Source organism: Lacerta agilis, chromosome 6 (genome assembly GCF_009819535.1).
Source record: "Lacerta agilis isolate rLacAgi1 chromosome 6, rLacAgi1.pri, whole genome shotgun sequence".
NCBI lineage: Eukaryota > Metazoa > Chordata > Lepidosauria > Squamata > Lacertidae > Lacerta > Lacerta agilis.
In genome coordinates this window covers 10,029,393-10,101,481 of record NC_046317.1, presented here as the reverse complement: position 1 = coordinate 10,101,481, position 72,089 = coordinate 10,029,393, and the positions used below count along the sequence as shown (strand labels likewise).

Genomic DNA, 72,089 nt, shown 5'->3' with positions numbered 1-72,089 from the left:
CTGCAGTACATTGCTTATTGCTTTCATTCTATGGCTCACTGGTCTCGTTTGATAGCAAAATTCATGTTAAATTGCTGTTTTAGGGGTCGTTTTTAAAAGTCTGGAACGGATTAATCCATTTTGCATTACTTTCTATGGGAAAGCATGCCTTGGTTTTGGAACGCTTTGGTTTTGGAACGGACTTCCAGAAAGTATTTAGTTTGAGAAACAAGGTACCACTTTATTGACTTTGAAAAAAAGCATTTCATCCCATTCTTTAACTGAAAACACTCCCATAGCAAGTGAACATCCAGACTGCAGATTCTGAAGTGGACCATTGATCCAATCTGTGTCATGACCCATCCAGATTGGATCAGGTGAGTTCACTTAGTAATCCAAGGAGGGCAGATTTCTGTGCCATTCCTAGTGCTTATAAAAGAGTTCCTTGACATTTTTCTGATTTATTTAGGATTTAATAATTAAAACCATTTGGCCTCGTATCTTTCAAGCAAAACTTTGCTTTCCCTGTGGCCTATGATGGGGGGAGGACGACTAGGAGCTTTCATTCTATATACAGGACAAGAGTTAAATGAATCCCTGTTTAATCGATACGTAATGTTGAAGTGATGTAAGACATGCAGTCTTGAATTCATCTGCATCACCACAAGACTCTACTCTTTTGGCTTCTTCCCCGGAAGTAATTTCATCATGTTGAATCATTCAAATGAATAGGCAAGGTCTTACATAAGTGAAGAAAGTCCAAAGAGAAATATATCGTGACTAGAGAAGCATTCCTCTTTCAACTTCCCTAATATCACTTCTGGTAAACAAGACAATGTTTTTTAATCAAAAACCTAAATCTAAGGTGACCTTATTTCTTGAATTAGTCCCAGTCCTAGCCAGCAATTTTAATGTGTCATTCCGACAATGAAGTTAACTAGTAGGAGAAAGTGGCTGAGGCATCACCTACAATATAAATTTAAAGCACTATCATAACACTTTAACAGCTTCCTCCAAATAATCCTGGCAACTGTAGTTTGTTAAGAGTGATGAGAGTTGTTTATATCTGTATATACCATATATAGATTTTAACCTCTGGGGAAAACTCTGGGAAAGTGACCTGAAGTTTGCAGCATGTTATTCTTTGAGGGAGGACTACAGTGGTACCTCGGGTTACATACGCTTCAGGTTAAGAACTCTGCTAACCCAGAAATAACGCTTCAGGTTAAGAACTTTGCTTCAGGATAAGAACAGAAATCGTGCTCTGGCAGCGCGGCAGCAGCGGGAGGCCCCATTAGCTAAAGTGGTGCTTCAGGTTAAGAACAGTTTCAGGTTAAGAACGGACCTCCGGAACGAATTAAGTACTTAACCAGAGGTACCACTGTACCTGAAAATGATTTACAGATGGCATTTAACTCCAAGTAGGCTTGCTAAGGGATGCGGGTGGTGCTGTGGTCTAAACCACTGAGCCTAGGGCTTGCTGATCAATCAGAAGGTCGGCGGTTCGAATCCCCACGACGGGGTGAGCTCCCGTTGCTCTTTCCCAGCTCCTGCCAACCTAGCAGTTCGAAAGCATACCAGTGCAAGTAGATAAATAGGTACCGCTCCGGCAGGAAGGTAAACAGCATTTCCATGCGCTGCTCTGGTTTCGCCAGAAGTGGCTTAGTCATGCTGGCCACACTACGGCCACAATTCTGGACTTTCTTCCAGTTGCATTGGCATATCTGTCATGATGGCAGCATATATTTCCTGGTGGTGAAGTTGTCCTATAGCTCCTCAACTGGCGGATCTTGGAAGTGGAGCTGTTTAGTAACGGTACAGCAGCGACTCACTTGGAGACACGATCGCTCATGCAACTATGCTACGCAAGGAGCCGGATTTGCGTAGGGAAAAAATTGCTGGAGGCAATGTGTGTTGCATCTGTTGTTTTTAAATTGGCTATTTTCTGTCCACTTGCCTCCATCCCCAGCTGGGGCTTTCCCTGGCAGAATTGTTAGAAAAACAGGAAGTGGGCTGTCAGAATACTTGGAAGGCAAATATGGATGTAATAATGCAAGCGTGACAAGACGCACAAGCTTTCACTGAATGAAATGTTTTTTTTTTCTGGGGCCCAGACTGCATACAAATTGGGGACAGATTTTCATTTCATCTGGTGTGACTCATGCAGCTTACTGATTTTAGCTTAGTCATTCATGACAAGCAATTTGTCGCAGGGTTTCCCCAGCTTTTGATAGTAGCCAGGGATGGTAGTTGACCTTGTTTTCTATAGCGGAGACATATGTCACTCTACACTAATATGTTTCTTTGCACGTCAGATATTATCCCCAGATTCTCAGATTTCTGAGAGAGAGAGAGAGAGAGAGAGAGAGAGAGAGAGAGAGAGAATTTTTGGCAATTCTGGAACCTGAGATATGAGGCCAAATTTATAGGAATAATTATCCACATTTGTTTTGTGAGAAGCTAGACTGTGCTCCCCTTACCTTAGGACAAATTAGCTTAAGGGTGGAAGACTCTTTCCGTCCTCATTTTTCCAATCTTAATTTTGCTTCTCCACATTTCTGCAGCAACTTGAGTTTGTTTTCTTTAAAACTCATTAAAATTCAACTGCATTTTACATCAAATTCTCCTCATTTTTGTATGCAGTTTTGACTAATGTGCACATTTTTTCAAGCAGTTTCCCCCTAACATGACACATTCTATCTGCTTTCTTCACTAGTGTGTGCATTTTCATGCACACAACAGATGCCTTTTCGTGCACATCGGTTGGAGAGAACAGCATTGCAAAATTCAGAGAAGTGCAAATTTCCAAGGGTAGCTGTGTTTTTGGTCTGTCTGCCAGTTTGAGAATTGCAAATTAGATAGCTTCGCATTAAAATTTCATCCCAATCCCTATGCTAGTTTACTTTTTACCACAGGTATCATACAATGTAGATTTCCCCTGCCTCGAACAATATAGGAGCAGTAACATAACCCTGAGGCAGTAAAGGCGAACCAGGTTTCCCACCATGGGTGGTCAAAGGAAGGGAGAATCCATGTTGCACAACACCTCTCCAATCCAACAGGTATGGAATAGAGGAGGCATCCAACATGATAGCTTGATTGTCAAAGTCTCACTTTACCCCTTTGGCAGCCTCCATTACAAATTGGGAATCACTGGTTGACCACCTTCATTCGCCAGCGCATGGAAGAGTTAAGACTTTCATCACTGGCCAAAGAACTGAACAAACACAGAGACAAGATCTCCGACTAAAGTTCAGCAGCTGAGAGGGGGAAATGAGGAAAGGTCTGCCCTATATTAGCCTCATCTCTTCCCTTTGCCTCTCCTTGTGTCCCCTCTTTTACCGTCAGCAACCAAACGGTACTGATGAGATGAAGAGCGAGGCCTCCGCTAGGAAGCAGTGAGGTAGAGGCTGGCTTCCAGTACGTTTGGCTCAGGCTGCACAACTCTTACTGCAAAAAAAAGTATAGCAACCTACCTAAAATCTATGGTAAGGTCAACAACTCACTCTTTCATGATCGCAGTTACAGGTAGGTAGTCGTGTTGGTCTGCCATAGTCAAAACAAAACAAAAAATAAAAATAAAAATCCTTCCAGTAGCACCTTAAGGCAAAAGGACCCCTGACCATTAGGTCCAGTCGCGGACGACTCTGGGGTTGCGGTGCTCATCTCGCGTTAATGGCTGAGGGAGCCGGCGGACAGCTTCCGAGTCATGTGGCCAGCATGACAAAGCCGCTTCTGGCGAACCAGACCAGCACACGGAAATGCCGTTTACCTTCCCGCCGGAGCAGTACCTATTTATCTACTTGCACTTTGACGTGCTTTCGAACTGCTAGGTGGGCAGGAGCTGGAACCGAGCAACAGGAGCTCAATTTTTTTATTCTTCATGATCGCGTTTTAGGTCTTAAGCAGAGTACTCTCTCAAACAGAGACAATTAAAAATTAGTTTAGTTTCATTTGGGGAGCTATAATGTTTGTAGACATACCATCTTTTTTCACTTTGAAAACATTTTATTTTATTTTATTTATAATAAATTTTATTTGGTTTTACAAATATTAGTTTATGACAATCCAAATTACATATCCATATTTAGAGATTTCTCCAAATCTCTGGACTTCGCACCTTCCCCTCCATGGGTCCCATTGTACACCCTCTTAACTGCATATTTTTTCACAATCCATATTATGTTTCTTTCCATCTTGTCCATGATATTCGCCACATTAAAGTGTTATTAAAACCCCGCTAGTGTTTTCATCTGTTTACAGTGGTCTCCTAGGTAAATTATGAATTTCCCCCATTCTTTATTGAAGTTTTGGTCTTCAAGGTTCCTGAACCTTCCAGTCAGTTTTGCTGTTTCGGCATAGTCCATCAGCTTGATTTGCCATTCCTCTCTGGTAGGGACTTTGTCTTCTTTCCATCTCTGGGCTAATAACATTTGTGCAGCTGTTGTAGCATGATGTACCTCCACTTCACACTCTCCCCTTGTTACTAAGTGAATTTCTAATCAGGTGTTCTGGGTCAAATTTCAATCCCCCCCCACCTGTCCCTCTGAGGTCCGTCTGTTATGTCAATCCCCTTTTATTTATAATCTGGGAATCTCTTAGTAACGGGAGTTTTCCTGTACAGCGGCCGTGGCTGGTTATATCCTCTGCTCTGGGCTTCAGGGGTTAAACTCTTCTTTGCCTACAGTTCGGGGTCTCTCTTTCACTAGATCCCTCACAATATCAGTTAGCTAAGCCCTCTTAGCCACTCTGTGGCAATACCAGGGTTTCCACCCGCTAGCCCCTCCTGAGGGAACTCCAAGACACAAACTATCACCCTGCAGGTCAGTTTTGTCCTTTCCCTGAGTTCACCTCCTCATGAGCATACATAACTCGCTGGATCAAATGAACGACAATATTTTCTTAGCTCAACAATAAGAAGTCTTTATTTCTTTCAGAACATAACCGTTTCAGTAATGGTTTATAAGCTTAGTTTCATAACAGTGTAAACTCTTTCTTTCAGCATCATATACACATCTTCAACGTATCCCAACCTATCCTAACCTACCCACCACTATCCTGGCCCCACAGCCTCCTTCTTCCAGTCAACACACCCCCTCTCTAACGGCTGCTCCCTCCTTTTAAAGAGCAGAATGTCCCGCCTCCCATGAGATACCTGCCACTCAAACTGGGGGGCCCATTAACTCATAAAACACCGTGGGTTTCTGAAAATCCCTTAACTTAGATCCGTTTCGTTACACATGATATACCATCTTTTAGATATGTGGGAAGTAAAAGGCCGGTGGCCGCTTCCCCCACCCCATCCCCCACATATGAGGACAGGGGAATGCAATGGAGTATCCTGAAAGAAGGTATGTCATCGTGACTGGAACACTGAACAGGAGAACCCTCTCCTGCAACTTTATATTTGCAAGTCCCACTTGTTTCTTTAGGTCCATAGCCTTCTCCCTCCCTTATTGACTTGGGTGCAGGTAGCAGAAGAAAACTTCGCCAGCCTAACACCTAACTGCAACTTCTCCATCCTTTGCCACCAACCTTGAGCCTAAAACAAGTAGGTCTTAGACCAGGCTTCCTCAACCTTGGCCCTCCAGGTGTTTTTTGGCCTACAACTCCCATGATCCCTAGCTAGCAGGATCCCTAGTGGTCAGGGATGCTGGGAATTGTAGTCTCAAAACATCTGGAGGGCCGAGGTTGAGGAAGCCTGGTCTAAGACCATCCAAATGCTATCTACCATCTCTAGTTTTAAAAAAAAAGTTCCAGGAAATGATTGAAATCCCACGAGACACACAGGATGTGGTCTTCTTAGTGACAACATAAGGTTTCTAGCCTTGCTGAGTAATACAAAGGTGCCTGCTAATAAGCCTTAGACCTTTTCTAGGGCATCTTCATGTGTGAAGCGGGGACGTAGCGAGGGGGGGCGTAGGGAGCCGACCACCCCATGTTCCATAATGGAGGGGGTGACAAATTATCAAGGAACAATTACTGCCCTACTAGGGCGGTTCATTAAAAAAACCGTGTTGTTGTTTTTTAAATGCCTGCTCCAAAGGTCTTATCTTACTATACTAGGGATTATATAGCTATATATGAAATTTCATGCAAATCAGTTAATATCTGGACCCTCCTCCACCAAAATAGCTGTTCACTTGGCTGTTTTCCTATGTCGTGAAGGCTGAAATTTCAGTTCAGTGGAGCACTTACTGTTCCCAACCCTAACCCTGTGGAAAGCCATCTAATTAGACTTTAATTTGATTTTGAGATGTTTTTAGGAGGTAATTTAATTTATCTGATGTTAGCCACCCTGAGCCCGACTTCGGCTGGGGAGGGCGGGATATAAATAAAAGTTTATTATTATTATTACTTGTTATTATTCCATTGTAAGAAAATATGAAATAACGTAAAACCATTTTTGCAGGGCAGGGAATCAATGGGGGGGTTTGACAAGAAATTTTCCGCACCGGGTACCACTTGACCTTCCTACGCCTCTGGTGTGAAGAATCATTTTCCATTCCCAGAGACATAATAGAGGCATGCCGGCTGCTTTCCCAAGCTCTTAGAAACAGACTCTCTCTTTTCTATTTGTCCAGTTTTCAATTCTTGTGTTTAATTTAGTTCCCTGGCAAAAATCTGCCTAAATTGCAGCAGCCAGATAAAATGCACAACATTCCGAGAGGGAGACAGGACAGGACATGCATCTGAATGATAACAATAAAACTAACCAAAACTTACTCCAAGTTCAAATAAAAGTTAATCAATTCCTACCATTTCTATCTTTCTCCTTGCTCTCTATTGTTATATTGCTAACTCTGCTTAGGTGGCAAGCATTTTTTTTTAAAAGGCTCCTAGCCGACTCTAAACGAAAGGTACATAGTGATGGAACAGAATATTGTTGCGGTTGATCAATTAAAAAAATTCATATAGAAAAACAATTTTAAAACATTACATATACAAAAAAATCAGTTAAAACAACACACCCTTACTGCACTGTATACTGTATGTTATATGAATTGGCAATACTTTTTATAAAATATAAACAAATAAAAACAATTTCACATCCAGTACATATGCTGCATCTGAAAGAGAAAAGTCATCAACGGAGTCTGAAAAGACAATAAGAGATGGCACTATTTGAGGGACATAATTCAAATGTTGCATGGAATTCATATTCTTTCTACAGTTCCCACGTTTAACCAGATGAACTGTGATGATCAGTCAGCACCATCTACTGACTGAAGAAATAAATCTGGGTGCCTCACTTATGTCTTCTAATTCTCATTATGGTAAAGGTATCAAATATTTGTCCTGACTGCCATTGCAGATTAAAAGAAACCTTCCTTCCATGCCAAATCCTCACATTGCTGAAATGTTATGTTGAGTTTGAAATAGAAATAGTAACAGAACTAAAAAAAACAACATAAAAATAGATATGAAACACTTTAGTGGCAAGAATTTTATATACAATATGAGCAAAGTTTTTTTCTTTGTTGAGCAATATTCCCATTCAGTCAGGAAAACAGCGAGCTAACATCAAAGCTTGTGCTAACATTAAAAAGGAAATATAAAACAGAAGGTTACAGACCAAATAACACAAAACAGGATATTTGAGATTTAAGAGCACTGAGATCAAGTTCTAATACAAGTTCACCTGTCCAAAAAGGAACTAGTTCCAGTTCCGGTAAGTCCTTTTACAAAACCAACCAGTTCAGTTCTAGTGCTTCCAAATTAACTCTTGAGTTCATAAAAAGTTCATGGGGGGGAATTAGCACTCATAATATTGCAAGCTGCTGTGCTAGAATTTGGGGTCCAAAGGAAGACCAGGGGCCACAGACAGAATGTCAACAGGTGAAGCTTTCCCCATAATTGAATTTCCATATTAGAATAGATTTGCCCTCTTTAATTTCTGCCTGCCAAATAGGTGTTAAAATCACAAGGCATAATTTGATTTGTCCCTGTGCTTATTGCTGCAAGCTGTTCCTGTCAAAAGAGAGCAAAAATCTTCAGCAGGCAAGATACATGAAATGCCTTACATTCCTTCCTTCTGGTTGCTTAGCAACAGTGCTTAAAGAACTCAGCATCCTTAGCAGCAGCACCTTTGCATCTACCTAATAAACCTTCAACTGTTGCCTCCACAGTTTGCTATCTAACTTTCTTTATGGATATCAGATTGACCTTTTTTTAAAAAAGAAAAAAAATGGGCCTCCTGCTCTGGGGGTGAAGGCAGGGCTGAACACGAACATAAACTAGAAATTTTTCAAAGTCCTACTCCACACTGAACTTAATTCAACCTCAGTTGACCTGAAATTATGGGAACTATCTTCAGGTGCAGTTCAGAGATTTTTGGGCTAGTTCTTCTAAGCATTGGTCTTCTCAGAAGTAAGTCCTATTATGTTAAATGAGACTTATTCCCAGGTAACTGTACAAATGAGCGTGCAGCCTTAAACCTGTACTTAACTGTCTCCATTTTAAAACTGGAGCACTAAAAAGTGCTTACCTTTGGCTGGATTGGTTACTTTTTGGCAAATGGTACTATACATGTATACATAATGTTTGCTGATGCTCCGGACTTGAGCACTAGCGCATAGTCCACCAATGTCAGACAGCTAGCAAAAAAGCTGAAAACGTACATGGAAATAGGAACTAGCTTGAAAAATAGGGTTTGAAATCTTTCCACTTCCAGATAATGCCCATTCATTTTTGCAGTTTGGGAATCCAAGTGAGCATTTCCCTTTTGGATTTGCTTCAGTGCTATCAACACTGCGTGAATAGCAGCCGTTCAATATTTGTACATGATTCCATTAAAACGGTTCCAGATGTTGCATGAGATTGTACCATTAATTTCCTACTTGTTTTGTTTTGAGCGCATGCATGCATATTTACGGTGTGACTCATGCTAAAGAACCTGCTTTGCAGAGCACATCAGATAAATAAATGCAAAGCATATATTTAAAAATAGCATAAGAGATTCTCTTAATTTGGGGTATCCTCATTACATGAGAAAACAGATAAACATTTGAGAAAAGAAAGCCTCTGGCTAAATTTTAATTTTTTAAAAAAACATGTCTAGGGTGTGGGTAAATTAGCTGGAAGCATCTATGCTAAAGTCTTAGGAAGGGAAGTTCAAGGTTTCCGCAAAGAACATTGTGTCTAATCAATCATTCCCCCAATTTCCCACCTTCATCTTGTTGCAGGGCCCCACTTGTTATATATTTCATAACCAAGTATTTAAGATGAGTTACAATGGTTTCCAGCTTCCACCACCTCGCTGGAATTCCCCAGAGGTATTAATTAAATGGTGCATGTAAGTATGTAATTAAAGATACAACTCAAAATCAGGCATTAGGTTGGATAAGAAGGTACAACTTTTTGCCAGTATTTGCGGCTTCAAAGCAATTTAAAGAAGTCGCTGGGTTGTTTGTTTGTTTTTTTAATTTTTATTTTTTTTATTTCAAATGTCTATCTTTTCACGGACATTTAAGGACATTTAAGGCTACAGTAATTCCAGAAGTTAGATTAAGACAGGATATAAGAAGTAGTTGGAATTATGTTATGTTGATTTTTACTAGGATTAAGAATAGAGTTAAATGTTGATTAATGTTTATAATGATTAAGATTAGGTGAGAAGGAAGATTTTACAATGTTATAAAGTTACTAAAGAAGATTAGAAATGAACGCAGAAGAGAGGATGCGAGGAGGTCCCAGAATAATGTTTATAAATAGGATAAGGGTAGTTAAATAAGTGTTTGTTTGTAAGATTTTTGTATTTTTTGTAGGGTTTTTTGTAGTGTTTGTTGTATTTTGTATTTTGTGTGCTTTTTATTGTTAAAATTTAATAAATTTTTATTTAAAAAAAATAAAAATAAAGAAGTCGCTGGGAACTGTCATTGGTTCAGCATGAAATGTCACAAATATGCAGATGACACCCAGCTCTAGCTCACTGTTCCACCTGAATCCGGAAAAGTAGCTGACAGGTAGCTAGACAGGGGTTTGTAGACAATGATGGACTGGATGTGAACCAACTAAATCCTGAAAAAATAGGTATTATGGGTTCCAAGTTCTTGCGTCTAGTGGATGAAGATGGCATTTTCTGTACAGAAGCAGGTTCATAACTTTGAGGGGACTCCTGAATCCAACATTGTCACTTGCGGTCCAGGTAGCCACAATGTTTCTCCATTTAATTCTTTGTTGTTGTTCAGTCATTCAGTCATGTCCGACTCTTCGTGACCCCATGGACCAGAGCACGCCAGGCACGCCTATTCTTCACTGCCTCTCGCAGTTTGGCCAAACTCATGTTAGTAGCTTCGAGAACACTGTCCAACCATCTCATCCTCTGTCGTCCCCTTCTCCTTGTGCCCTCCATCTTTCCCAACAGGGTTTTTTCTAGGGAGTCTTCTCTTCTCATGAGGTGGCCAAAGTACTGGAGCCTCAACTTCAGGATCTGTCCTTCTAGTGAGGGCCGATTTCCTTGAGAATGGATAGGTTTGATCTTCTTGCAGTCCATGGGACTCTTAAGAGTCTCCTCCAGCACCATAATTCAAAAGCATCAATTCTTCGGCGATCAGCCTTCTTTAATTCTAGGCAGTGGCAAAATACTTCTAGGGAAGCACAAAAGGGGCAAAGTGTATTTTAGGGACAGGGAGACCTTCATCCCACATGTTTTATTTCCGAAAAGAGATACTCTGTCTCCATATTTGCACTTACATCGCATGTGTATTTTCTCTTATTTCAATGGAGTTAAGGTTCGAGCGACATACTTAAGATTGCAGCCTTATTTCTAACATTTAGTTTATTATAATTTGTGGAAACTGCCTTTCCTACAAGGAGCCAGCGGGGGTCCTGCAATGCAAAGTTGCTTGCCTGAGGGTTGCTGGTCACCTCTGTTCCTGTTCTGGAGCTGCCTATGTTCCCTGAACCAAACCAACCAGGGACGCAGGTGGCACTGTGGTCTAAACCACAGAGCCTCTTGGGCTTGCTGATCAGAAGGTTGGCGGTTCAAATCCCCGTGATAGAGTGAGCTCCTGTTGCTCTGTCCCAGCTCCTGTCAATCTAGCAGTTCGAAAGCATGCCAGTGCCAGTAGATAAATAGGTACCACTGCGGCGGGAAGATAAATGGCGTTTCCATGCACTCTGGTTGCCGTCATGGTGTCCCTTTGTGCCAGAAGCGGTTTAGTCATGCTGGTCAGATGACCCGGAAAGCTGTCTGTGGACAAACGCCGACTACCTCGGCCTGAAAGTGAGATAAGCGCCGCAAACCCATAGTCGCCTTTGACTGGACTTAACCGTCCAGGGGTCCTTTACCTTTTTTTTTAAAACCTATGTTCCCAGAACCAAACCAGCCAAACACCATCTGCTGGAGTTCCTGGATTTGCGTGTTCAGACCCAGAAACCTCCCCCCTTAATAAATTGACTTGACTGAAATTTTAGTTTGGTTTTTGGCAGAATTTAGGCCACAACTTTATTGATTACAGAAAGTGGGTGGTTGCATAGGCTCTGGTTCAACTAGCTCCCTGACATGCAGGTAGCGCTGACCCAGGGTTCCAGCATAGGTCAGCCAAGCGTGAACACCTGGATAAGCCAAAGCTGGGAACAGGCTATCTCTGCCACCCAAATGTCCCCCTGGACTCAGGTACGGGCACAACCCCCCCTCAGGGTTTGACCAAACCATTGAGTTCCTGGATTCCTTTAATTGAATACCCTTCACATAGGGATGGCGAGAGCGTTCTCCCATCCCTATCACCTGAACCAGAGCCTATCCGCAACCTTACAGGTTGTGACGATTTGCTACACGGCAGGTGAAACCCAAATGGCAACAGCCAATTGGGGAAAATTCCTGCCGTGCCCCTGTCCCAACGACAGACGACACACGACAGCATAGCAAGGTCAAGCGCAAAAAGTCCTAAAAGTAGGGAGAGGTGGGCGGGTGTTCCGAATGCACGCACCGAAAGAGGAAGCTCTGGGTCACGTGCATGGGCATAAATATGTCCCTTGATCTGTTTGCGCTGTGCCCCATTGGTCTGATTAAACCCAGCATCGAGGGACCTTCCAATCGGGTGTTGTGGCTGACCAATCGTACCCACCCACAACACAGGGTGTCGGTTTCCAGGTCTCACCGCAACACGTGCCCTCTTTAAGGGACGACCCGATTTGTCCAACTCTCCCTGTCAAAAGGTGAAAACGCCTCCTCAACCTGTTGCAAAACCTCACTTCTCCCCACTGAGAGTAATTATAAAGTGAATGTAGATCTATGAACTCTTGGAACAGCCTTCTAGACCAATGTTATCAAACTGGCAGCAGCTCCTATATGTGTTTTCAAAAGTAACTCCCATTCAGTTCAGTGGGGCCTATTCCCAGGTGAGCGGCCATGGAATTGCAGGTCCTATGCCCTGAAGCCCAACTTTAGAAATGCTAAAGACTGAACCTGAGGACCATTTGCATACATATCCTGGGCTCTGTCACTTAGCTATGCCCCCAAATCGCCATGAAGGGTGGGAATAGTGAATGGGAACTCAACCTTTACCCACAGATTTGCATTTCCAAATTTCCCCCAGTTGGTGCAGACATACCTTGCATCTAACTCTAAGTCCATGGCCTTTTTGCCCATTCAATTGTGTCCTTTCTTGACTCAGAGGAATGTTAGTCTATCCCATGACTGGTACTCTATTGTTTCAACCGAGCAGTGGAAATTATTGTTACATTAAAATGCTGTCCAAGCTAATTGGGAAAATAACTGGGAAAGCTGCCCCCCCCATGTAAATATTTCCTAAAGGGCAAAAATAAAATCAAAAGACAATTCAGTAGCCCAGGTGGTCTGTATAAATCTGACTTTTATATGATGCATGGAAATAATGACATGAAATGTTTGGCTAGCAATAATTGTTTCCAGCCTCCGGATTTCGGAGACGGGAACGATTTTGTCCCAGAAAATTTTAGTCAAATCACCGGGGGGGGGGGAGGAGGAGAGAAAGTTGTTTTTAACACCTCTGATACTTTTTTCCCAGAAACTGAGGGAAACACTTCCCAAATGAATGAATCAGCTGAATGAAAAACAAAGACTACAGTAGATTATGATTCACTGCTTTGACAATTACATATATTTGAAGCCCACTATTGATCAATATATGGAACGCTATATGTATGATGTGTTGGCTGACTATTAGTCAGGCAATTCACACAGAGGTTTTCTTTCCTTAAAATAAGCTGTGACATTTTTAGATGCTTTGGAAATGCTCTGGAGCCAGCCAGACTTTCTGACGCGATAGTTTTAACCATTCTCCTTCCTTAGTACAGCCCAGAGGGAAGCATATGCTTTCTTCGGTTGGTGCTACGTTAGTTTTGCAGATTTTTATCTCCTTTACTTAATGAAAAGTAAATCAGCAGCTGCAACTTCCACCATCAATACAGTGCAGGAAAACTAGGGAACAGTCACAAAGGCCAAATTCCTCTCTGTCGTGAAGCTCAGCAATCTTCAACCTTTCTTTGGACCAGAAACCAAGGACTCAGCTATACAGCTGCGAATAAAACATTTTAAGTGCAATATACAATGTGACACTAGATGGTGATGGTGAGCCTTATGGAAAATTCAATGTATTTTTTTATTAAAAAATATATTTTTACAGCGGTTTTTATATGTGTGTAGATGCCACCCCAGGCTGTGTACATACTTAGGCTATGAAATGCACAAGGGTTGCCTTTTCACAGTGTGTTTTCTACTTAGGGGATTGCAGTTGTACACAACATTGTGTGACAGCATCCTATAAATTGCTGGCTACTATCCATGTTGTCTGTACACACAGGCGGGCATGTTTTAACACTGGCATGCAATAGAGTTCTGCTGACACCCATAATCAATAAAGTTGTGGCCTGTTTAAATAATCCCAATACTGTTGTCCTGTGTTTTATTGCCTGCTGGTGTCCTGAGCCCTGCCCATTGGCTTTGAAGCCTGAATCATCAACTAATGGCTTCAAAGTCATCACAAATATAGAGGACAGTAGGCATCCAAGTTTACTCCTTCTGGAAATGGGGTTATCCTGAATGAACAGGTGCGTAGCCTGTGAGTCATTTTGGACTCACAGCTGTCCATGGAGACGCAGGTCAATTCTGTGTCCAGGGCAGCTGTCTACCAGCTCCATCTGGTATGCAGGCTGAGACCCTACCTGCCCACAGACTGTCTCTCCAGAGTGGTGCGTGCTTTGGTTATCTCTTGCTTGGACTACTGCAATGCGCTCTACGTGGGGCTACCTTTGAAGGTGACCCAGAAACTACAACTAATCCAGAATACGGCAGCTAGACTGGTGACTGGGAGTGGCCGCCGAGACCACATAACGCCAGTCTTGAAAGACCTACATTGGCTCCCAGTATGTTTCTGAGCACAATTCAAAGTGTTGGTGCTGACCTTTGAAGCCCTAAACGGCCTTGGCCCGGTAGACCTGAAGGAGCGTCTCCACTCCCATCATCTAGCCCAGACACTGAGGTCCAGCTCTGAGGGCCTTCTGGCGGTTCCCTCACTGCAAGAAGTTACAGGGAACCAGGCAGAGGGCCTTCTTGGTAGTGGCACCCACCCTGTGGAACACCTTCCCATCAGATGTCAAGGAATTAAACAACTACCTGACTTTTAGAAGACACCTTAAGGCAGCCCTGTTTAGGGAAGTTTTTTAATGTTTGATGTTTTATCATGTTTTTAGTATTCTGTTGGGAGCTGCTCAGAGTGGCTGGGGAAACCCAGCCAGATGAGCAGGGTATAAATAAAAAAATGTTGTTGTTGTTGTTGTTGTTGTTGTTGTTGTTGTTGTTGTTGTTGTTTTAGAGTGATAGCCATTCATGTTGATTACTGATATGAAGGCATATAAGAGGAATGGCTTTGTCAATTTAGGTCCTAAATTTAAGCAGGAAATCAACTGTAGGTGACAGCTCCAATTTGCACAATCAAGTGCCTTGAAGGCATCTAAGGTTCCAGAGGGTGCTTTATATTCTTCAGAGTGGTGGACTAAATTTAGGAGTCTTCTGAATGGATCTGCAGTGTGTCAACTTAGTAGGAAACGGGGCTGATATGCACTGATATATTGTAGGATAGGCACTTTAAGCCTGTTAACAAAAAATTAGTATACTCTATACTGAGCCCTGCAAAAGACCTACACATGTCTAATTGCTTGGTGCCTTTACTGGTTTTGGGATGGAAACTATTTTGGAGTGTCTTCAAGCCTCTGGCATCTGACCACCCAATAAACAATTTCATCATACGAGGTAGTACTTCTGTATACTGTTTACGGAATTCTTTGCAGAACCCAGCAGGGCCTGAATATTTACATTTCTTGAAATTTTTAAATGGCATCCTTGAGCTCTTCTACATGGGCTCTTTTTCTACGCTGGCTGATTTTTTTTTATTTTAAATTTTAAGCCTTTGCTCCTCTGAGATCACCTGGATGCTATGGTTTTCTAATCATAACATGATGTCTCTATGGCCTCCTTCAGCTTCAGTAATGTGTAAATATTAGTAAAATGGGGGGGAAAGCAAACTCTTGGGGTGTATGGAGCTTGTTTCCTGTTGTGAATTTAATTGCCATCATTTTCCACATGGTCCTTTTCCTTATTAACCTAGGTGACAAGAGTTTAGAACATTTAATATTATGGTTACAATCAGGGGCATAGCAAGGGGGCATGGGCAGGCCGCCCCGGGTTCTATAATGGAGGGGGTGACAGATTATCAAGGAACAATTTTTTTGGGGGGGGGGAATTGGAATTTTTAATGCCTGCTCCAAAGGTCTTATCTTACCATACTAGGGATTATATAGCTATATATGAAATTTCATGCATATCGGTTAATATCTTGACCCTCCTCCACCAAAATAGCTGTTCATTTGGATGTTTTCTTATGTCGTGAAGGCTGAAATTTCAGTTCAGAGAACACTTACTGTTCCCAACCCTAACCCTGTGGAAAGACATCTAATTAGACTTTAATTTGATTTTGAAATGTTTTTAGGAGGTCATTTAATTATTGTTTGATTTTATACCAATGTTATGTATCTGATGTTAGCCACCCTGAGCCCGACTTTGGACGGGGAGGGTGGGATATAAATAAAGGGTTTTTTATTATTACTTGTTATTATTCCTTTGTAAGAAAATATTAAATAACGTAAAACCATTTTTGCTGGGGGGGGGAATCATTTGCTGGGGGAAATTTTCTGCACCGGGTACCACCTGATCTTCCCATGCCTGGAGGGGGGGTGACAAAAACTTTTTTTGCCCCCGGGTACCAATTTACCTTGCTACGCCCCTGGTTACAATATTATTTGCTGATCAGAAAGCATTCTCCCACTGATATTATTTTTTAGCATAGCCAATTCTCTTTTCTTTAAAATCAGTTTTCGAGGATAGTTTTAGTGTTGTATTAATAGACTATAAAAAGTTTAGCATTTAATTTCATCGTTCTTTCATGGTAAAGTGATAATTAGATTATAATTAGCAAGTTTCACTGATGCTAACTTCGGTTATACTAAATTGTGGGTTAAAATATGTGACCATATTTGACAAAGTACGTTTTGACTGGTCAAATGACCAAGACTACTACAGACTTGCGAAATGATGCATAATCTTGGCCTAGTCAAACCACACAGAGATGACTGTACAAGGATATACTACTGTAGGTAACTGTGCTTTCCCCTCAAATGTAAAGTGTACGGCAGTCAAAGGAAAGTATGTTTGGTATTTAACATTACAAACAGTGAGGGTTCAAGTGCGGTTTGGTGGCATTTATTTCTGCTGGTGAATTTGAGGTCTAACATGACCAATGCCTTTCTTAGGATGTGAGTCTCAGCACAAAATGATATATCCACCAGCCCATTTTATGACTTACCCAGTAATTAGATTTTTTTTATTTTTTAACTGTGCTTTAACCTAAACTCTGCATGGTTCTCATTGGGGTTTCTGTTATTTACAGAGTGAGGAGGAAGCTCTCTGTTCTGGTTTTGAGCGTTTACCACTTTGCCATTCTATATTTATATCTGATAACCCTGCGCAAATACACATATACCATATTTTTCGCTCCATAAGACGCACTTTTTCCTCCTAAAAAGTAAGGGGAAATGTCTGTGCGTCTTATGGAGCGAATGGTGGTCCTTGGAGCTGAATTGCCCAGGGGCCAAAAGAGGATCATGCTTTTTATTTTACAAAGGGAAAGGGGGGTGTTGAAAGGACCCCGTTCAGCAGCTGATCGGCAAGAGATCGGGAGAGAGATAAGAGTCCCGGCTCCCTTTCAGCCCCGCCCTCTTGCCCAGGCCTCCATTGTTGAATGTGCTGCAGAGGGAGGTTGTTTGTTTCCCCAGCGACATGGGACTGGCTGATTAGATTATCTGTCTGGAAACTGTAGAAAAGGCTCCTTTTCCTTTAGAAGCTGCAGAAATATGAGTTGAACCCCATAAAAATGGGGCTTTTCCTCTTTGCTTTTCCCCCTTTGCAAAAAACAAAACAAAACAGGGTTTTTCCCTTTGCAAAAAAAGCTGCAAAACTTTTAGCATCCTCAAAAAACCAGGTCTTTTCCCTTTGCAAAAAAGCTGCAAAACTTTTAGTTGATCCTCAAAAATAACAGGGCTTTTAGAGGAGGAAAACCAGGAAAAAAAAATTCTTGTTTCCTCTAAAAACGAGGTGCGCCCTATGGTCCGGTGCGCCCTATGGAGCGAAAAATACGGTACATACTATAACCTGGGAATTCTGCATGGCAGACATTATTAACCCTCTCCCTCAAGGAAACCAAGAACAAGAAGAATCCAGAGAAGGCCACTGGAAAATGTCCCACTCAAACATATTTATGTTTTATTTATTCTACTATAATAGATGCAGATTCATTTATCGTTACTAATTCAGGCTAAGTCATGGAACAGTTTAAAAGAGGTCAAATGAAGGGCATGAGAAGCATAGGACAACAACAAAAATTACCCTTAAGAGAATACAGTGGTACCTTGCGCACTCAATACAGTGGGTTGCGCACTCAATTCATTCCAGGGTGCTGTTTACACCCCGAACAATGCACACCCGGGGGCTGTGCTTTCGCACATGCACAAAGTGCACAGAACGCTTCTGTGCATGCGCAGACCGCACAGACATGCGCAGAAGCATCTGCGCTCCGTGTTGCACTTCCGGGTTAGTGGAGAACAAGAGAACAAGAAGAACATAACATTTAAAGATTCAGGTAGGTAGCCATGTTGGTCTGACGCAGTCGATATATATATATATATATATAGAGAGAGAGAGAGAGAGAGAGAGAGAGAGAGAGAGTCCAGCAGCACCTTAGAGACCAACTAAGTTTGTTCTTGGTATAAGCTTTCATGTGCATGCACACTTCTTCAGATACAAATATGTGTATCTGAAGAAGTGTGCATGCACACAAAAGCTTATACAAAGAACAAACTTAATTGGTCTCTAAGGTGCTACTGGACAATATATATAATTCAGATGGAAATTCCCAGGTGTCAAAAATGGTTATTTATACATGCCACTACTGCGGTCCATGTTTTGTTAGCCCCAAAATGGAAAATAAGCAAGGTCCCAACCAAAGAAGAACGGCAACTTAAGTTGACGGAATATGCGTAGCTTGCAGACTTAACATATAGAATAAGAGAACAAGAAGAACATACGTTTAAAGAAAATTGGAAACCGTTTATTGAATATATGGGAAATAATTGTGTACAGCTAAAAACACTGGCAGCATTAAGATAAATTCAACAGTGTAAATACGTTTTGATAGTTGCAATAATGGAATACTGAATGGTATAGTTTTTGTAAAATATGCAGGGATGTATGGTATGTAAAATGAACCATGGAAAGAGAAGAAGGGAGGCCATTGATATCTTAAGGGTGTAAAATGAGTATTTTAAATTGTAAAACAGAAATTTTATAAAAATGAGAGTGAGAGAGAGGGGGGGGGAGGGAGAGAGAGAGGGAGAGAGAGAGAGAGAGAGAGCACTCAGGCAGTTAGTCAAGACACTCTGGAAATCAGGCTACCAACATTGCAATGCTAACCTGATCTTAGCATCCTATAATCCAGCTCAAAAAGGTGAGTGAGGGTTGAGCCAACATTAAATCAGAGGTTCACTATGTATTCTTCAGTTCAGATCCCAGCCAATCATGGCTCACCTGATAAGAAGGCTGATGTCATAACGCTACATAACCACTCAGATTATGCCATGTGATGACATCACTCAAGGCAAATAAGGGCAATTGAGAGCAACAGGGCAATATTGCCTACAGAAGTAACATCGGCAATCCAAGCCAATGAAGGAACACACAACTGAACTGGTTTATGTCACAAAGCTATGAGATGAAGTCAATGGAAGCAAGTGAAACTAACTGAGAGTGAAAGTATGCATGGGGCCACGCAAACAAATGGCCAACGGGAGTGCTAAAGAAATGTTGGAAAGCATACGGTGACCTTCAATACCATAAAAAGATTCACCCCAAAAAATGCAAGTAGTTTGTGCTTGCAATTAATATAATACAGAGAAAACAGCTCAGTGTTTGCATTCAGGATTGGAAATTGTCCCCTCTTGAAAACAAGCATATGCATCAGAGGTAAAAGGTAAAAAAAAAAGAAAAAGTAAAGGACCCCTGAACAGTTAACTCCAGTCAAAGGCGAATATGGGGTTGCGGTACTCATCTCACTTTCAGGCCGAGGGAGCCGGCGTTTGTCCACAGATGGCTTTCCGGGTCATGTGGCCAACATGACTAAACCGCTTCTGGCAAAACAGAAACACCATGATGGAAACCAGAGCGCACAGAAACGCAGTTTACCTTCCCGCTGCAGTGATACCCATTTATCTACTTGCACTGGCGTGCTTTCAAACTCCTAGGTTGGCAGGAGCTGGGACAGAGCAAGGTACAGCCTTGAGCTCAGCCATCTTTCTGACATGGGTATAAGGAATACACGGTTTTGAGACTATGTATCACCCCACCCTGGGTAGGCTTTCACTGTACCTGTTAATATCTGAACCAAGCTAAGGTCTGTTATCATCATCATCCACTGCAGGCTCACCTGGTGCCTAAATTAATGCCTTTTAGATGCCAAGAAAAGATTTTCCCAGGCTTTTAACCATTGATGTATCCCCTCACCTGCTGTCATTACGCTGAGCACCACCTTCTACTGTTTTTATTGAGATTCTATTGTAAACCGTCAGGGAAATATAGAGTTAAACGAAAATATCCTCCTTAGTGACGCATATCTGGCTCCATCTTTATTACCTTTCAGGAAGAACTTGAACACATTCCTGTTTATCCAGGAATTTGATGGCTGAAGAATACTGTTCCTGGCAACCCTGAGATCACTGGATGACGTAGTGTTTTTAACTGAAACTATTTCTTAGATGTTTCTAATTATAACTGTTTTAGAACACCTCTAAAAATGTGGATGTGTTTACTGCCCAGGGTTCCTTTGAGAGGAATGGAGCCCTGTTGTTGTTTAGTCGTGTCAAACTCTTCGTGACCCCATGGACCAGAGCACACTGTCTTCCACTGTCTCCCACAGTTTGGTCAGACTCATGCTAGTCGCTTCGAGAATACTGTCCAACCATCTCATCCTCTGTCGTCCCCTTCTCCTTGTGCCCTCCATCTTTCCCAACATCAGGGTCTTTTCCAGGGAGTCTTCTCTTCTCATGTGGCCAAAGTATTGGAGCCTCAGTTTCAGGATCTGTCCTTCCAGTGAGCACTCAGGCCTGATTTCCTTCAAAATGGATAGGTTTGATCTCCTTGCAGTCCATGGGACTCTCAAGAGTCTCCTCCAGCACCATAATTCAAAAGCATCAATTCTTCGGCGATTAGCCTTCTTTATGGTCCAGCTCTCACTTCCATACATTACTACTGGCAGGCCCGTCTTAGAGGGATCGCCCGCCCTGGCGCAGCAATCCCTCGGCGGCCCCAGCCTGCCGCCTCTCAGCCCATCTCCCTCCCGCGCTGGCCGCCCCTCGGGAGGGGGGGTGGGCGAGCGGGGGATGAGGGGCGTGGCGTTGGAGCAGGCGCTCGCGCGCCGGCGGGCAGAGGATGAGGCGCGGGCGGACGGGCGCTCACGCACCAGCAGGCGGGCTGGCTGAAGCCGGCCGCCCTCGCCTCCCAGAGCCCCAGCTGGAGTGCTGGAAGGTCGCGCAAAGCCCCGCGCCACTTCAGCGCTCCAGCTGGGGCTCCGGGAGGCGAGGGCGGGTGGCTTACAGCCCGCCCGCCGGCGCGCGAGTGCCCGCCTGCCCGTGGGGGCGGGGGCGGGTTGGGTAGGGGGAGCCCGGTGTGCCGGCGGGCTCGCAGGGGCGCCCCTGGGGCGCCCGGCGCTCTGGCGCGCCGCGCCACCGGCCTCTATGGATGAGACGGCTCTGACTACTGGGAAAACCATAGCTTTAACTATACGGACCTTTGTCAGCAAGGTGGTGTCTCTGCTTTTGAAGATGCTTTCTAGGTTTGTCATTGCTTTTCTCCCAAGAAGCAGCCGTCTTCTAATTTTGTGACTGCTGTCACCATCTGCAGTGATCATGGAACCCAAGAAAGTAAAATCTCTCATTTGCCTCCATTTCTTCCCCTTCTATTTGCCAGGAGGTGGTGGGACCAGTGGCCATAATCTTAGTTTGGTGCCCAATTAATTTAATAAATAACATAAATATTTGAATGGAAGCTTTCTTCCCATCTATTTGGCATACAGGAAGTATTACCAACCCATAATTGTATGGTAGAATAGCTCCAATTATGAGATATTTCCTCCTGAACACCATGTCCTTTTTCCATCTGAACATTGCGTGCAACAATTTCTCTGCGAATTTAGCATTAACAGATCACACTTACAGTAAAAACCAACAGGTGTGTGTGTGTGTGTGTTTTAAAGTGATGACAGAGCCATGGGAAAATGCGCAAACAGTTTTGACAAGATGTCAGCGGGGACCTTAAAAGAATGAGCGTGGAACAAAGTCTTTGCTGCACCGGACAAGATAAATCAAACAAAAGCAACACACCAAAGAAACACTCTGGCAGGAGAAATCCAAACAGATTAGTCCAGCAGGTCACATTTTTATTACTTGTCACAATTAGCACTATATTATATGGCTAAGTGGCAGCTTCTCATTGACCTTGTTTCAGATCTTTAGCATTAAATGGGAAGCACCCCATGAGAGCACAAGGGTTGCAATGCTAGTTGAGCCAGTTCATGCAGGTTCTGAAGATGATTTGCTGGTTTCCATTTGTGGTGGTCAGCAGAAGACTGCATGAGCACCTCTATACAAACACCAGCCAGCAGGGTGGGGCAGCATTGCCCAAGTGATGAGACGAGGGGGAGCGGAGAGGTATCAGGGAGGTTGGTGCATTATGGGGGCAGCAGCAAGGGCAATTCAGTGCTCTACCTGCTGCACCCATACTGGGCCAATCTCCTTCCCACCTCTCCTTCTTGTTTACCATAGGAAGCGGGTGGCGCTGTGCTCTAAACCACAAGGGCGATTTCTTTATGTCGTTTTTAATTCACTTGTACTGTACATTTCTGCCAATCTGCATAATTTTTAGAAACAGGTAGGTAGCTGTGTTAGTCTGCCATAGTCAAAACAATAAAAAAATAAAAAAAATCCTTCCAGTAGCACCTTAGAGACCAACTAAGTTTGTTCTTGGTATGAGCTTTCGTGTGCATGCACACTTCTTCAGATGTTTCAGTGTATCTGAAGAAGTGTGCATGCACACGAAAGCTCATACAAAGAACAAACTTAGTTGGTCTCTAAGGTACTACTGGAAGGATTTTTTTTTAAAAAAAAAAATTATATAGTTTTTAGAAAGTGTTTTAAGAAGGAGAGGAGGAGAACTTATTGTTGCACCCAAGGTGGTCTAAACCACTGAGCCTCTTGGGCTTGCCGATCAGAAGATCGGTGGTTCACGGCGGGGTGAGCTTCCATTTCTCTGTCCCAGCTCCTGCCAACCTTGCAGTTCAAAAGCACGCCAGTGCAAGCAGATAAATAGGTACTGCTGTGGCGGGAAGGTAAATAGCGTTTCTGTGTGCTCTGGTTTCTGTCACAGTGTTCTGTTGCACCAGAAGTGGTTTAGTCATGCTGGCCACATAACCCAGAAAGCAGTCTGTGGACAAACGCTGGCTCCCTTGGCCTGAAAGTGAGATGAGCACCGCAACCCCATATTCACCTTTGACTGGACTTAACCATCCAAGGATCCTTTACCTTTACCTTACTGAGCCAATCTCTTGCCACCTCTCCTTCTTGGTTACCAGCAGCGACCTCTATGTTTGGAAACCAAGTGAACAACACTGCCCCACCCCACCAGTCACTGCCACAAGCCTGATCTACAATTAGTACTAAGACAGTCCCTGCCCTGGGTCTCACCATTTTAAAAGGCATGACATGTAAGGACGAAGGAAGATGAGCAGGAGGAAGAAGCAAGTTCAACACGACTTTTTGAAGTCACAGTTCTTAACACAGTTATTCTGTCTGTGCAGATTTTCATTGTCTGAAAGAGAAGCCACTCCTCCTTGTTGTCAGACAAGTTTGCCAATGTGTGGCAATATCTTCACAATTTAATAAATGTGAAATATATACGCTTCAGTTCTGCGGCGGGTGGGAATCTGCATTAGCTCTCTGGGTTTCTCTGTATTCCTTTTTCTTGGCTCCAATGGACAAAGGAAATGGTGAGCAGGTATATAAGTATTTGAGGTGTCATGATAAAATAATGCACCAATCATAGTTGCATCAACCAGAAAGTGGTCTGGCTGGAATGCAAAGATCAAAGTCTTATCCTGACAGCATAACTAAGGCACAGCACTCACACGGTTAATAAGAGTCTGGGTTTGTAAGAGCCCAATGCAGAATCTAAACACACCGTAATGTTCGGGCATGGCCTGGGTGGTAGAAGGGTGGGGCTCAAGATGAGTCACTTGTGAAGCATTGTAGAAGCATTTCTGCTACAACAGACATATTTGCCCAATATGCAGCTTGAATATGTCTTAGTGCTATCATGCAGGGTCAGCTGAAGACATTTTGGCAATTTGGAAGAAATCAAACATGTAGGAAACAAAACCAAACCCTTAAAACCTCTTCCTGTACACTAATGGTACTCAAAATCTGCTGCCTGGGGGAACCACCTCACTTTGTCTCATGGTAACATGGACCTGCCCTTCCTTACTCACACAGGGTGATGCTGCAACTCTGGGTACATGCCAATCTAAAAACCACCAATAGCAGGATAAACAAATAGAATATGGGGGGGCTGTTTCCATTTAAAGGCTTACCTAATTTCTGAAACGCTATGTGAACCGAAAACCGGCGGCCATACAAAATTTGTACTTCTCTGAATTTTGCAGTGCCAAGTAACGTGTACAAGACTGCATATACAATGGAAAATATGCATAAAACGCATGTATTTGTGAATGTAACACACAAAGAAATGCACTGTATTAGGGGACAAGTGCTTTGCAAAAATGTGTATATTGGGCAAACCACCATACCAAAAAAATGTGTTTATTAGGATAAATTCACACTAAAATACGGTTGAATTTTCAAAAAAAGAATGTGGAAATGTGAAGGACTTAACTTAAGATGGAGAGAATGAGAAATAAAGAGAAACCAAAACTGATAGATATGCCCATCCCTAAGTTCCACTCTCTTGAATACGTCAGTTAACATATTCCACTTTACGTTCCTCAATAGCTTATTAAAGCTGTCAAAAGTCACCTTTGGGGCCCTTGCGGTGGGGCAAGCAGGATACACATGGAAAAATAAATAGAAAGCTTCACATATCTCCTAGAGGGAAGGTTTACTGCTGGACTGATGGGAAGTTTGGTAGACAGTATGAATATACCCCTAAGTGACTTAAGGTGAGGCATTCCACTTCATACATAAGTAACATTCTTTACTCAGTGAAATGAGAGATAGCGACACAAAGCTTTAAAAAATGAGCCTGAGGAGCGGAGCAAATAAAACAAAGCAGATTTGACATTTAAAGATGAAAGTTGGGAATGGGTTGATGTGGGAACCCGTGGTATTTGGCTGTAAAACGTCTGACGTGCAGAAAAACCCCAGTAGACTTCAAAAGCCTCAGAATTTTTTTATTGGAGTGGGGGAGAATATTTATTTTAATTAACACACACACATGCACACAACCAATTTAGGGGGAAGGTTGGGCGTCTTTTTTCAAGGATTGTGTATGTGGAAGTAAAAAAAATATGAAAATCATTACAAGCAAAGTTAGTGTTCTTTAAAACAAGAGCTGGACAAACACTTTTCCTCACAGGCCATATTTGCTCGAGGATAATCTCTTGTGAGGGCTGAATGCCAGCCACTGCTGGGAGTTGAGGATAGTTGAAGCAGGAGATAAAATTGTTCGGGATGAACTATTCCAGAATAAAGGCCCTCTCCCAATCCAATTTTCCACAATGGATAATTCAGATTGTTGCTGTTGTTGTTGTTTAGTCGTTCAGTCATGTCCGACTCTTTGTGACCCCATGGACCAGAGCACGCCAAGCACGCCTATCCTCCACTGCCTTCCGCAATTTGGCCAAACTCATGCTAGTCGCGTCAAGAACACTGTCCACCCTTCTCGTCCTCTGTCGTCCCCTTCTCCTTGTGCCCTCCATCTTTCCTAACATCAGGGTCTTTTCTAGGGAGTCTTCTCTTCTCATGAGGTGGCCAAAGTATTGGAGCCTCAGCTTCAGGATCTGTCCTTCCAGTGAGCACTCAGGGCTAATTTCCTTCAGAATGGATAGGTTTGATCTTCCTGCAGTCCATGGGACTCTCAAGAGTCTCCCCCAGCACCATAATTCAAATAATTCAGATTAGAATCCCCAATTCTAGGCAGGTCTACTCAGAATTAAGCCCCATTGATGGATTGATGGGGTTACGCTCAAATAAGTATACAGAGGACTATTTTTCAGTACAGCAAACCAATACATCTGCAGTTGTGGTAAGCAAATGGAAGTAGTTCCTTTCTGACTTTAGTGTGCTGCATTTGCACACATAAATCCATATATGGCAGAAACCTACCAATTTGTTCTGAGACAGCTGAGGCAAAAACTTATTTTCCCAAGCAACAAAACCAGGAGAGAGAGAGAGAGAGAGAGAGAGAGAGAGAGAGAGAGAGAGAGAGAGTCTTTTTCTTTTCTTTTTTTTTACAAAATAGAGTCCTGCCCTTTCCAGTTGTTATGACTTTGCTGAGTAAAGAGGGGAAACTACTTTTAAAGCCAGGAAAACATGTTGGAAATTACAAGAAACCTAGAGGTCAGATTGTCCATCTGTGCTTTAAATATAACATGACACAGAATGGTGGGAGGGGGGGACTTCTGCAGGTGTTATAGCTAAGTATTTTGTTGTTGTACAGTCGTTCAGTCGTGTCCGACTCTTCGTGACCCCATGGACCAGAGCACGCCAGGCACCCCTATCTTTCACTGCCTCCCGCAGTTTGGCCAAACTCATGCTAGTCGCTTCAAGAATACTGTCCAACCATCTCATCCTCTGTCGTCCCCTTCTCCTTGTGCCCTCCATCTTTCCCAACATCAGGGTCTTTTCCAGGGAGTCTTCTCTTCTCATGAGGTGGCCAAAGTATTGGAGCCTCAACTTCAGGATCTGCCCTTCCAGTGAGCACTCAGGGCTGATTTCTTTAAGGATGGATAGGTTTGATCTTTTTGCAGTCCATGGGACTCTCAAGAGTCTCCTCCAGCACCATAATTCAAAAATAGCTAGGTATACAAAGGTCCATTTATCATGTGATATCTTGCTACAGCTTTCTTGTATAATGAACCAAGTTGTCACATATATTGCTCCCTGATGTAAAATCCCTTCTTGCCACTTGGCAGGGAAATAGAGGTGCCCAAGCCACTCAAAGGTTAGAAGTCACTCACTGGACAGTTTGGACACCCGGATGGACTCTGTATGTCATTCTATGAAATGGTAAAGAGAATGTTAACCACACACATGGTTTAGGCATCATCTGCACTATACATTGAAAGGAAGCCATCTCGTACCACTTTAAACATTTACCTGGCTTCCCCCAGAGTATTCTGGTAACTGTAGTTTGCGTGTTGAGGTCCCCAGACCACCCCTCAAATAATTCACACTTCAGACATGATTTAAGTTTAAGGTTTTTGGCATTAATTTGGCCACAACTTTATTCAAATACAAATTACGTGAGTGGTTGCTTAGGCATTGGTTCAGACTATCTGTCACTCTAGGGACAGAACTGACATTTGTCAGTAAGGGGAAAACCCTTTGGGGAGAGAATTGGAGCCGGGGGTCTGGCCCTCACCTCTCCCCAAATGTTCCCAGGGGCTCTTGCATGGCCCTGGCCCCCAACCGGGGGATACGGACAAAAGCATAGCGAGCCCCTGGATTCCTTTAACGGAATTCCCCATGCAGCAGCAGCATTGGAGGGGCAGCCACCGTCACTTCTGACCCCTCCACCAACCAATAATAACCAATGCCTAACCGCCAACCTTACAAAGTTGTGACTAATTGCTACGCAGTAGGCGAAAACCAGATGGCACCAGCCAATCAGCCAAATGGAAAAATTCCTACCAGGCCCCTGCCCCAACTGCAGACGACCCCATGACAGGCATAGCAAGGTCAAACACAGAGGCCTAGTAAAAGGGAGGGAGGGCGGGAGATCCGATGCACGCAGCGAAGAGGAGGAATGAGCAGCGTGCTAGACAATATATAGACCCTGGGCTGTTAATCAACAAATTGCAACATACAAATCTCCCCAGCTACACCCTGGACCCAATTACAAGAGACCATCTATCCTAACCCGCCCAGCAACAGAGGGGTGACTTATTGGCACCAACCGCAACACGTGCTCTCCAAGAAAGAGAACACACTTGTTAGAGGGCTGTTAAGAGACCCTTTCCCCACACACAGCTACTATTTCCTAAATGGCTTAACAGCCAATCCCTCGTCCCAGGGAATTCTGGGAATTGTTTCATTTTATACAAATACCTCATATTCTCTCCCTCCCTCCCTTTCTCTTACACAAACACACACACACCCTCCCAGCTTAGCCTCTTTGTTTTACGGGAGAGACGGCACGTACAGAATAAGGAAGGGTGCAGATTACAGAGTCATAGGCAAATAAAATTTAACTGTAAAAAAAAAATGCTTCAAAATCCATTGCGATAAGATTATGTACTTTGGTGTGTGAGGGCATGGGGAGAACTATCAAAGCCACCTGAAGAATGATGAAAGGATGGAAAACAAGGAAATCTACCTGGGTGGGGACTGGTCGTTTTTCATGCTGCTCTACTATAGAAACACTTTTCGAGGATGCAAATCTGGATTTCTAGGCTGCATGCTTGTGATCAAAATGAAACCGAAATTTTATTTAGAGAGAATATTTGAATTGTCCCTGCTCATGATTCAAGTAACTGGCATTCGGAGTCATCCTGCCTCTGACCATAGAAATAGAATATAACTATTGCAACTCCCATGGACTGCAAGAAGATCAAACTTATCCATCCTTAAAGAAATTGGCCCTGAGTGCTCACTGGAAGGGCAGATCCTGAAGTTGAGGCTCCAGTACTTTGGCCACCTCATGAGAAGAGAAGACTCCCTGGAAAAGACCCTGATGTTGGGAAAGATGGGGGGCACAAGGAGATGGGGACGACAGAGGATGAGGTGGTTGGACAGTGTTCTCGAAGCGACGGGTATGAGTTTGGCCAAACTGCGGGAGGCAGTGGAGGATAGGGGTGCCTGGCGTGCTCTGGTCCATGGAGTCACAAAGAGTCGGATACGACTGAACGACTGAACAACCAATTGCAGCTAGTCGCTTCTGATAGCCTTATCATCCATGAATTTCTCTAATTCCCTTTTTAAACCATCCAAGTTGATGGCCATTACTGTTACCTTGCAGGAGCAAATTTCGCAGCTTAACTAGGCGCTATGTGAAGTGGTTCTTTGTTTCGGTCTGAATCTGCCAACATTCCAGGATTTAGTTTTGCTTCACCTTGTTTTAGGAGGTGGCGCTGTGGTCTAAACCACGGAGTCTCTTGGGCTTGCTGATCAGATGGTCGGCGCTGCAAATCCCCGTGACGGGGTGAGCTCCCATTGCTCTTTCCCAGCTCCTGCCAACCTAGCAGTTCGCAAACACGGCAGTGCAAGTAGATAAATAGGTACCGCTGCGGCGGGAAGGTAAACGGCGTTTCCGTGCGCTCTTGCTTCCATCACGGTGTCCCGTTTCCCCGGAAGCGGTTTAGTCGTGCTGGCCACATGACCTGGAAAGTGTCTGTGGACAAACGCTGGCTCCCTCAGCCTGAAAGCGAGAGGAGCGCCACAACCCCACAGTCGCCTTTGACTGGACTTAATCATCCAGGGGTCCTTTACCTTTTTACCTTTACCAATTAAAGTGTGAAATAAAGCAAACCTTTATCCTATCCTGCTGTTGCTGTTCCCCTCTTAGGGTTTTCTGCTGAGATGTTCCAGAGGGCCTCCTGCACTTTTGCAAGTTCCTCGATAGACAGTTACATGACAGGCAATAACAAAGTGATGGTGATATACCCATGAAGGAAACAGTATACCCAGTGCTTTAAAAAAAAATGTTTAGGGGTACTCTCATTTTTAAAAAAAGGTAAAGGACCCCTGGCAGTTAAGTCCAGTCGCAGGCAATTCTGGAGTTGCGGCACTCATCTTGCTTTACTGGCCGAGGGAGCTGGCGTTTGTCCACAGACAGTTTTTGCAGGTCATGTAGCCAGAATGACTAAGCTACTTTTGGCAAAACCAGAGCAGCGCACGGAAACGCTGTTTACCTTCCCGCCGGAGTGGTACCTATTTATCTACTTGTACTTTGACGTGCTTTCGAACTGCTTGGTGGGCAGGAGCTGGGACCGAGCAACGGGAGCTCACCCCGTCGTGGGGATTTGAACCACCAACCTCCCGATCAGCAAGCCCTAGGCTCAGTGGTTTAGACCACTTTGCCACCCGCGTCCCATTCTTATTTTCTTACTCATATTGAAATACTGCCCCTCAATGAGGCCAAGCTTAGATTCACAAGATGTTTAGGGGTATGCATACCTCTGCATCCCCCCCAGGAAAAAAGCACAGAGTATACCTGGTAGCTGTATCAGCACAGGAGCCCTGCTTGGATGGTGAGTTGGCAACCCCAGGCATGTTTCTTCCTTTTTACATTCAATCATCCCTCATGATAAAGTCTGTAACCATGTTGCATGTGTTGCTCTTTATTGCTGGAACTGCACTGAGGGGGATATGTTCCTTGTAATATACCATTTGCTCTTAAGCATAAACTCTGCTTCTCCAAAGTGCAAAACAATAAACACCCCAGAATAAATAGCAGCAGAATAAAACAGACATTTAATGACTGTTTTTCAAGTGAAGCAAATGGAATCGGATAGTTTGGGGAGGCAGCATTGAAACTAGAAGCAAATTTTATCTTAATTTTTAAAAAAGATAGAAAAATGATCTTAGGGAAAGCATGACCTAGACATGAACATGCTGAACGTCAGATAGCAACATATATTCTGCTTTTTACAAAAACTTCCAGAGCAGGTAAAGTAATTGCTTTTACTTGTCCCGCTTCCATAACATTGCAAGTCATAAAAATGTTTCATAAAATAGCTTTCATGCTCAACCGTATTTGTTGTCAGATGTTGCCGACACCCTGTATAATAACTTGAACACTGAGCATAAAATACGGTTGGGTCGATATTCCTAGCCAATGTTATCATCAAAGACTCGTCATCACAGCCTCATTTTGACTGGCCTACCATTTGTTGAGTCATCGACTGGACAAAACTTTTGTTTTCTTTTGCAAGTCTGGTTTCAGCGGGGAATTGAACTGGGTGACCTTTTCCATTTTAGGGCTTCTCATCTTTCACTTGCACGCTCTCCCTCCTTTCCTGTAGAGGGCTTTAGGGAACCACATGTGATACGGTGGTTCGGTTTTGCAAGAAGTTTCAGCTTCGAAAAGACTGCACATCTCTCAATATTGCAAGGCTTCTCCCTTTTATCTTCTCGTGAAATAAAAGTCTGATTCCAAATAATCGGACGAGGTCTGGTTCCACAGCAAAAGGAAAACCTGTGTTAACCAGTAAAAGTTTTTATGGACTGTGGGAGACTCGGGATCAAATCCTTTACAGTACTGTGTCATAAAACTACTAGCACTCGGTGATCTCTTCTAGTCTAGCCAAACCTCAAGGGAATGTTGTGATAAAATGGGGCATGTCCTTGCATGCTACCCAAACTGATTGGAGGAAGCATGGGGCATACATTGAATGAAGTACTAAAGCACCGTCTTCAAGAGACCTCCCTTTTGATATTGTGTTACTAATAATTTACGGGGTCAATCTGAACTTTGCAATTTGAACTTTGCAGCAGAGCGCATTGTGAAGAATTTGAGTTGTGCAACAAAAGACCTAAAGATAGCAAAAAGGATATGGGTCGGAGTGGGGCAGTGGAGTTCACACCCTATGTGAAATGCCCTGAATATGCATAGCAACTTTCATTTTTCATTCTCTCTCTCTCTGTCTCTCTCTCTTTTGAAATAATTTTTTTTTGATTTATAACAATACAAAATACATATCCATATTTAGAGATTCCTCCGAATCTCTGGGCTTCCCACCTCTGGGTCCTATTGTCAACCTTTTCAACTGCATATTATTCAGTAATCCATATTTTATGTCACTCCATTTTGTCCATAATATTTGCTACATTATGAGTGTTATTGTAGTCCTGCTAATGTTTTCATCTGCTTACAGTTGTCTCCTAGATAAATTATACGTTTAATAATAATAATTTATTAAAACGGTCTCAGACCAGCTCCAGCTTATACAACAAATCACATAGCAAAACATAAGAGGGATACAAAGAGCATTACAGTGCAAGTAAAACAGCAATTAAGATTAAATGTTGGCATGCCCCCACTAGTTGCCGTTAAAAGGGTCAGCCATTAAGAAGCTCTTGTTTCCTACGTCTAATGGCAGATACACAAAATTTAGCTACATTGATCGTGATTTCGGGGTCCTTGTCATCTACCAAGGCTCTTAGACGTTGGGATTCAGGTTCGTTCTTGAACTTTTGTAGGACCAGTGTAATGAAGATCAACCGTAAGCCCTCATAGAAACTACAGTGTAACAGCACATGTAAATTTGTTTCAACTTCCGGTGAGCCACACGGGCAGACTCGTGCCACATAAGGTTTACCCTCATATCTGCCTTGTAACAGCGCAGAGGGTAGCACATTAAATCTGGCAAGGGTGAAGGAGTGTCTATACTTAGATGTTTGTGATTTTGACAGATAGTTTGCAGGAGAGAACCCTCTTCCATAATCTCTTATTACTGCATGTCTGTTCATTTCACTCATGTGGCATTGTAACTCCACGTCCCAAATTCGTTGGCGAACTATATTTCTAGCTTAAGTTATACATAGTCTTCTTGGTTCCTGAGCGTTCCGGTCAGTTTTGCCATTTTAACTAAGTGCCACAGTCTGTCCTTCCAATCATCCAGGAATAGATCAGCATAATAATAATAATAATAATAATAATAATAATAATAATAATTTATTATTTATACCCCGCCCATCTGGCCGCGTCTCCCCAGCCACTCTGGGCGGCCTCCAGCAAATACCAAAATACAATACAGAGTCACAAATTAAAAACTTCCCTAAACAGGGCTGCCTGATGGGAGGGCGTTCCACGGGGCGGGCGCCACTACCGAAAAGGCCCTCTGTCTGGTTCCCTGTAGCTTTGCTTCTCGCGGTGAGGGAACCGCCAGAAGGCCCTCGGTGCTGGATCTCAGTGTCCGGGCTGAATGATGGGGGTGGAGACGCTCCTTCAGGTATACAGGACCGAGGCCTGTACAAGCAGCTACAAGACAAATTTCTTGACATGAACAATGACATACAGTCTAAAATGTATTAATCAGGTACCAGATAACTCACAGCACACAGACCCTACCTAGAATCTCCACACTAGCCCAGAGATGGAAAGAAAACAAAGTCCCTACTAGAGAGGAATGGCAAACCAAGTTGATGGATTACACCAAAATGTCAAAACTGACCAGAAAGCTCAGGAACCAAGAAGACCAAAACTTTAATAAAGAATGGAGGGGGGGGTTATAATTTATCTAGGAGACCACTGTAAGCAGATGGAAACAATAGCAGCATTATAATAACAAATAGCAAATAATATGGACAATATTGTTATTATTAATAATAATAATAATAATAATAATATGGGTAGGGACCCAGGTGGCGCTGTGGGTTAAACCACAGAGTCTAGGACTTGCTGATCAGAAGGTCGGCAGTTCGAATCCCTGCCACAGGGTGAGCTCGTGTTGCTCGGTCCCAGTTCCTGCCCACCTAGCAGTTCGAAAGCACATCAAAGTACAAGTAGATAAATAGGGACCACTCCAGCGGGAAGGTAAACGGCGTTTCCGTGCGCTGCTCTGGTTTGCCAGAAGCGGCTTTGTCATGCTGGCCACATGACCCGGAAGCTGTCTGCGGACAAACGCCGGCTCCCTCGGCCTATAGAGCGAGATGAACGCCGCAACCCCAGAGTTGGACACGAATGGACCTGATGGTCAGGGGCCCCTTTATATTTACCTTTTATGGACAGTATGGAGAGAGATAAAATATGGATTGTGAAATAATATGCAGTTGAGAAGGTGTACAATAGGGAAGTCCAGAGATTCCGGGAAATCTCTAAATATGGATATGCAATTTGTATTGTTATAATTCTATATTTGTAAAATAATTAATATATATATATTTCACACACAAAAAAAGAATCTTGAACTCCAGGCTCCTTGCTCTATCTGACAGCTTTCTTGCAGATGTTGCTACTAACAAACAGCAGGAAACAATGTTTGGAATCCTAACGACATGCAGGTTAATAAAGGCATTCTCTTAAATGACTTGCTTCCGGTTTAGATTAAACCTGCCACAAACAATGTCTGTTCTCTATAGCAGATGATCTCGGGAAAGGGTTTTAATTAGGGCTAAGCCAAATGTTTCCCTGTTTTAACTTTCATTTCGAAACTGCCATGCTTCAGGGGAGGGGCAGAAATCTTTACCACATGTTTGCTTTCTCCCCGGTTATGTTTGTTGCCTACAATTTTAAAAAGCCACTGGAATAGAAGGCAGCGGAAAATTCCACGCAAAGCACAAAGCTATTCTGAATAGATAAAGACCTCACTTGTACAACAGTGCCCCCTTAAGCCCATAAAGGCAGACCGAATGTGACTTTTAAGAGCTATCTAATCTACCCATCCAACAGTTTCTAGAAAAGGATACAATTTTAAAACATGGGGAAGGTGAAAGCAAATTGATCGTCTTCATTATTATTTTTTAAAAAACTGATGTACTAGAGACCTTTTATTTTTTTAACAAAAAATACATATACCACTTCTAAGACAAAAGCTTGATAAAATTGACATTACCGTAATGGGCAAATCAAAACCACGTGCTTCTCGTGATACTTTGAATGAACACACTGAAAGCAGAGATGGCACACTGAGACAATAAGTAATGTTATTATTCAACATGGCATTTTGCAAAAGAGCATTGCCAAGATAGGGAAATATACCTGGACTTTGTGCAGTGGGCTTGTTAAGAAAATTTCACTTGGAACGTATTTCAATTGTCTTCAATTATTATTATTATTATTATTTTATCTGTAACATCAGAGATGCTTGAGCAAAATGTTCAGTGTGCAGGCCAAATAGCTGTTTATAACACATGAGCAAAGCTAATAATCTCTAGTTGGTTCAGAACAAATTTTGATTATTTTTAAAAGCACGGCTGAGCTAATACTTTTTTTAAAAAAATAATAATTTTTATTGAACAAGTTTAAACAAAACATATCATCAATCAATATAACCAATTACATTCCCCCCTCCCCCCCATCCCTACCTCTCCCACACTCCAAAGACTTCCCTCAGCTCCCCTCTCAGGTTTCTTTATGCATTTTATTCTCTGCATGTTGTGAAATTGTACATATCATTACCTTATCTAGCATATGTTCTACTAATAAATTTGTGGATGTTTATTCAAAACCTGCCAAGGAGTCCAAATCCTTTTGTTGGTTTTTAAAAATAATTTGTAAAGAGTTCCCATTCTTACTTGACGTCCCATTTGTAGGGATAGCCAGCAGATGGACGACCAGTAATTCTGGAGTTCCCGCTCCCACTGCGCCATGAAAAGGTCCGCTGGCTATGATCTGAAGGTTTCTGTTGTGAGTTCTGAAGGTCGTTGAATGCCTCTGAAGGTTTTCTGCAGGCGTCTGGAAGTTCCGAAGATTCCGGAGGTCTCCGGAGAAGAAGATAAACTAAACTAGGTAGTGGCCAAAAATTAGACGGCCAAATGAAAGTTTTAAATAAAACGAAAATAAATGCAAAGGAGACTGCAGTCTGGTGAAGAAGCTCTCAACTGCTCTGTGCGGCTGGTTTTGGTTTTGGTTTCTCTCTTGGCTTGCCATGCACCGATGTTCTCTCTAGTTTGTCTCGCGCGTTCTCCACACACGCTACAGAGAGCGGAGGCCATTTATTGAAGACTCAGACATCGTCATAACAGTTACATTAACCAATCACAATCTTGTCTCTATGCTAGCTTTTGGTCGGGAAACTAACTACTGACCATTATATAGGCCAAATTGGCGCGCTTCGCCCAAACGCGGAGGGATCCATGCAGCAAAACTCCCTGCTGGATCCTTTGTCCTTCCTTCCTAAGGCGGAAGGACACCTAAAGGAAGGACACCTAAAGTAAACCCAAACAAACAGGTGCAGTAGCACCTTTAGAAACATATTCCCACACCCATTTGCCCTTCTCACGTAGTTTATATGTTAACTTTGCCAGTTCTGCACAGCTCATCCGATTTTCTTGCCATTGTTCTTCCTTTGGGGTGGCTGAGCTAATAATTTGACTGGTGGTGACTCGATGAAAATGTGTAAAAATTTCTAGATCTATTCTCCAGAACTACCAGCCACTCCACTTATCACAGCATTTCCACGAAGGTGAAAGCTTGTGTGTATTTTCCATGCCTGTAGCCAGCCATGATTCTCAGATGTGTGTATCCTGCATTTCCATTTGAAATGTTTCAGAAAATATGTTGTCAAACACCAGTGATCAACATAGCGTGTTATGCTGGTAATTTAAGCTTAGTTATGAGGTGTGAGTCCTATTCATAACAATCCACTTACATCACTGGCCGTCATACAGGGACCTATATAAAAAGGTAAAGGAAAATGTAAACCCTGGGCGGTTAAGTCCAGTCAAAGGCGACTATGGGGTTGTGGCGCTCATCTATCTTTCATGCTGAGGGAGCCGGTGTTTGTCCACAGACAGCTTTCCAGGTCATGTGGCCAGCAGGACTAAACCTCTTCTGGTGCAACGGGACACCATGACAGAAGCCAGAGTGCACGGAAACGCCGTTTGCCTTCCCGCCACAGCGGTACCTATTTATCTACTTGCACTAGCGTGCTTTCGAACTGCTAGGTTGGCAGGAGCTGGGACAGAGCAACAGGAGCTCACCCAGCCGCGGGGATTCGAACCGCTGACCTTCTGTTCAGCTCAGTGGTTTAGACAACAGCGCCACCCGCGTCCCCTCAAATATGGTAGAGACCTATACCATATGAAGAAACCCTTAACCATGTGTTGTTTTTAATACTTTACTCTGAACACAGCTTCTCAAAGCAAAAGAGCATCCCCTACTGGCAGGAAGCCCATCTAGGAGATGAAATAATATGCATTCATGTACAAAGCAAAATACACAGAACTGTATTTGTCCACAGTGTAACGCCGTATTTTTCATTCATTTCATGTATTTATAAGGAAGTGGGTTGCCTTGGGGCCTGGGGGGAAAACTACTGTATGGAGCATTTTGGAACTTCTAATTTCTTTGTCTGCAACATCTCCACGGAGGCCCCAAAACCTTAAAGTACAAAGGGAAACAAAGGTTTATTATACAGGAGAGTCAATTTTTATACAGCCCCCCCCACCAAAAAAATCTAAAATTAAAGCCAGTCCTTCCAAAAAGGCACCACTCTACTCTGGGAGAAGAGAAATCGGGTCCTGCTTAAAGAGGGCACGTGTTGTGGTGCGACCTGGCAACCAAACCCTGTGTTGTGGGTGAGAATATCTGGACAAGCCACCACAACACCCTATTGGTAGGTCCCTCGATACTGGGAGCAATCTGACCAATGGGACGCAAGCAAAGGACATCGAGGGACGTATTTAAGCCTATGCGCGTGCACCTGAGCTTCCTCTTGGGGCTAGTGCATCGGAACACCCACCCACCTCTCCCTATATTTAGGGCATTTAGTGCTTGACCTTGCTATGCCGTCGTGTGTCGCTTGTCATTGGGACAGGGGCACGGCAGGAATTTTCCCCACTTGGCTGATTGGCTGTTGACACTTGGGTTTCGCCTGCCGCGTAGCAAATCGTCACAATTTGTAAAGTTGCAGATAGGCTCTGGTTCAGATGATAGGAGTGGCAGAAGGGTCTCGCCATCCCTATGCGAAGGGTATTCCAGTAAAGGAATCCAGGGACTCAATGGTTTGGCCAACCCTGAGAGGGGTTGTGCCCGTGCCTGAGTCCGGGGGACATCAGGGTGGCTGACTGGCGGGGTCCCACCTTCCATTGTCCCTGGTGTTCACCCTTGGCTGACCTACGATGGAGTTCTGGGTCAGTGCTGCCTGCAAGGGTGCAGGGAGCTAGCCGAACCAGAGCCTATGCAACCATTCACTTGATTGTAAGCCACTTCTGGTGAACCAGAGCAGTGCATGGAAACGGAGCAGTACCTATTTATCTACTTGCACTTTGACGTGCTTTTGAATTGCTAGGTTGGCAGGAGCAGGGACCGAGCAACGGGAGCTCACCCCCTCGGGGGATTCGAACCGCCGACCTTCTGATTGGCAAGCCCTAGACTCAAGTGGTTTAGACCACAGCGCCACCCGGTACGGACTGCACAAAGTATACCCTAAAGCAGGGAAAGGCAAAAAGATATTCTGAAATATGGCAAAGAGTTTGGAACAAAATGGTACAGTTGGTGTTAAGCTTGCCAGAGTAGGAACAAATGCAGTGTACCATTGTGACTTTTGCTCAGTCTGAATGAGAAAACACTGCGGAACCAACTAAATAATGGTACAATTAGGAAGATATGCTTATTTCTATTTCTACAGATAACGGGGCATTTTATCCATCCGTCGATTGAGGTAGGAGAAAAGAGGAAACACCATTACAGTAAAACTCGTGCACTTGGTGAGAACTGCCACTTAAACCATACCCCTTTTTAAAAAATATATATATACTGAAATGTATTAAAACTTTCTTCAAACACCTGAAGTTTCCTCTTCTCATTTTTCCTGCTAGTGATGCCTTACGGAAGAACTGACCACAATATTTAGAACCCATTCACAACTATGACTGGCTTTTTTTCTTTTCTCTCTCTCCCCCACCCTCCCTGTTTTCTTCTCAATTATATCTATGTACCAAATCCTTTAAACCTTTGGGAAGCCTGGCATTTCATTGGTCCACGCTAATTAGCAGAATTTGCTAATTCCCTTATAGTAATCCTCTTACCTGTACAGAGCTATTTCTGTTAGGGTCATCATGATCCAGAGGCCTCAATCTCCTCTCCAGATCTTTCCATCTCCGAGCGGAAGGCAGCTGGGGAGCCACATTTGCCTGGGCGTCAACCAATCAAGGACGTTGGTGGTTACACAGGGGGAACCTGGAGCCGAGCACCTGAGCTGACAAGGTAGATTCCTTTATGTTGTTTTTAATTCACTTGCACTGTACACTTCTGGCAATCTACATAGTCTTTAGAAAGTGTTTTAAGAAGGGGAGGAGGAGAACTTATTGTTGCGCCCAGGGTGGTCTAAACCACGGAGCCTCTTGGGCTTGCCGATCGGAAGGTTGGCGGTTTGAATCCCCGCGACGGCGTGAGCTCTGTCCCAGCTCCTGCCAACCTAGCAGTTCGAAAGCACGCCAGTGCAAGTAGATGAATAGGTACGGTTGTGGCAGGGAGGTAAACTGCATTTCCATGCGCTCTGGTTTCCATCATGGTGTCCCGTTGCACCAGAAGCATTTAGTCCTGCTGGCCACATGACCCGGAAAGCTGTCTGCGGACAAACGCCGGCTCCCTCAGCCTGGAAGCGAAATGAGTGCGCAACCCCATAGTCGCCTTTGACTGGACTGCTCCTTTTACTTTTTTTACCATTTATTCCCAAAACTTATAAAATTTGAGGTTGATGAGTCTTTCTACTAGGAGCAAGCTGTGGATGTTTTTGATTGCGTTTGCATAGGATGAAAGATGTAGGGTAGGAAATCCAGTTGCTAAAAAGGAAGCTTGGTTGCCACATCCCACACAAACGCCTACCATCCATGTTGACAAAACACATTGACTTGGAAGTTGGATTACTGAAAAGACGGTAAGAGTTTTCAGTGAAAGCAAATTCTTAGCAAGTGCACCTGGAACGCCAAGTTTACCAATTGACCATTGAATCCATTGTGTGTTAACATCGGAAGTGACTCCAAAGGTAACCTCAAGGACCACCACTTTCCATAGGAACCTACCCGGACTCTGTGATCATCCTCTGAGGCCCATTTTTGTGTGCCTCCTCCACAAGAGGTCCGGAGGGTGGCAACACGAGAACGGGGCCTTCTCTGCAGTGGCTCCCCATCTGTGGAATGGTCTTCCCAGGGAGGTTTGGCTGGCACCTTCATTATACATCTTTAGGTGCCAGGCAAAAACGTTCCCCTTCAACCAGGCTTTTGGCTGACTAACATCCCATGTCTCTTTTAATGTGTTTGTGGGAGGGGGGAGGGGGTTATTGGTTTGGTTAGCTCTTGTTTTTCTTATATATTTTGTGTTTTATCTTGTAATAGATAGATAGATAGATAGATAGATAGATAGATAGATAGATAGATAGACAGATAAATAAAATTTTGTTTTATGACTTTAAATACTCATTTAAACATCCTTACAATATCAACGACTTCCCTTCTTCTCTTTCCATGGTTCATTCTGCATACCATAAATCCCTGCACATTTTACATAAACTAAACCATTCAGTATTCCATTATTACATCCACCAAAACTTATTTACACTGTTGAATTTATCCTAATGCTGCCAGCGTTTTCAAGTGTACACAATTTCCCCCCATATATTCAATAAACATTTTCCAATCTTCTTTAAACGTACGTCCTTCTTGTTCTCTTATTCCATATGTTAAGTCTGCAAGCTGAACATATTCCATCAACTTAAGTTGCCGTTCTTCTTTGGTTGGGACCTCGCTCATTTTCCATTTTGGGGCTAACAAAACATGGACCGCATTAGTGGCATGCATAAATAACCATTTTTGACACCTGGGAATTTCCATCTGAATGATTCCCAACAAAAAGGACTCTGGTTTTTTTGGGGGGAGGTACTTTTAAACATTTTTTTCCCAGTTCATTATGGATCGTTTCCCAATACTCTTTTACAAGTCTGTGTTTTACAGTGGTGCCCCGCTAGACGAAAATAATTCGTTCTGCGAAAATTTTCGTCTAGCGGGTTTTTCGTCTAGCGAAGCGGCAATGACAGCCGCGCTTTCGCTAGACAAAAAAAAAGAAGATGAAAAATATTCGTCTTGTGAGGCAGCCCCATAGACAAATTTGTCTTGCAGGGCAGCCTTCCGCTAGACGAATGCCTTCATCTAGCGAGTTTTTCGTCTTGCGAGGCATTCATCTAGCGGGGCACCACTGTATCTTGTATTTCTATGCTGTAAACTGCCCTGACATCTAAAGCTGAAGGGCGGCGTACAAATTTAATAAATTATATTAATAATATTCAGAGCGGATTATGCCCTAGTAAGTGTGTTCAGGATTGTTGCCGAGGTTGCAGAAGTTACTAAAGGGTTAGAGACATCAAGACTGTATTTTGTTGATTAAAATCAGGCTTGGCATCTTTCCCACCAAGTTAAATACATCTTTGGAAAATGTTTTCAAATGTTTGTACAAAATGGGCGGCGACAAAATATGTGTCACAAATCAAGTTGGGATTCCCTTCCAACTGTTCCAACTGCACTGTTCTGTGATTCAGGATATGTCTGTGTTCGCAGATTCTACCCTGGTTTCACCTCTGACCCACAAAATTCTGCCTGGCTTTTCCTTTCTCTCATCATGTCTCCTCCTGCTTCTGTCCCAATCTATTAGGTCAGAATCAGCAAACTTTTTCAGTAAGGGACCGGTCCACTGTCCCTCAGACCTTGTGTGGGGCTGGACTATTTTTTGGGGGGGGGGGAATGAACGAATTCCTATGCCCCGCAAATAACCCAGAGATGCATTTTAAATAAAAGGACACATTCTACTCATGTAAAAATACCAGGCAGGCCCCGCAAATAACCCAGAGATGCATTTTAAATAAAAGCACAAATTATACTCATGTAAAAACACCAGGCAGGCCCCACAAATAACCCAGAGATGCATTTTAAATAAAAGCACAAATTATACTCATGTAAAAACACCAGGCCGGCCCCGCAAATAACCCAGAGATGCATTTTAAATAAAAGGACACATTCTAATCATGTAAAAACACACTGATTCCCGGACCGGGTGCGTGCTGGATTGAGAAGGCGATTGGGCCAGATCCGGCCCCCGGGCCTTAGTTTTCCTACCCATGAATTAGGTTCTTCCTAAGCTCTACCCAGTTAGTATGAAATAGATCACTAAACATATTTCCCATTAGATTTAAAATTACATGCACATTTCACGTTTCTTCCTGGTTCCCCCCCCTCCCCACTATACTCACAGCCCCCCTGTGAATAGATTTAGGCAGTGCTTTCTTTTTTCCCCTAAAAAGATGTTTGGGGGTACTCTCATTTTGACTCGAGAAAACCATCATTTTATAGTTCAAATCGGGAAAAAGAAATACAGTAAACAGACAAAACTACAAAGATCCACAAAATGTTTTGGGGGATATGCGTACCCCTGCATCCCCCCCCCACGAAAAAAAGCACTATATTCAGGCTGAGAGACTGAGAGTGGCCAAAAGTAATGCAGTGAGCGCCATGGCTGAATGGGGATTCGAACCCCGGTCTCCTAGGTTCTCACCGACGGGATTGGGTCCATTAAAATGTGGTTGAAGACTTACTTGTGCAACAGGTCTTCCTTGTGTTAAATTAAATTAAATAAATTCTCCAGAATGGGGCAGAATCAGGTACTGATCACTGTTGAAATGTTTGCACGATTTTTGATCTGCTGAGCCCCTGATATAAAATTGCATTGCAATTATAAAAGTCTGAGATGCTTTTATGCTTTTATTGCTATAAATCTTTGTTCACTGTGGCCTGGTTTGTTAGGTCGGCGCTGCTACATTTCTTGGATTGTTACAAAGCCACAAGCAACAGCTACCAAAGGCAGCAGATGGTCCTCTGCTATACACAGTAATTAAAGAACTTGCCTCAGATGAGGAACCTGATTCTGCCCCAGTTAGGTCAATGACAGCTTAACCCTAGAATTTAAGTGCATGGGGCTCATACATTTGCTTCTCGCTAATTATAAAGCCTTTAATCTCCAATTCAGTTTTGTTGGTTTTTTTTTTCTTTTGGAATTTGCATCCAGAGAGATGTAGGTATCAGTAGCTGTCTGAGATTTGCTGGATATCAAAATTCCCAGACAAATTTGGTGCATGTTGTTACCTCAGTACGACTGACATTATTCACTGGTGTACGTCCAAAAACTGGGGAAATAAATCATTGTTGTTGGACAAAGTTTGTCAGGTATTGACAGCTTTTGTTTGATGTTAGGAGTGGGTCAGAGACCCTCAAAATAAAACCCGAACAAAACTGGTGAAGCAGCAAAGAGTTTTATTGATTACAAAAACGTTCTCGCAAACGTATTTATTTTAAAATTTATTGAATTTTATAACAAATAATGATACAAATCTCATTCATCATGTTAGTTCCAATTATTCTCCCTCCCCTCCTCTGCACTTCCCTCAACTCCGCCTCTGCTGAGTTACTTAGTTTTATTTATTGTATCCTGCTTTTTCCTACACAAAAATAAAATCCCTTATCATTTCTCTGAAACATCTGCTACTCAAATGAATTGCGAGAGTTTATTCAAATCCTGCCAGTGAATCCAGTCCCTTGCAAACATTTGAGAGCATAGAACTATGCTAAATCGTATATATTCACTGTAACATATATAAGACTGTATGCTACAAGCATTTCCCGGTGAGTTTCTTCTGTTCCACTGTCTTTTCTGCACAAGCGGGATTTGTAGGTTTTAAATCCTCAGGGAAAAAAAATACAAACAGGGATGGGAGGAGTGTGCAAACATAGACAACAATATCTAAGACCACTTTCAACTCTGATAATTTTTGTACCTGTCTTCCAGCGAAATGACTTGAGTTGCTTGCGATCCAATACAGCAGAGAGTACATTACCATCATCGAGAAAGGGAACATGACTAATGTCTGAAAATCTAACTTGGCGTCTCTTTGGAGAATAACTGGGGAACTTTGGCAAAAAAAAAAAAAATAGAACGGGAACTTCTCTTTCTCACCTGGTCTCAGGTGCAAAAGATTGTAGATGTTCAAAATCCCAAATACAAAATGTGTGGCTCCTAGAAATTGCCTTTGGGATCTACATTTCCAGATCCTGGAATAATCCCAACGTTTTCTTTTTAATTATTTGCATAGCAATAAAACAAAATAGAATGTACTGAAGACAGAGGTAAAAACTTAACTATAGAAAATACATTTTGGGGGGGTTACATCAATAATCCAATAATAGATCTTCTTCTAATTGCCCCCACCTTGCAGTTTTTTCTGTCACCTGATCATCTTGATCTGCTAAAAAAAAAGGACACAGTAGCAATGGTTGAGCGACCCGTCACGGACAATAGTAGAGGAGTAATAACCTCACTCCTCAAATCTTTATAAAGATTGCAAGCCAAAAGCACATGAGCCACTGACTCATTACTGCAACGTTTGGATGCGGTGTATAAAAACCATTATTAAAATGAATTCAGAAAATATTAAAATGGCATTCACTATTCCCTACTTATCAACGTAAGATAATTAGGCACCCTACTTTTCTGTCGAGGAATTACCTAATTATTATTATTTTTTTAAGCCATCTTGGAATGTTAACTACACTCCTTTACCTGCCCACAAGGTGTTCAAAACTGCATTATCAGGTGATTCCGTAAGACCTAATTTAACCCATGCCCTCTGGGGCTATTCTTGTGTCTTTCTCACGACTAAATTTAGAAAGCAGGATTAAATTTAGAATTAATTAAAAAAGAAACCAATGTCCTTGAGCGGAGAATTTAAGCCTCGTGGTTTTCCATTTGGTTGGTGAAAGCCCAAAGCAGTTTTAAATATTAATTGGCTCGTTTTACTTTTTTTTTTTAACCCTCAGCTTTTAAAAATAAACATAAACCAGAGCAAGGGATGGGGGAGGCAGAGAAACCGCACCTTTCTTTGTAAGTGGAACACCCCGGACGGCTCGTCTTGGGTAAAAACAACAAGAAACAAATATGTGTTGCAGTTCTGTTCTCCCTTCAAGGACAACAGCTTAGGCACCAGTAAGGAACAAGCGCATTCAAGAGGGAGCAAGCTGGGCTGGTCTCTGCCACTTTCTCCCTTGCAAAGCTTGCAAAAACACTGAGGCTGCGGGACAATGAGTTGGCCCAAGATATCATCCCCATCTCCAGTGCCGGCGCGTCCATTAAGGCGAACTAGGCAATTGCCTAGTGCGCCAAAATGGAGGGGGCGCTGGCCAGGCTTGGGCAGGGGGGCGGGGCGGGCTAGCAGCAGCTTCTCCGCTGTAGCGGAGAGGTGCTGCTTGCCCCCTACACCACCCCCCAGCTCCCGCTAAAGCAGGAGAAACTGCTGCTTGCCTCTCCACCACCCCCACCTCCCGCTAAAGCAGGCTTTGGGGGGGCGGGACGCGGGACGGGTGAGCAGGAGAAACTGCTGCTTGCCTCTCCACCACCCCCACCTCCCGCTAAAGCAGGCTTTGTTGAGGGGCGGGGGGCGCCAGAAGGTGGTCTGCCTAGGGCGCAAGAAACCCTAGCACCGGTCCTGCCCATCTCTGCCTGCTACTCATTTTGCCACATGCCTTCCCTTCAGCATTTCACTGGTGCAAATAGTGGCTTTTTATTACAGCCAAGATTCTGGAGCCCAGACCACCATTATGAGGCACTGCAGACCCTCCAAGTGTCCCTATTTTCCAGGGAAAGTCTTGGCGTTTACAAAAGCCACCCCAGTTTATGATTTGACCCAGGAATGTCCCGCTTTTCCTTAAGGCGTCCCTATTTTCATCTGAGAAATCTTGGAGGGTATGGAGTCAGGCGACCCCCCGAGCTGAGGAGATAAGTAACTATGCAACCTTTAGAAGACATCTGCAGGCAGCCCTTTATAGGAAAGCTTTTTTTTTTTACTGTTTACTGTTTCATTATTTTTTATATACTGTATGTTGGAAGCTGCCCAGAGTGGCTGGGGCAACCCAGTCAGATGGGTCGGGTATTATCATTATTATTATTATTATTGAATTGTTGTTGTTGTTCAGTCGTTCAGTCGTGTCCGACTCTTCATGACCCCATGGACCAGAGCACGCCAGGCACGCCTATCCTTCACTGCCTCCCGCAGTTTGGCCAAACTCATGTTAGTAGCTTCGAGAACACTGTCCAACCATCTCATCCTCTGTCGTCCCCTTCTCCTTGTGCCCTCCATCTTTCCCAACATCAGGGTCTTTTCCAGGGAGTCTTCTCTTCTCATGAGGTGGCCAAAGTACTGGAGCCTCAACTTCAGGATCTGTCCTTCTAGTGAGCACTCAGGGCCGATTTCCTTGAGAATGGATAGGTTTGATCTTCTTGCAGTCCATGGGACTCTCAAGAGTCACCTCTAGCACCATAATTCAAAAGCATCAATTCTTCGGCGATCAGCCTTCTTGATGGTCCAGCTCTCACTTCCGTACATTACTACTGGGAAAACCATAGCTTTAACTATACGGACCTTTGTCCGTATTGAATAGGATGTCTCTATTTTCATCTGGAAAATGCTGGAGGGTATGGCATTGTTGAAGGCTCTGTTGTTCTGTACTCCCTTATTTTGCAATAATCTGTCCTAAACTGATTTAAAAGCCAAGACAGTATTTGTTCTTTGGGGTGGGGCTATAATTACTGGTATATATCAGCAGCTACACTGTGGGAAATGGCAGAGTGCTCAACACATGCCCTAGTGTCCATGTGCTGAACTTTGATGCATGTCAGTTAAAGAGCGACATAGAGACAGAACCCTGGGGGGGGGACCCTAAGGATGGACAACCTTGGAAATACACTGGGAAAGTTTTATCTAAGCTAAAAATGGGAGCAGTGATGGCAAACCAGGCATGGCATTAAATTAATATTCAATGGACAGGTTTTTAAGGCAAATCGCCGTTGAGCTAGGGGGAGTGGGGGGTTAGCATATTGAGACCACAGCGGCAAGCCACTGGAGGTTTTTGCTGCCAGTGTATGTCTGTGACAGATGTTGTTGTGAAATATTAGATATTAAAACTAATATTAGATATTGTTGATTGTGGGAAATTAACTGACGCGATGAACAGGATGGATGAAAGGGAAGTCCAACACCGAGGCATTCTCAGGGGCTGCTTTTATTGAAAACTCACAGCTAGGTTAAACATTAACATACAGAGAGAACTCCAAATGATGCCCTGCCTGTAGAGTTCTCAGGGATGTCTAGGTACTGGAAGCACTGGGAGTTTTGCTGTCTGGGCTACTGGGGCTGAACCCTCTCTGGAACTCGGGGCCGGATGCTGAGGGGCGGAGCATCCTTTATGGACTGCAGATGTGCGGCAGCCCGTATGGACGGCACACGAGAGTGGCAGCCCGTAGAGATGGTGCGCGAGCGGCGCCCATTCGGATTGCACATGCCCTCAGCCGCTCTACAGCTGGGAGTAGACGGGGGCCATCTTGTCAACCCCCCCGAGTGGCACCCGGGGCAGACCACCCCCTCTGCCCCCCACTTCATACGCCCCTGGCTGTGGGGTCCTCTTTGATGGGATGTGTGAAGATGTGCTGGGGGCATGCCACAACCATTGTGAATACATTGTTTACCACCCTCTATGGGTTGCACTGACTGCACAGTCCCTGCTTGGTGAGTATTGAAGATGCCAGGAGCGTGTTTAGCTGTTGTTTTTCAACCATTTATAAAAAATAATCACAATTATTTTATGTTTGTTTCCTTACCCCCTTTGTAGGCTGGGCACACATTGGATTCAGTGGCTGGTCTGCGGGCATAGCGGCAGTGTATCTTTGGATCTGGCGTAATGTGAGTACGCTTGTTCCATCCTTGTTGATACATGAAATCGCAAGAGAAAACAAAAGGAAAACTGAAACAAAAAGAGAAAAAAAGAAATTGAGAGGAGAAATACTAACACAGATTTTCAAAGGCATAGAATCACAAAAGTGAGGAATTAGGATAAATATTCTGGATTCCAATAGTTACTATGATCTATTATTCATTTTTTAATGATACTGCATGACTTTTAAAGTCTGTTTAAAGCTTCTTCACTTTATTTTCTTTCTTTCTTTCTTTCTTTCTTTCTTTCTTTCTTTTACATATTACTTTTTCTTATGCTCTCACCTTTTCGTCTTTGTTACTATTCAACAGTAAAATTGGTCCTATAACATGCAACTTTTTTTTTCCATTTTGGGCCAGAAAAGCTTAACTAAGAATGCATTATTTAAAGACATGGGCATTTGGTGATCTCATATATAAAAAAGTTGTTTCGCTGTAAAATAAAAGGTTCTGTGTTTTTTTCCCATGACTTTCAACCGAATGAGTTTATAATGATAAGGTTTTGCATAATTCAAGGGAAAATAGGGTGCTGTCCATTTTAAACAGGTTATTAAAGAATAATCAAAAGCCAAAGATTTGTCTAAAAAAAAAAAGTTTTGGTAGATTTAAATGCAGAGGAATATATTTCATGGAAACCTTAACGTTTCCATGCCATTTTTCTGCACATAAGCAGACAAACAGAACACTATGCTTCAATCTGTCTTAATGTCAAAGAGAACTTATTTATACACAGCAAAATGTATTAAGTTTCCTAATATTTACTGGAGGTGTGATGCTGATAATGCTAATTTAACTGACATTTGGAAACATTTATAAAAACTGAACCTTACTGTAAAAAGTAGCAGGTTAGTAATAGTTAATTGTCATGTGTCTGTGCGTCAGGGCTCCTGTGTTTCTTCTCTCTCCCATCCTCTCTTTGGGTATCATCACAAGGAGCAGATTAGAAGCTTTCGCTCCTGTCCTGGGAAAATTATTGTTAAAGATAAAATAACCAAGCAGATAGAAGAACACACCTTGCTGAAGCAGAACCAGCCTGGCTTCTGCGAGGGCAAATCCTGTCTTACATACTTATTAAGGTTCTTCAGTAGTTTCAACAAGCAAATCTGGACGCCTTCATCTGCCCCACCTGCAATAAAACATGTCTCTCCCTTGTTGGTCTCTACAGCCACAGCAGGTGCTGTAACTCTACAATGGTTTGACTTTACCCAGGAAGGCACATTCTTCCATCGTCTCCCGAGACAGACAAATGCCAACAACAGCAACAATAGATAGAGGTTAACATAGTGTACCTAAGACTTTGAAAAAGCTTTTGACATGGTAAGGCTCCTGAGTATTTTAGCAGTCATGGGGTAAGAGGAGAGGTTCTCCTGTGCATCAGGAACTAGTAAAGAAGCAGGAAGCAGAGAGGAGGAATCAATGGGCAGGTCTCCTGATAGAGGGATGTAGAAAGTGGAGTCCCCCAAGGAGCGGTATTTGGACCTGTAAGTTTTTAACTTCTTCACAAATGATCTAGAGCAGGGTTTCCCAAACTTGGGCCTTCAGCTGTTTTGGGACTGCAGTTCCCATCATCCCTGACCACTGATCCTGTTGGCTACGGATGATGGGAGTTGCAGTCCAAAAACAGCTGGAGATCCAAGTTTGGGAAACGCTGATAGCTAGAAGTGGGCAGTGAGATGGCCACATTTGCTGATGATAATAAATTCGTCATGGCTGTTAAAGCCAAAAACAGATTGTGAAGAGTTCCAAAAGGACCTTTCCAAACTGAGTGAATGGGTGGTAAAATGGTAAATGCGGCTCAGTGTGAACAGGTGTGAAGTGATGGGCGGTTTTCAACAGAACATTAAAAACAGAATAAAACTTCAAACATGAAAAACCTCCCTAAAGAGGGCTGCCTTCAGATGTCTTCTAAAAGTAAATTAGTTGTTTATTTCCTTGATATCTGAAGGGAGGGCATTCCACAGGGCAGGTGCCACTACCGAGAAGGCCTTCTGGCAGTTCCCTCACTGCGAGGTGAGGTTACAGGGAACCAGGCAGAGGGCCTTCTCAGTGGTGGCGCCCGCCCTGTGGAATGCCATCCCATCAGATGTCAAGGAAATAAAGAACTACACAACTTTTAGAAGACACCTGAAGGCAGCCCTCTTTAGGGAAGTTTTTAATATTTGATGTTTTATCGTGTTTTTAATATTCTGTTGAAAACCGCCCAGAGTGGCTGGGGAAACCCAGCCAGATGAGCAGGGTATAAACTGTTGTTGTTGTTGTTGTTGTTGTTGTTGTTGTTGTTGTTGTTACTCCACCCATCTGGACTGCTTCCAACATATTATTATTATTATTATTATTATTATTATTATTATTATTATTATTATTATCTGCCAGTAATCTTAACTAGAGTTGGCTTAATCAAGCCAGCTTCATAATTCATGGTTTGTTTCTGCTAACCATAATTAAGACTATCCATAGTTTGTCCGGGTTCAAACATAGCAACAAGAGACGCTGTGGTTCATCGAACCTTCAAATATCCTCCCCCCAGATATGCCAGAAGTGAGGGAGAGTATGTGGGGCTAGGCACATCCTCATAATGATAAATCATGGTTTATCAGTAAATCTGAAAAAGGCCCAAGAGATGGAAACAGCAGTATCCTTCTGTGCACATCACGGTACTTGATCCATAAGAGCATCTGCTAATAGATGAAAATTGCCTACCACTTTCTATCTGCCTTCCCTCTACTGCACCCCTTCATATCAACTCCTATGCTGTTTTGCAAGGTGCCCTGATTCTCTAGAGCGGATTTTTGTGGGTACAGGGGTTGGCAGAGGGAGCAGGGAATCAATACTGGGAACTGCCTTTGTGTGAGTCGAATTCCACTTATGGAATATCTCCATTTAGCCTAGGGATTTTCGGGGGGGGGGGGCAGGATGGAATTAAACTCAGTTTGCATTTAAAAACAAACCTGCCTGATTCCCATTTTCTGAAACAATATGAGAACTGAAATACAGGCACCCTCCGATATTCCCACTTCTCCAAATTTTACAGGGCCATTCTCCAGTACAGTAGACCCAGTACAGTAAACTTTGGGTTGCGAAAACGGCAAACCTGGAAGTATTTTCCCGGGTTTTGCTGCTTACACATGCGCAGAAGCACTCTATCGCGCGGCGCACGGGTGCAGAAGCTGCGCCTCTGAATACGGATTTTTCGGGGTGCGAATGGACCCCGGAACGAATTAAATTTGTATCCAGAGGGTCCACTGTAATAAGTACAAAAATACACATACCAGGGTAAAGTGTGCATTAAAATGCAAATAATAACTACAATAGCATACAAAAACCATTATATTAGGGTGCATTGCTATGAGGATATGTGTATATTACGAAAAATTCACACAAATGTTTATATTAGGGGAAATGACCACTAAAATGTCGGTGGGTTTTCATGACGACTTAAAAAAAAAAAAAAGACAATCTGATGTGGAAAATGTGGACAGCTGAACTTAATACTGAGAAACTGAGAAAAATGGAAATTGATAGATTCACCATTCCCTAAATTCTAACCCAATATATATTTAGAAATGATGCCAATATTTTAATGAACCTCTGTAGGTTAGAGTTGGAGCCTGATGCCACAATACCGAGCATTCCTCATGCATATTTGCTGCTCCCTCTTTGAGAGTCCGATGAGATCTAATGTGACAACAATTATTAGTTCCATTATTAGAACCATCTTACTTTGTTCAAAAGTCTCCAGGGACAGACATCAAAAATATTTTGATGCACATGCAACTAATTCATTGACTTTCAAGCTTCCTACTCTCAGTAAACCCTTTCCACATATGCCGATCTTTTGAGAGAACCAACCCTGAAAATCTCCAGCAGAATGCTTGCATGTTGCTGAGGATTCTGGGATTTGTTCTGAGTACACACTCAGTTCACATGAAATATTAGCCAGGTCAGTTTGCAATTGTGCTGTGTAAGCTGAGAGTTGGCCTGCATTGACATCCCAACTGGTTGCATGTTGTAGGCGAAGACTTAGAATTATTATTTTTACTGGTTTGCAGTGCAACTGAGAACATACATACATACATACATACATACATACATACATACTGTACATACTGTACATATGTGGTTTTTCACATTAAAATTTTACAGTCACATACCCAACATACAACATAGAAACAAGATCCCAAAGAATCTCTTGGACTTCCTTCCTTCCCTTTGTGGGTCCTATTGTTAATGATTTCCTGCTGCATCTTTTATAATAATCCAAATCTTTTACTTCTCCATTGTGTCCAAAATTCACCATTAAACTACAAGTGTTATTCCAATCCTACTAAAGATTTTAACTGTGTACAATGGTTTTTAAGATAAGTTATAAATTTCCCCCATTCCTTATTAAAAATCTTCCTGGTTTCTGATTCTTCCGGTCATTTTCGCCATTTTGGCAAAATCCATCAATTTGATCTGCCATTCTTCTCTGGTAGGGACTTTATCTTCTTTCCATCTTTGGGCCAATAACATCCACGCAGCTGTGGTTGCATACATAAATAGTCTTAGAATTAGACTTAGAATTTCTTTCATGGAAGAGCCTCTACCATTACCAAAATGGTCAAAGGCCTGGAAACGATGCCTTATGAGGAACGGCTTAGGGAGCTGGGTATGTTTCGCCTGGAGAAGAGAAGGTTAAGGGGTGATATGATAGCCATGTTCAAATATATCAAAGGATGTCATATAAAGGAGGGAGAAAGGTTGTTTTCTGCTGCTCCAGAGAAGCGGACACGGGGCAATGGATTCAAAGTACAAGAAAGAAGATTCCACCTAAACATTAGGAAGAACTTCCTGACAGTGAGAGCTGTTCGACAGTGGAATTTGCTACCAAGGAGTGTGGTGGAGTCTCCTTCTTTGGAGATCTTTAAGCAGAGGCTTGACAGCCATCTGTCAGGAATGCTTTGATGGTGTTTCCTGCTTGGCAGGGGGTTGGACTGGATGGCCCTTGTGGTCTCTTCCAACTCTAGGATTCTATGATTCTATGATTCTACCCATTAAACTCATTCGTCGATATGCTTCCAAGAGTTCTGACGAGTTTAAACAACACTAAACTAAATTAACGGGACACCTATTTGCCTGACATGTTAAAATGGTGGGAGAGAGACAATGGTAACTGGGATAAGAAGCTGGTTAATATTGCCAAGCTGCAGAAAACGGAGGTTCAATGTTGTTGTTCTTGCTGCCACTAATGCCAAAATAATCACTTTCGACTTTGTTGGCAGAGTTCACATAACTTTTAATGTCGAGTGAAATTTTGACCTGAGTGCATTTAAAATGTTTCCATCATTCCAAAGAAGGAACTGCATTAACTCTGCTAAAGAGGATAGATTGAGTAAATCCACTAACCCTCTCATCAACCCCAGCGAACTAAAGTGAGGCTGACAGTGTCCTGCGTCAGCCAGCCCAGGTTGACTTATCTTCTTCCCATCGTATGACCTGTTTTAATCTGGTGTGGTTTTTTTATGCCAACACAACTTGCAACGGTTTCAGAGATAATAGGCCACTACAGAACAGACACATGGTTTTCAGTGCATGGGCCATGCAACCCCAAATGGGGAATTGGTGCCAAGTGTGCTGGAATAAAGTTGAATGTGATTTTTTTTTAATTTATTTTTTGCAAGGTCTAGACCTCGACAGTTGGAAAATAGATGGTGACCTTACAGTTATCACTGTCTTGTGCGCTTTTAGGGTGATTAAGCTGGTTCCCAGTTCCCTATATTTAGGCTGAGTGAATAGCCTAAATATAGTAACCACAAAGCTAAAAAAAAAACTAAAATGGTTTTGGGTGAATGTGTCACAGACCCTCCAGGTGTCCCTGTTTTCCAGGGAGAGTCCCAGATTTACAAAAGCCGTCCCAGTTTCTGATTTGATCCCGGAATGTCCTGCTTTTCCTTAAGACGTCCCTATTTTCATCAGAGAAATGTTGGAGTGTATGGAATAGGATGTCCCTATTTTCATCAGAGAAATGTTGGAGGGTATGGAATAGGATGTCCCTATTTTTATCAGAGAAATGTTGGAGGGTATGGAATAGGATGTCCCTATTTTCATCAGAGAAATGTTGGAGGGTATGGAACAGGATGCCCCTATTTTCATTGGAGAAATGTTGGAGGCCGTGTCTTCTTGTGTAAAAAAAATATTGGGGTGGGGGGAAGAGACATATTTTCCCCATTATATTTCAGTGCATGTGTAGATTGCCACATGTAACCATCATATATGTAAGCATTTTGCTGTATATGCATGCAGACTATTACCCTTACCAAATATTGTCAAAGGAGGGGAAATGCTGCTGTAAGGAGCATGTGCTATAAATTTCATGTGCTTTTCCGGGAGGGGAGTGTGTGTTTGTCAACATCCAAGTGTTTTCTCTGTAAGAAAACGATGCAGTTTAAAGTATAAACGATAAAGTATAAAGCCCCATATTATTTCCCCATATTATCCTGCAGAAAATCCAGTTTAAAAAACCCTCGGAAATGGTAAATCGGGAGATCTTGGACAGAGATTTAGGCTAGTACAGGCATAGGCAAACTCGGCCCTCCAGATGTTTTGGGACTACAACTCCCATCATCCCTGACCACTGGTCCTGTTAGCTAGGGATGATGGCAGTTGTAGTCCCAAAACATCTGGAGGGCTGAGGTTGAGGAAGCCTGGGCTGGTAGCAGCCATATATCCCCCGTAACAGGAGTAGCCTCCAGACATTGCTGGACTACAACTCCCAATGTCATTGGACATCCCAGAGCATTGGCCATGCTGGCTGGGGCTGATGGGAGTTGTAGTCAAACAACATCTGAAGGGCACCATGTTTGGCTATCCCGGCTGTGTACTGTCTAGCTTCAACCCAGTGTTTCTTCAAGCAAGAAGATTCTTTCCCAGCTCCACTTGTAGATGCCAGAGACTGAAGCTGAGATATTTTACAGACAATTTAGCTGCTCCATCCCTCAGCTATGCCCCATTTCCTTGCTTCACTCTGGTGCCCTGTAGTCCCTCAGGCCTTCCAAAGTTCAAGGAAGTAGTAAATATGTATTTCTGTAATTAATTTTAAAGCTTTGCTGTGTAGTCAAGATATGTTCCTCTTTTGATGCTAGCCAATCGTTCCTGTTCATACCTGCCACTGCAGTTTTGCTTCCTGGGGGTACACCTGGAGGCCAAACGGAACAAAACCCAAATCAAATTAATTTCTAATTTTAAATGTAGCAATATTGCCCATATTTCCTCACGTTCAGAACCACACACCAGAAAGTCTCTAAAACCACTCGTTAACTGTCTGCAAACTTCTTTGGCACTTCATGTTAAACCTAAACACATTTATTTGGTTTATCAAACTGAAAGCTACTGGGGTCGCAGGGCTTGCTGTTCATATGTCTGCCCTGCTAGCTCATAAAACAGGGGAGGCACAAACATGTGGCAGGGGAGTGAACTCTCTTACACACACACAAGCCTACTTTCCCAGTCACCATCACTTGAGATGTCTTCCCCCTTAGTCCACACCAGAGCCAGTGTGGTGTAGTGGATAAGAGTGGTAGACTCGTAATCTGGTGAACCGGATTCACGTCTCCGCTCCTCCACTTGCAGCTGCTGGGTGACCTTGGGCTAGTCACACTTCTCTGAAGTCTCTCAGCCCCACTCACCTCACAGAGTGTTTGTTGTGGGGGAGGAAGTGAAAGGAGAATGTTAGCCACTTTGGGACTCCCTAGGGTAGTGATAAAGCGGGGTATCAAACCAAACTCCTCCTCCTCCTCCTCCTCCTCCTCCTCCTCCTCCTCCTCCTCTTCTTCTTCTTCTTCTTCTTCTTCTTCTTCTTCTTCTTCTTCTTCTTCTTCTTCTTCTTCTCCTTCTCCTCCTCCTCCTCTAGCACCAGCTATGAGCTGGCCTGGTGATGGAGCGGTTACTCACACCTCACCAAACAAGAGGACACAGATTTCTATAAAATTTGCATATGCTGACTTATACCTAAAGGTGCAAATTTAGAAATAATTACTGTAATTTAAAGAGAAACGTAGTATTTTCCCGTAATGGGGCAGGCTGTGACCATGAGACCTATGCACCTGTTTGGGCTGCTCTCCATGGCAGGCAGGTGGCACCGTGGTCTAAAACACTGAGCCTCTTGGGCTTGCCAATCGGAAGGTTGGCGGTTTGAACCCCCACGACGGGGTGTGCTCCCATTGCTCTGTCCCAGCTCCTGCCAACCTAGCAGTTCGAAAGCACAGCAGTGCAAGTAGATAAAGAGGTACCACTGCGGCGGGAATGTAAACAGCATTTCTGTGCTCTCTGGTTTCCGTCATAGTGTTCCATTGCGCCAGAAGTGGTTTAGTCCTGCTGGCCACATGACCCGGAAAGCTGTCTGCAGACAAACGCCAGCTCCCTCAGCCTGAAAGTGAGATGAGCGCCACAACCCCATAGTCGCCTTTGACTGGACTTAACCATCCAGGGGTCCTTTACCTTTACTAAGTGGTGTAGCTGGGCAGTTTGAGGGCCTTGTTCTCCTGACTGGTGTTTATTTCTTGGACTTCGATCAGGCAGCCCTTCCAACAGAGTAATATCTTCGTAAAGTAGGATTCATAACCGCCTGCAGAGTGGGTTGGTGGAAAGATTGCCTGAAGTGACAAAATGCAGAAATAAAATTATTCCTCGCTCACAGGTGGGCACCATGTGGTGGAGAAACTGCATCCCCTCTAGTGCTTTATATTTGTGCGAGGAAGATGTGATTAAACTAAAGTGGTGGCCTTGTTCAGTCTAGCTGGCCCCCAAGGAGCTGTGGTGTTTTTAACTCAATGGCACAGAAACAAGGGTGCTTCCAAACAGGGTAGGTCTGTTCATTCCAAGTTGATAAGATTCTTGTTTTAGAAGAAAAGGGGTAGGGGGACAGAGCCTCTATGGTGTTTGTCCCCCCCCCATTTCTTATTGAAATTCCCGCCACGCAACACCATCTAAAAGAGTACCTGAATGCTTCCTTCCTTCTCCTTTAAACTAAAATTCCTTGGAAGGAATAAAGAAGCAAGTTGCCAAGGTGGCTCCCGATGTGAAATGACTCTTCCATCTCTGCCGAGGGTAGAGAGTGATGGGGAGGTCTGAATTTGCATTCACAGCTTGAGGCTAATTCACTAGGACCCTCTAAAATAACATACTTTTCGATAGTAATATGCTTTTTGAAGCCAAAGGGACTTTTCAGTAAATTCAGGTTGGGTGTGGTCCAACACATACATACAGTGGTGCCTCGCACGATGAAATTAATTCGTTCCGCGAGTCGTTTCGTATTGCGAAAAATTCGTCTTGCGAAGCACGGATTCCCATAGGAATGCATTGAAATTTTCGTCTTGCGAAGCACGCCCATAGAAAAATTCGTCTTGTGAGTCACCTAAAAAAATTGCAAAACCCTTTCGTCTAGCGAGTTTTTCGTTGTGCGAGGCATTCGTCTTGCGAGGTACCACTGTACCTAGGAGGTCCAGTTCCTTGTTTTGAAAATCTCCTTTTTAATTTTAATTTTTGAAGACTTAGGTTGGCCCCCAATCATTTACAGGGCCAAGATATTGGCTGCGTATCAAATCAAAGGACCAAGTTCTTCTTGTTGCCATCTATCTGTCTCGAGAAACAACAGAGTGCCCCTGCGGGGGGTGAGGTCCAAGAGTTTGAGAATCACAGCACCAGCTGTGGCTGCAGAGACCAGTAACTCATAATTGCTGCCTCCTGTGTTGTTTTTTGCTGTGTTAGAAGCACGGAAGTAACCTCTCTGTGGCGCAAGCCTGGGCGGAATGTACGGAGGTCCTCTAGGCCTCGCTGATGCGGTCCGAGGGAAAGCAGAGCGATACATTTGGCACTAGCTTGGCTGCAGGAGTTGCTGGAAGGAGGCATTCAAGCCAGCATCCAAGTGTCTTAGGGACTCCAGTCCGGATTTTTGTAGAATTTACTCCTTAGCCTTTACTTCTCCCAAAGACGTCCCACAAGGCAACGGATAAAACGTTTGAGTACTGTCATGGAAAACGACAGGTCCCCTACTTTGTCACTGCGGGCTGAATGCAATGTCTGTAGGTCATCCAAACATTTCTTTTAAAAAAAAAAAACATGGAAAGCTGTGGTTCCTGGAGGTGTATACATCGTATGTGGTCAACTCAGGGTTGAAATGCATCAATACATGGTTTGTTTCTTGAACTTATCAGCTGCTTGTCACCCCAAAGGTCTCCAAACAACTTTCAGTGAAGAAAAATGTAGACAAATACATATTTAACTGAGAGGCTAGGTGTGACTATGTCCAAACTCAACTTCATTCTTTCCTGGATGGCAAGTTGATGAGTATGTATATATCAGGGGTCCCCAAACGAAGGCCCGGGGGCCAGATACAACCCAATCACCTTCTAAATCCGGCCCACGGACAGTCCGGGAATCAGCATGTTTTTACATGAGTAGAATGTGTCCTTTTATTTAAAATGCATCTCTGGCTTATTTGCGGGCCCTGCCTGGTGTTTTTACATGAGTAGAATGTGTGCTTTTATTTAAAATGCATCTCTGGGTTATTTGTGGGGCATAGGAATTCATCCATATATTTTTTTCAAAATATAGTCTGGCCCCCCCACAAGGTCTGAGGGACAGTGGACTGGCCCCCTGCTGAAAAGGTTTGCTGACCCTGGTATATATAATAATAGATCAGAAAAGCATGGAATATCTGTAGTAAATGACGGCGCATCACAGGGAGAACGCTGCGGCCTTTAATCACATTCTACATTGTCTGTAGCAAGCTTCTAGTCTAGACTTCCTTTTAATAACCCCTTTAAAAACCTGGATACGGTGTTCTTTTTTTACTTTATGAGAATGTTAATGGGAGACTTATTCATTATGATTTCACAAGGAGAGCAATAATTATAAAGCTGCAACAACATAAAAGTACATGTTAACTGGAAGCATGTAGCTCATCTGCCCGTCTGTTTATTGTTTTCTTCCTTGATCCTGTTAGTGTCAGTCAATCCAATCACGGCAATGGAAGGGCAAAAAGAGCTTAGTTTGGAAGAGGAACTTGAAGCACCGGAAGCTATACATACAGGTAAGAAAGCCTTGTTACTCGTGGGCTAATGCCCCTTATGTATCTCTTGTACTATGTATCCATAGTAACAACAACAAAAACATATTGTATGGATTACGACCCATTATTAAGTAAGTATTCAGGCTTTGGGGAATTGTAAGGGACACTGGTAGACATCACTCTACATGTGAATGAGGTAAATCTGAAGAAAGTAGGCCTATCATCCCAACTATTGCTAAAAATCAAGCACCAAAGACCCGTCATTGAGGAACTCGACAGAGGAAGAGAAGGACTTTATCAATGGTAGATTAGTGGGGTCAGAAAGTTTAATATACAGTGGTACCTCGACTTATGAGCTCCTCGACTTACAACGTTTTCGACTTCCGAATGAGTTCTGGAAGAAAAAAAATGGCCGCCACTTCCGAATTTTTCAACTTACGAAGGGAAAGCGACGGCACGATACCTCGACTTACGAGTTTCTTAATTCGGTTTTCTTGACTCACGGATTTTTTTTCCCTTCAGAGATGGTGCCTTTTGACTTACAAAAATTTCGACCTACGAGGGTGCGTTCAGAACGCATTATCGTCGTAAGTCGAGGTACCACTGTATTCTGCAAGTGGAGGTCACCTTTCTATGGAATATCTCCACAGCAGAATGCCTTCATTCTTCGCCTGCTATGGCAGGTACAGTGGTACCTCGGTTTTCGAATGTCTCCATTGACAAACATTTCAGTTTTTGAACGCCGTAAACCCAGAAGTAAATGCTTCTGTTTTTGAACACGCCTTGGAAGTTGAACATGCCACATGGCTTCTGCTGAGTGTAAGATCCTGAGGCCTAGCTGTCGGCTATTGAGTTTTCAGTTTTCGAACATTTCAGAACTCGAACGGTCTTCCGGAACGGTATTACGTTCAAAAACCGAGGTACCACTGTAGTTTGGTTTATTCAAAGCACATCCTTCACAGCACTTGGCCCAAGCCAAAATTCTTCCCCTCCCTGCCCCTGCAGTTGATTTGGGATAGGATGGGATCTGAGCAATCTCAACCTCTCTCTATTGCCAAGGAGCTTGGGGATGGAGCGTTTGGCTCAAACTAAAAGTATGCCCAGTCTTCTCCTTCTGCTGAAATGTGGAGTTGGATCTGTCTTCCTTTCATTCCTGAGGATGGAACTCCCCATGTTCTTCCATCTCCATTCTTTCCTCACAGATTTCCTTCTGTGAAGGAGCTGAGATACTTAGGGCTTTCATGTTCACATACTGGGATGGTGGGAAGGTGAGGAGGGAGACCAATTCTCTCACATATATTCAGCAGGCTTCACAATGAACCATCAAACACAGGCAGACTCTGGTACCTAGCCCATAGTAGATCCTTTTTTTTATTTACTAAGATTGCTTCCATATTAGAACCTTCCTGTATAATAGCCATTGTTCTCTTGGAGTTTGCAGGTCAATGAGCAGTGATCCCAGGGTCACCAGGGTTCAGGAGCATGAAGGTAGCAATAATGACAGGGAAACCATAGATTAGCCTAGTTCTTACAACAAAACTTTCCTCCAGGAGCCCTTTACCATAGTACACTAAACCTTTGTTTCCAGTTTTGACTAACGATCCAACCCAATGCCTTTTCTGCCAAACGTTGTGACAATTGCTATGAGGTAGGCAAAAGCCCCTAGACGGGCCCAATCTGTCTGCAGGCAAATTCTTCCCTGGCCCTGAATACAGTAACTGAGTAATTCCACAGCAAGGTTGTGCAAACATTGCTCACTTTCCCTCGGAGAATGCAACGAGAGTGCTGGGCAGGTGAGACAACCGTTGCTGACTGTGCAGCTGAAATACATGACCCAAGTAGAAACAGGTTCCCTCAGGTCTGTCTCCAACACCCCTTTAGAATGGCCCTTATTGGGCACTTTAAATTAAAAACCAAGGTGGGAAGTCCCTGAAGTCCTAGCAACCAAGTGAGATAGAAGATGCCACCAGCAGTGGTGTGGCAGAGCCTCCCTACCCCTCCTAGCTCCCATTATGCCAGGCCACAACTGCCACTGCCGGAAATACAATAAGCAGTCTTTATGGGACATCCACAAGGGATGCGGGTGGCGCTGTGGGTTAAACCACAGAGCCTAGGGCTTGCTGATCAGAAGGTTGGCAGTTCGAATCCCCGCGATGGGGTGAGCTCCTGTTGCTTGGTCCCAGCTCCTGCCCACCTAGCAGTTTGAAAGCACATCAAAGTGTAAGTAGATAAATAGGTACCGCTCCAGCGGGAAGGTAAACAGCGTTTCTGTGCGCTGCTCTGGTTCACCAGAAGCGGCTTAGTCATGCTGGCCACATGACCCAGAAGCTGTACGCCATCTCCCTCGGCCAGTAACGCGAGATGAGCGCCGCAACCCCAGAGTCGGACACAACTGGACCTAATGGTCAGGGGTCCCTTTACCTTTTTATGGGACATCCACAGAGCTTTGTCATCAAAGGGTTGTCATGATAGCTTTTCCTTTCTGGCTTCTTTCAGACTACTGAAAATATTGCTTGAAAAGAAAAGAATGTTAAAGTTATATTATGATAGATGGATGGCCATGCATTCCCCCCCCCCATCAACTGTTTGTTCTATTGTACCATATATTTGAAGCAGTTGTACTGTATTAAATGCATTTTTTGAATAAATAAAACGTTGAGCATTGTGCATTTTGTATTCTTGCCTTTAGTAAGCTCCAGCTCCAGCCCTTGACTCGTTGTTCTGAACGTCGAGGCAGCTGGCAAACCCCTAGAACAGTGATGGCCAAACTTGGTCCTCCAGCTGTTTTGGGACTACAATTCCCATCATCCCTTGACTGCCGGTCCTGTTAGCTAGGGAGGATGGGAGTTGTAGTCCCAAAACAGCTGGTGGGCCGAGTTTGGCCAGTACTGCCCTAGAAGAAAATTAAGTAACAACCACCTCTTCTTCTCCTAGGGCCTAAAGGGGTGATCAACGACTGGAGAAAGTTTAAACTGGAAAGTAAAGACAGGAAATCCCTTCCTGAAAGCAAGAAAGAGATTCTCATCAGACAGATGTCTTCACCCTATCGCTCTCAAAGTAGGGACGATAAAGACACCAGGGAGAGATTCAGTCGCAAGGTAAGAGAGTGGGGTGGAGATACACAATTGAAGCAATTCCATGGGGTGGAGAATCAGAAAATGCCATCAATGCACTGAGCAGGCATGCTACCACCTGCATTTCCAGCATTCATGAGAAGAGTGGTTGTGCTGTTATACACACATAAAGATCCTCCACGGAAGAGAAAATTCTGGTCCAGCCAGGATTCCCCCTTGCATTGGGAGGATTGCCTTCTCTCTTTCTCTTCTCTTTGGCAATCCCTCGTAGCCGAGTAAGATTGTCTTCCATAAACACGGTCTTAACAGTGAATTTGTAAGTGACTGTGGAAGCCAATTCTGGATCCACACGTCCGTCTACAGTGGGGACATTGGTTTCCGGGCGGGAGTTGATCACCGTGAGGGTTTGCCAAGTGTGCCTTCCTCTTAGCACGTTTCTCCCTTTCGTCCTGAGTTTAAGCGCCTTCAAAGCCCACGACACCTTTGGTAAAGGCTGTTCTCCAGTTGGAGCGCTCACAGGCCAGTGTTTCCCAGTTGTCAGTGTTTATAGTACTTTTTTTTTTTTTAGATTTGCCTTGAGAGAGTCTTTAAAACCTCTTTTGTTGACTACCAGCATTACGCTTTCCATTTTTAAGTTTGGAATAGAGTAGTTGCTTTGGAAGACGATAATCAGGCATCCGAACAACTTGACCGGTCTGGGAGAAGTGGCAGAGACCCTCCCAGAGCCACTGGTGGAGGAACAGGGGGCAGGGGAGCGCACCACCCCCGGCACCATCAGGGAGGGGGTAGCATCACGGGCGCCCCCTCAGTCACGTGCCCTGCACCCCCCCACTGCAGCCGGGGGCCACGCCCCTGTGGGCAGCACGCCATGCCCCCAGGACATGCGCCATGCCCCCGGGATGCGCACCAGCCACGCCCCCACCTGCTCTCCACCCCCGGTGCCAGAGCATGCAGCTTTGCCACTGCCCAGAGCTACAATTTCCAGAGTGGCTTAACAATCCATTCCTCTCCACAGAGAACTCAGAGAGTTGTAGCCCTAGGAGGAAATAGGGGGTCTTGTAAAGTCTCTCAGTATCCTCAGCTCCCAGAATTCTTTGGGGGAAGCCATGACTGCCTAAAGTGATGTCATAGTGTTTTAAATCGTGTGTGTGTAGTCTTCCCGTGCTGAAGTATTCACAAAGGTAACCCATGCTGGAAAGACAAGCGAGTTCATATAGACTTTCTCATATGTTCAATCCACTCTATTTTATTGTTGTGGACAAATACATACTGCAACAGATCGATACAGCAATGCGAGAGTTTAAAATTCTGAACCCTACATCATGTCAGGAATACCTAAGAAGCCAATCTCTTTATCGCCACGGCAGTTTACAGCAATTTAATCTAGTTCTCTCTTTCTGATTTTGCTACTAGAGCAAAAGAAAAAGAAAAAAAGCTGCTTTGTGTGTTACATTGGCATTAATGTCACTCAAGAGAAAACAAATTGTTTCCTCGAGGGTATTCATACTGCCATAACTCAACAAGAGTTGCAAAAATATATATCCACAGTTGCAAGCATGGCTTTGGCAATTTATCCATCTCTGTGTCCTAAGGGTTCTGTATTTATTGGCCTGCCCAAATTCCTTTATTAATGTGCTTATTTACAGCAAAATCATAACCGTGCCTACTTAGATGTAAATCCTTTTTTTATATATAAAGAATTTATTGGTATTTAGAAAAAATACAAAAAAAGAAACTGAAAAAATACATACAAAATAGAAACTACAAAATACAAAACAAAAAAGACTTATACAAAACATAAAGCACATCTAAAACAATAAAACACCAATTTAACTATCTTAATCTTATGTAAAATCTTACTTGGGGGGGGGGACTTCCTCACGTCCTCTCTTCTGCGTTCATTTCAAATATACTGTAGTAACTTTATAACTACTTTGACTCTACTTTTACAACTAATATTAATCCTTAGCTATCATCTTATATCTATTGCCTTATTCTTAACGAAAATGCAAAACATACAAAAAAATCACAATTTATCTTCTTATATCCTAATTTTAAACTAACATTTTGATGCTATCGCCTATAATGTCCACTGATTTCAATTTCAAATATCCAACTTTTCATGTTGTTTCAAATATACTTTAAATTTCTTCCAGTCTTCTTGCACCTTCTCCTCCCTCTAGTCTCGGAGTTTTACTTAGATGTAAATCCTATTGAATTTGCTGGTAAGTGGGGTTAGGACTGTTGCGTTAGTATTCAACTGTATTCTTGGTTATGAGAGCAAGATGCAATAGAAGTCGCTTGGAAGCCGCTGTTTGCATCAGGAGGGAAGTTTCATCCACACAAAGAGGATGATCATAGATACAACTTTAAAAAAAAAATATCATTGAAGGTTCAAGAAATGGCACCCAAGTGCTCCTCCCCTATTCTTAAAATTTTCTCCTCTTGTTCCATGAGGTTCCATGGAGCAATGTTTGTTGAGTAAACCACTGTATTCCGTAATAAGGGACACAGGTGGCGCTGTGGTCTAAACCACTGAACTTCTTGGCCTTGCCGATCAGAAGGTTGGTGGTTCAAATCCCTGTGAAGGGGTGAGCTCCCGTTGCTCTGCCCCAGCTCCTGCCAACCTAGCAGTTCAAAAACACACCAGCGCAAGTAGATAAATAGGTACCGCTGCGGTGGGGAGATAAACAGCGTTTCCGTGCGCTCTGGTTTCCGTCAGTGTGTTCTGTTGCATCAGATCCTAATGTCTCAACAAAGGAAACTGATTTGTAAAAATGTTACATGGAAAAAAAATATGAGAGGGACATTGCACATACCCTTGTAAATCAAGAAAATCTTTAATAAAAAATACTTTTAAAAAGCGGTTTAGTCCTGCTGGCCACATGACCCAGAAATGCCGGCTCCCTCGTCCTGAAAGCAAGATGAGCGTTGCAACCCCATAGTCGCCTTTGACTGGACTTAACCGTCCAGGGGTCCTTTACCTTTTACCCATTCCATAATAATTCCACTTCTTCTTCCAAATGTTTCCAGATGAGCGTGCAAGAGTACGAGCTAATTAATGAAGACATGGAGGACGAAAGCTGCCTACGGAAGTACCGCAAGCGTTGTATGCAGGACATGCACCAGCGACTGAGCTTTGGGCCGAAATATGGCTACCTTTCGGAGCTGCAGAACGGGGAGCAGTTCCTGGAAGCCGTCGAGAAGGAGCGAAAAACCACCACAGTCATTGTCCACATCTATGAAGATGGCATCAAGGGCTGCGAGGCACTCGACAGCAGCCTGTCGTGCCTTGCTGCCGAGTACTCCACGGTGAAATTCTGCAAGATCAAGGCTTCCAACACAGGGGCCGGAGACCGTTTCTCCACCGACGTTCTCCCAACGCTTCTCGTGTACAAAGGCGGGGAGCTCGTCAGCAATTTCATTAGTGTAACCGAACAGTTCAGCGAGGAGTTTTTTGCTGTGGATGTGGAGGCGTTCTTAAATGAGTACGGGTTACTACCGGAGAAGGAGATCCCAGCCCTTGGGAATGGCAACTTGGACGAGCAAGAAGTCGAATAGTTGACGAGATCTCTAGTCCTTCCAGGATCTCCTGCCCCTCCACAGTACATATTGCAATTGGATCTCAGCTGGACCCATGTTCATTAAGCATACGCCGTATGTTACGATGTGCCGAATGCAAGCGGTATAACATATTTAAATGGCAGTATGTGAAACGGGCAGTGCAATCCTTACTCAGAAGTAAGCCACATTGTTCAACCGCCCAGAATGGCTGGGGCAACTCAGTCCGATGGGTGGACTACAAATAATAACATTATTATTATTCCCAAGTAAGTGTGTATAGGGACGCGGGTGGCGCTGCGAGTTAAACCACAGAGCCTAGGGCTTGCCGATCAGAAGGTCGGCGGTTCGAGTCCCCACGACGGGGTGAGCTCCCGTTGCTCGGTCCCTGCTCCTGCCAACCTAGCAGTTCGAAAGCACGTCAAAGTGCAAGTAGATAAATAGGTACCGCTCCGGCGGGAAGATAAACGGCATTTCCGTGCGCTGCTCTGGTTTGCCAGAAGCTGCTTAGTCATGCTGGCCACATGACCCGGAAGCTGTACGCCGGCTCCCTCGGCCAGTAAAGCGAGATGAGCGCCACAACCCCAGAGTCATCCACGACTGGACCTAATGGTCAGGGGTCCCTTCACCTTTACCTTTAAGTGTGTATAGGATTGCAGCCTAAAGCACATACATCATAAGGACATGAGAAGAGCCCTGCTAAATCAAGCTACGGGCCCATATAGCGAAGCATCCCATTCTCACAGTGGCCAAACAGATACCTGTGGGAAACCCAAAAGCAGAGCACAAGCACAATATCACTTTCCTGCTCATGAATTTCCAGCAGCTGGTATTCAGAGGCATCAGGTGCTTTCATATATTGCACTCACACAGTAATACCAAAAGGTTATAGGAAAGTACAGATAAGTGTAAAATTAAGAGACATACAGGTATGCATGCACGCGCACACAACCTAGTCAGATTTTTAGAAGAAAAGCTAACTAACGTTTGGGAGCCAGGTATGCCTTTTGTTTTTATTTCTACCAAATTCAAGAAAGCAAACAGGTTAGGATGGAAAGAGCGCCGTAGCAAGTAGACCAGTGGTCCCCAACCTTTCTTTTGGCTATGCCCCACCTGAGCATCTCTAAAATCCTGATCACCCCCCCCCCGTGACATATAATTCTTACTATTGAAAAAGTGAACTCCTATTCACGTGGGGGAAGCCTAAAAGGCCATTCATTGTTAATAACTCAATCTCAAATTACCCCCTTAAAAATCAAATTGCCCCCCCCCCGTGGGGCATGTGCCCCACATTGGGAACCACAGAAGTAGATGCAATGTCGAACTCCTTACAGCAGCTTTAGGAATTTGCAAAGTGGGAAGCTTGCCGGAGAGCAATCTGGACCGGATGGAGTTTGTGTAGTTTTTTTATCGTCTGCAGGATGGTGAGGGAGAGAACGTGTGGAAGGCAGAATTGCTGCCTCACAATGAACAGGTCGCTGTGGTCCAGTAGAAATGGAAGTGGCACCACGCCTGCAGAGAAACTTTGGCTCAGATGCTGGAGGTAGCAGAGCCATTAGCAAGCTGATGAAGAGCACGGAAAAGGTTTTGATTAACTGAGCCGTTTTAAGAGACAAGAGAGCAGTGAGGAGCTGGGCTGGGCTGGGCTGCCTAGTAGTCACTGCATAATCAGGGCAACTCTGGAATCTGGCCCAGACTCACTGTGGGTTTGGATGAAACACAGGCAGTTGCCTTGGTTTACTTCCCTTGGTCTAAGTGCCCGGTCCAGAGGAGGGAAACCAAAATGGTCAAAGGCCTGGAAACGATGCCTTATGAGGAACGGCTTAGGGAGCTGGGTATGTTTAGCCTGGAGAAGAGAAGGTTGAGGGGTGATATGATAGCCATGTTCAAATATATAAAAGGATGTCATATAGAGGAGGGAGAAAGGTTGTTTTCTGCTGCTCCAGAGAAGCGGACACGGGGCAATGGATTCAAACTACAAGAAAGAAGATTCCACCTAAACATTAGGAAGAACTTGCTGACAGTGAGAGCTGTTCGACAGTGGAATTTGCTGCCAAGGAGTATGGTGGAGTCTCCTTCTTTGGAGGTCTTTAAGCGGAGGCTTGACAGCCATCTGTCAGGAATGCTTTGATGGTGTTTCCTGCTTGGCAGGGGGTTGGACTGGATGGCCCTTGTGGTCTCTTCCAACTCTATGATTCTATGATTCTCATGGATGAATTAAATCAGTATAATAATGTGAAGTGGGGAGCGCACAGGAATTTTCAAGTCTTTAACTAATGTCATGACTTTCTTATTAAATAGCTTAAAAATTGGCCTTAGATTGGGAGAACCAGAAAGCTGGCAGTAGGCCTAAGAGATGTGGCGCTTTGAAAGAGACCTCTCCTCCTAGCATCAGAGACCGACATGTAAAATGGGAATGTTAATAAACTACGTGGGATGGTGCAGGGCATGCCAACAAATGAGGGATTATAAAAAAAAAAAAACACTCTTCAGACAACAGGCACTTTTGTAGCACACTATTATGCATAATAGCTGAAGAGAACGCAAGCACAGTTTACTAGATGGCAACAATTAAGTGCTATACAGCTGAAAGATAATGAAACACATAAAGAGACTGGGCTATTCTATACATAACAAGACAGCGGGTGACCGTGAGAAATGGAACTTCAAGACATCTCCAGCTGAGCATTCAAATGTAATTTTCCCCAAAGTTTAAAATAATTGGACATCCAATTTGGTCTTTTGTCTATATGTTTTATTTATTGGTTTAAACAGTTTTACCCCCTTTTTACCATAATAAAACTCTTTAGTTTGTAAAAAAAGCAATTATCTTAATAAAAAGAAAAGCCCCCACATGATAATACGCTGATTAGGAATTGCTTGCCTAATGAGTCATATTCAGCCAGAGCTGTTTAGAAAAGCTGCCGCAACACTAACAGCTAATCAAGTAAATCATATTTGCGAACCATACTGAACTTGCAAATTTTAGCTCACCTTCTAATAATTGTGAAGTTGTGACAAGTTAGGGTTTTGGTTTTTTTGCTATAATAGGTATAAAGTTTCAGATGTATTTTAACATACCTCTTTGTTAAATATAATTATGTAATGTTGCATGCTATGTAAAAATTTTGTCTTTGCTCAAAAATGCAAATTATTAACCCTTTATATTATGTGGTAAGGTAATTAATAAAGTATACTAAAAAAAAAAAAAACCTAACCAGCTTGGCCAATGATTGGGGATGGTGGGAGTTGGAGGAGTCCAACACCCGGAAGGACATTCCTGACCCAGGAGATTAGCCATTTAGATACGTTCACATCCTGATTTGTCTATTTAAAGGATTTTTTACCCTGCCCGAAAAGGTTCCCAGCGTGGTTTGCAGAAGATCAGCAACAAGCAAGACAACCATCATGTTTGCAATCTGAAAGACGGCACTTGAAAGGGTGGGGAAGGATGAGAATGACCGCTCTCCACATCAAACGGAGGGCGCCCTTTGCGTGCCCGCGCGCAGCACCCCCGAGCCTACGTGACTCCCGGCAGAGCTCGCCTGGACCACCTCCCCACCTCCCCAACCTTGAGGTTCCTGCCAAACCTCAGCTCAAACAACCAATCGCGACCGGGGAGGCGGAGCCAGGGGACCGGACCAAGTAAGGGTTGGGTCCGCTCTTTAAGCATAAAAGGGAGTGGAGCCTACCTGGGAGCTCTCTGTCAGCTCCAGAGTTTCACCCACCGTACCCTCCCTTTGTTTAGGCCTATTATTGCAGGTTCACTTCTTCTACAGGTATGCGGGCGCTGCTGCCGTCTTAGTCTATCTTCCCTAAATGGGGGGTGGGGTGGGGCATGAAGCAGTGACACACACACACATACACACACTCAGCAGCGAGGCTCACATGACTGTGTCTGTTTTTATCCTGTGGGAAAGCCACTAGTCCTTCCAGCTTTCCCACACATGTGATGTTTTGTACTTTACTATTGTACTTTACTTTCAGTTCTGGCTTGAGAGATGCTGGACGCATTTATGCTCAGCTCTGACTATCTGAGCTGGCAAGCAGAGACATACTCTGCATATTATCTGCAATAAAGTAGGTTTTAGCCTTAATGGCTTGTGTGTGTTGTTCTTCACGCTGGAGAGCAATCGCATATTATCAGTGTGCCCCTGGACTCAAGTAGCCAGGAGGGCACGCAGGCTTCGTCCCTACCTGGGGGTCAGTCTCACAACTTGCCCCCGTGGGACGTTATCATAACACACACACCCCACGACAGCGATACCAGGGTTCCCCGTTAAAGGGGTTGTGATGAGGGGAGTCACTGGCCATACGCTGAAAGGTTGTCAGTGCACTCCCCTGTGTTGTGGTGAAATGGGGGGGCGGGCGGGCTCTCTGCTTCAACATACGTCTTTCAGAACCAGCCCAATCCCCATACAGACTGGATAACCCTGATGTGCCCCTGATCCCTGGCTGGGGACTGGGAGGGATAAATGCCCAATGCCTAAGCCAAGGTATTCCTACATCTGAAAGTTTGATAAAAGTTGTGGCCAATTTTAATCCCATAACACATTGTCACGACGAGTCATTATTCCACCCGGGTGTCGCCTGGGGACAGGGGGCCTCCGCCTGGGCATGCAATAATAGCCAACTCAGGCACTGCTTCGTAGTGACAAGAGTTCTTAAAACAATCGGCATGAACGGAGACTGCATCCCCTTAACATAAACTGTGCACCAGAAACATCAGATTAGGCCGCCGGAGCCGAGGAGATGGGAGACAAGGAAGCCAGCGCAACTCTCCAGCCCAGCCCTGGAGCGAAGGGCGCCCCTTTGAGGGGCAGATTCTCCCGGCAGCTCAAGAGACATCCAGGACTCATTCCCCCTAATTGGCTTCATTGGACTCAGGCTGGGTAGCGCCGCCCTCTACCTTTTGAGGCTGGCCACCTAGAGTCCCGACGTGAGTTGGGATAGGAAGAATAATCCAGAACCGTGGAATAAACTGAGTCCTGATGAACAGTACAAGTTCATGGCTGTCTCCATGGACTACAAAACCCTGGAGAAAGATCGCCCAGACTTCTGAGGGCGCCACGGCCATCTTCCAGCTCCTGCCGTCTCCAGGGAAGAACCACTTGCTGCGCTGCACAGTCACATCTTCTGCTCTCACATTGAGTCTTTAATCATCTTTCACTTAAATTGTGTACACATGCCTTAAAATTGCACACATGCTACTGCTTCCTGCCTGCCTATGTATTGATTCGCTGGTGCCAGACTACGGGTGGCCAATAAAATATCTACAGCCCATTCAGCAGGGGGGAAAGAAAGAAACATCAGATTAGTGCTATTCACTGTGTCCGTGGAGGTTATGCATACATGCAGGACTCTGCTTTGGTGGTTAAGCGGTATTGAAAAACCAAGATCACTTAAGCCCATCCCACTCCCTCCTTAGAAAACATTGCAGTTTTAGGAGATCTAATTATACCTGCCTATAAAGAAATCGCTAATTGAGGTGGCAGGCCAAAGCAGGCATAAGCATGACTTTACCAGCGAATCTAAAAATTATCACACATGGCGCCAGCCGAGCCTCCCCATATTACAACTCTCCAACATTACTAATCAACATTAAAGCTTTGATCACGCCATGAATCAGGGTTTCTGCAGGAAGGCTAAGGCAAGGAAGATGACGAATATTGGGATTCTAAATCACCGCATGCAAGAATCTTTGTATCCTCTCCACACCATGAAGCACATATTTAAAAATACTGTCTCTCTGTTCAGGTACTCCCTTCCATGTGTTCTTAAATCATGTGGAAGTGAAAGGGGGCTACTCTCCCCCAAATCCCCACCAGCTGAAGCCTCAGCCCTTTGCATTTTGATGCTCTCTGAAGAGTGAATCCCTGCCCTTTTTCTAGAAGGAATAAGGTGTTTTGTTTTTGCCATTCTAATCAAATAACCCCTCTCATCCTAAGATGAGCATGTTGATTTGTCAAAAATAAATACAGTGGTACCTCGACTTACGAATTTAATCCGTTCCGAATGCACATTCGTAGGTCGAAAAATTTGTAAGTCGAAAAAAAGTGATTTTCCCATAGGAATGCATTGGAAACGAAAAATTCATAAGTTGAGTAAACCGCATCTAAAATTCGTAAGTCGAATAAACCCCACCTAAAACCACCAACAGATGTCCATTCGTAAGTTGAAAAATTCGTATGTCGAATAATTCGTAAGTCGAGGTACCACTGTAAATTGGTATATACTATTTCCTTACATCTTCAGTCTCGGAAACTTAACTATCATGCAACTGTACTGCTTTTATTTAATCTAGAGAAAACATCATTCTAGACCATTGCTAGCAGATTAGAACCCTTTTCACCTAGAAGCGTGCACTGAAAAAGTGGGAACCCTCACGTTTTTACTATTTCTTTAACCATCTGGGTATACGTACAAGTAAATTAAATTTAATACGTACAAGTAAAAACCATTTAATTGAATCCCAGATGCGGACAGCCTTAAATAAATGTTGACATCCGGAATGTGGGCAATATCACCCCCTCAGTGAGCTCCCTAACCTGCCTCTGCACACCAAAACACATTATCAAAGTCAGGTAGGTTTGCACATACAGTATTTGCTTATTCCCCGTCCCAGTAACTTACTCTTTTGCAAGCCATGAGGAAGCCCCATCCACAAGGTCCGTTAAATCTTGTTCAGACTATTCATTCCCTCCCTCCCTCCCTCTTACACACACACACACACAAAATTTGTTTCGTTTTTTTCTTTCAAAGGATTTTCCACATCTTTCTCAACACCGGTGCCCGTACAACTGCAGTGAATGGCAATACTCACCTGGAACCCTCAAAATGGTTACAGATTTTGGCTGTACCTTTTGAGCTAACCATGGGTTTCATACAGGTTTCTCCCATCCGTACCTAGAGATGCCAGGAATTCAACATGGGGCCTTTTGTATAAAGGACACAAGCTCTGCCACTGAGCTACCGAGCCTCCCTGCCAGGGGCGTACCCAGGATCAAAACTGGGGGGGGGGCGGCAAGCCATGGTCGTACAGGTTGTGACATTTCAGCACGGAAAGGCGAATGAAACCAAAATTTTAGGAAAATTATATATAATTATAGCAGTGCTTTATTACGGTAGTTATTACAATTATTTGCTTGA

The 72,089-nt window shown here is 43.6% G+C and overlaps 1 protein-coding gene across 1 annotated transcript; it reads left to right on the top strand.

Annotated features, from left to right (window-relative positions):
• Positions 1 to 38,589: 38,589 nt before the first annotated feature.
• On the top strand, positions 38,590 to 65,039 carry PDC (phosducin). The gene is made up of 5 exons (XM_033151003.1): positions 38,590 to 38,662; positions 47,158 to 47,228; positions 58,240 to 58,326; positions 61,240 to 61,403; positions 64,413 to 65,039. Exons 3-5 carry the CDS (start codon positions 58,263 to 58,265, stop codon positions 64,938 to 64,940), a joined length of 756 nt encoding a protein of 251 aa, XP_033006894.1. The 5' UTR covers positions 38,590 to 38,662; positions 47,158 to 47,228; positions 58,240 to 58,262; the 3' UTR covers positions 64,941 to 65,039.
• The last annotated feature ends 7,050 nt before the right edge of the window (positions 65,040 to 72,089 follow it).

Coding starts and splice junctions, on each gene's coding strand:
- PDC (XM_033151003.1), top strand. CDS start 58,263: ATGGAAGGGCAAAAAGAGCTTAGTTTGGAAGAGGAACTTGAAGCACCG. Junction 58,327..61,239: donor ACCGGAAGCTATACATACAG/GTAAGAAAGCCT, acceptor TTCTTCTCCTAG/GGCCTAAAGGGGTGATCAAC. Junction 61,404..64,412: donor GGGAGAGATTCAGTCGCAAG/GTAAGAGAGTGG, acceptor AAATGTTTCCAG/ATGAGCGTGCAAGAGTACGA.